The sequence below is a fragment of the Oryctolagus cuniculus genome, chromosome 17 (assembly GCF_964237555.1).
Source record: "Oryctolagus cuniculus chromosome 17, mOryCun1.1, whole genome shotgun sequence".
Lineage (NCBI taxonomy): Eukaryota > Metazoa > Chordata > Mammalia > Lagomorpha > Leporidae > Oryctolagus > Oryctolagus cuniculus.
Window position 1 is genome coordinate 48929329 of NC_091448.1, and position 60948 is coordinate 48990276.

At 53.3% G+C, this 60948-nt stretch overlaps 4 protein-coding genes across 10 annotated transcripts; 2 read left to right on the forward strand and 2 right to left on the reverse strand.

Moving 5' to 3' along the window:
• Positions 1 to 4195: 4195 nt before the first annotated feature.
• SHPK (sedoheptulokinase) lies at positions 4196 to 24871 on the reverse strand. Its single transcript, XM_002718868.5, has 7 exons — positions 24635 to 24871; positions 17976 to 18117; positions 11885 to 12068; positions 11185 to 11337; positions 9496 to 9671; positions 6724 to 6924; positions 4196 to 4787 (listed from the first exon to the last, which is right to left on the reverse strand). The coding sequence occupies exons 1-7, from the start codon at positions 24800 to 24802 to the stop codon at positions 4375 to 4377; spliced, it is 1437 nt and encodes a 478-aa protein (XP_002718914.2). The 5' UTR covers positions 24803 to 24871; the 3' UTR covers positions 4196 to 4374.
• Positions 24872 to 25277: 406 nt separating this feature from the next.
• CTNS (cystinosin, lysosomal cystine transporter) lies at positions 25278 to 53294 on the forward strand. 5 transcript variants are annotated; one of them, XM_051825363.2, is made up of 13 exons: positions 25280 to 25415; positions 26061 to 26177; positions 27618 to 27697; positions 32955 to 33033; positions 34237 to 34321; positions 47804 to 47907; positions 48012 to 48143; positions 48731 to 48830; positions 48919 to 49038; positions 50076 to 50246; positions 51568 to 51685; positions 51942 to 52056; positions 52388 to 53294. In XM_051825363.2, exons 3-13 carry the CDS (start codon positions 27637 to 27639, stop codon positions 52440 to 52442), a joined length of 1140 nt encoding a protein of 379 aa, XP_051681323.2. In that variant the 5' UTR covers positions 25280 to 25415; positions 26061 to 26177; positions 27618 to 27636; the 3' UTR covers positions 52443 to 53294. The 5 variants fall into 5 exon arrangements, with proteins under 5 accessions (XP_002718912.3, XP_051681326.2, XP_051681323.2 ...); XM_051825364.2 differs by having other exon boundaries at positions 25295 to 25384; XM_002718866.5 differs by lacking the exon at positions 26061 to 26177 and having other exon boundaries at positions 25278 to 25415.
• Positions 53295 to 54184: 890 nt separating this feature from the next.
• On the reverse strand, positions 54185 to 58480 carry TAX1BP3 (Tax1 binding protein 3). Its single transcript, XM_002718865.5, has 4 exons — positions 58227 to 58480; positions 55792 to 55911; positions 55383 to 55460; positions 54185 to 55133 (listed from the first exon to the last, which is right to left on the reverse strand). The coding sequence occupies exons 1-4, from the start codon at positions 58263 to 58265 to the stop codon at positions 54996 to 54998; spliced, it is 375 nt and encodes a 124-aa protein (XP_002718911.1). The 5' UTR covers positions 58266 to 58480; the 3' UTR covers positions 54185 to 54995.
• EMC6 (ER membrane protein complex subunit 6) lies at positions 55133 to 59361 on the forward strand. Of its 3 annotated transcripts, XM_070061230.1 has the most exons (4): positions 55133 to 55299; positions 56152 to 56324; positions 58627 to 58740; positions 58827 to 59361. In XM_070061230.1, the coding sequence occupies exon 4, from the start codon at positions 58875 to 58877 to the stop codon at positions 59205 to 59207; it is 333 nt and encodes a 110-aa protein (XP_069917331.1). In that variant the 5' UTR covers positions 55133 to 55299; positions 56152 to 56324; positions 58627 to 58740; positions 58827 to 58874; the 3' UTR covers positions 59208 to 59361. The 3 variants fall into 3 exon arrangements, with proteins under 3 accessions (XP_069917331.1, XP_008269106.1, XP_002718910.2); XM_008270884.4 differs by lacking the exons at positions 55133 to 55299; positions 56152 to 56324 and having other exon boundaries at positions 58459 to 58740; XM_002718864.5 differs by lacking the exons at positions 55133 to 55299; positions 56152 to 56324; positions 58627 to 58740 and adding an exon at positions 58464 to 58626.
• Positions 59362 to 60948: the final 1587 nt, after the last annotated feature.

A 60948-nucleotide genomic window follows, 5' to 3' on the forward strand; every position in this document is an offset into this window, starting at 1 on the left:
ATTTTCCTTCTAACTATGTGGGTGTGAGCATGGCCCCCAAACCATCCCCTTCACCTCCGAGGTGACTTCTGCCTCCAAAGAAGCCAGCACACATCCCTAAGCTTGCCTCCTTAGGTATAACAGGGTCCCTCCAGTCTACAGGGCGCCACATGGGCTCCGAGGCCTACAGGAGAGAGGTTGCCTCTCCTCACCAGGCCCTTCCCCCACAGACCTGGACCCGGACTTCTCCTTCATCTGCCTCCACCCAAACCATCCCCCGTCCATGTTTCATTTCCGAATTGGTAAAAAAGAGACAAAACCATGCTAAGCTCATGAATTTTGTGAAAGTCCAATGAGAGCATGCATGCAAAGGGCTTTCCAAGCCAGCGACTTCTTCACCCAGGGGCCTGGCCCAGTCCTCTCCCTGAGCCCATTCCTGGTTCCTCCCATCTGCAGGGGAAGACCACAATCCCTTCCCAAGCACAGCCCAAGAGGGACCTCTCCCCTCCACAATCAGCTTGCCCAGAGCACCCCCTGCCTGCACAGGCATCGACTTCCTTCCGGTCACCAAGTCCTGACCTGCGCAAGGACGGTGACTTCTCCACTAGTCGTGTCCTGAGCTTTCCACATCTTATGTTGGAACGTAACTTCCTTGATTTCTGTGTCTTGCTTTCAGATGCTTTTTAATGATTTATTTATTTGTTTGAAAGGCAGAGAGATCTTCCATCTGCTGCTTCACTCTCTAAGTGGCCTCAACAGCCAGGGGCTGAGCCAGGCTGAAGCCAGGAGCCAGGAGCTTCTTCCAGGTCTCCCACATGGGTCCAGGAGCCCAAGGATTCAGGCCACCTTCTGCTGCTTTCCCAAGCCATTATCAGGGCGCTGGATTGGAAGTGGAACACCCAGGACACAAAGTGGCACCCATGTGGGAAGCCAGCATCACATCATCATTACCCACTGAGCCACAACGCCAGCCCCACGCTTTCAGATTTCAAGTGGCTTCAGAAGTTTCAGGCCCAATGGCAAAAATACACCCGGAAGGAAACTACCTTCCCTTCTGCACTTGGCCCTTGCATTACGGTTACCAGGTGCCCCCATTCGTCTGAAAGACCAGTCCCCCGGGAAGGCAGGGGTCTATGCAGGGGCCAGCATCTTCTGGAGGTGGAAGGAGCTGACAACCCAGGCTGAGGGGGGTTCTGGTGCAGATGCAGCTGATCCCTGCCTCGCAGACCTGTGTCCTAGGGCAGGCACTGGGAACGAGAAGCAGAAAGGCAGCTGGAGGGCCCACGTGTGGGCAGACAATGGCTCTGGGATCTGAGGGGAGCAGCTGTTGCAGACGCCAGCTGTATGAACTCAAGCTGCTTGCTAGCAGAGCCTCTGAGGCTGCTTCTCCATCCACAAAACCGGCAAGGGCACCTGCCCTGCCTGCTTCCCGGGGCTTTGCCAGGGATTAATCAGGACACTGGGTGTGAATAGGCCCTGAGAGCCGTCCATGCTCTAGGCAGCCAAGAGGGATTACTATTCTCAGAACCACATCTGCTAGCTATAGAGCAGTATCCGGCCATTAGCTTGAGGCTGTCACTAATTGTTTTTTAATGAAAAAAAAAAAAAGATTTGCTTAATGTTTCATGAATCATGCAAACGAGCTTCCCTGTACTGAGACCATCTCTCTGCCAAGGACTTGGCCTGTGCATCTCATCACGGCTGGGAGAAGGGGTCAGGTAGGACCCTCTGTCCTAGGGACGCACCCAACCCTGGAGCAGGCACTAGGGTGAAGATGGTCTCTGTCCTCCAGGTGCCTGTGATGGACTCAGGAGGACGATGCCTGAGCAGGCAGGGCGGGGCACCTGTAACAGGCGTGAGCCACAGGCTCTGGGGCCAACAGTGAGCACGGAATGGGGCCCTAGACCCCAGGTGCAGCTGCACTACAGCAGCAGTGAGGCCATCGAGGCGACTGCAGCCGGCAGATGGCATGTGGGCCGGGACTTGGGACAAGATGTAGGATTCTGCCCTGCCAGAACACTCCAAACGTGGCCCCGATCAGTGGTCGGGGCAGAGAACCCCTACCAGGGACCCTTCCCTCAAGGAGTTTTCAGGCCACTTGAGAAGACAAGAAAAACAGAGAAAGTGAAAGTCACATAAACACTGGATGTCGCTGAGGACTCAAGGCGAGGGGAGTGTGCAGGGAGAAGGGGAGCAAGCCGAGCAGGCTGCAGGTCACTGCTCTCTCTCTGCTGGGTCTGGCTGCCACCTCTCTCCAGCTACTTTGTAGACTTCTCTTTCAGGCTCCTGCCTCTATAGTGCCATCCACTCCGTCACTTATGCTCCTAAATCTCAAACAGAGTGGCCTCCGGGTTTTGAATTCTGGCACTATAAGCTTAGGTTAGTCACTTAATTTCTTTCTGTGTCGGTTTCTCCATCTGTGAAATGGGAATCCCAATGCCACCTTCTAGGATTCTTCTAAAGAGCACTTGAGTTACAAATAAGTGGAGTTTGGATCACACAGCAGACTCGATTGAGGAGCAGGCTGGTCTCAAATGCTTACTGGTGCTTCCAGGGAGTTCAGCAACAGCCGTGAGGGGCTTGTGACTTCAGACTGGAGAAATGAGACCCTGGCAGCCATGCTCTGCCTCACTCCACATCCCACAGAGGCCACGTGCAAGCCCCAACGCTGCGAGGCTCAGCACTCAGGGGTAGAGCAGACACACGGATTGGAAAGGTGACAGAGAGTTCCAGGGTCACAGCAGGCACAGGGCTGGGCTGCACTCTAGGACATCCGTCCAGTTCCTAAGCCAGCTGCCTCCCTGAGGTCAGAAGACGCAGTCCCTCTCACCAGAGGGGGCTGTTATCTTTCAGCCTTTCCTTCTCCCTCGTAAGGCATCCCTCAGGGCTCCAACACGATGGCATCTTGACTCATTCTGGCTGGGAGAAATGTGATCTGATGTTCTGAGAGACCTGCTGATGTTTGTCCTGGTAGAACACGTGGGCAAAGCCTTCCTACAAGATAAAGAATCCCCCAGGTCAACCACCCAATCAAGCTCTATAGCTGTGTGTGACTGAGTCTCCTCCAACAGGACACATGTTTTCTTAAAGGCACATGACTCTGGAGGAATGAGCTTTATTTACTATCTGGAGTTCAATCAGCACAGCCAGGCAAACCAACCTAAGGGCATCGGACAATCACACAACCTGTCTGTCACGTGATGTTTACAAAGAGACAACGTGACTACCTCCTGAGCTGTTACCCAAGGCGGGCCTCAGGGTCGGAAGTGACTGGGCCTGAGACCCTTTGGGCGTATGGGAGCTGGTGCAGCAATGGCAGTCCTCTCCTGGAAGCCATGCGTGGCCATTCCTACCAACCACAGGAGGGTGTGAGACACTCTGGCATCCCTACAAGGATGCCCACTCCAGTGGGATGTTTCTCCTGAGTCGGAAACACACAGCGGGCCAGCAAGGCCCACACCAAGTGAAAGAAGAGCTGGGGCTTTATTCGATGGGGCTAATCCATGACAGGACTCTGCCTGGCTGCACCTCTTCCCAAGACGACTTCTGGGGGTGTGTGAGGGCAAAAACACAGATACACAGACACAGGCCTAGAAAAGGGACCTGTGGGGGCCTTGTCAGACTCTTGGGGACAGCGTTTAGAATAGTGCTGGCCACACATCCCCCTTGCTGGTCCTGCCATCGACTTTTTGCTTCCTATGATTGCCTATGAGCCTGCTGTGTTGAGAGGAACTAGAGCAGACTCAGCGTAGCGGGCTTTTCCCAGTCAATGGCACAATCCAGTGAGGACGGACATTTCCAACAGGGTATGTGCCCCAGTCTCAGCTTCATGTCTCAGAAATCAATCACCCAAAAGCTGAACACGGGGGAGGTCCTCTTTGATTGCTTAGAGCCACGGTCACCACACTATCTGCTGTCTAAGTCCACAGTTATTCTTTCTCTGTCTACAGGCGAATCACAGATGAGCCTCCCAACCAGGAGTCTTAGCTGCTGTTCTCGCTTCCTTTTTCCACAGTGACATTCACAACCAGCTTCCAGTGAGTCTCTTCCGGAAGGCACTGGCTTGGGATCTGGTTGGTGACCCCTAGCTGATTAAGGATGTCCAGAGGGTAAGTTCTTGGTCAAGATGGTGCCCCATGAACACACAAGGGGTCTTCATAAAGTTCATGAACTATAAATTTGGGGGGGGGGGGGAATATGCATGGATTTCAAAAACTTTTGCACCAGAATAAAAGTATCTTTTAATTCCAGTTTTTCTTGAACTTGATAAAGAACCCTCGTGACTTCAAAGTTCCCCCCAGAGAACTGCCCCAAGGGAAAGACAGTCCAGAGTCTGTGTCAGGAATGCCAAGCAGGTGAAACTCGCAGCAGTCCTGTAGGCAAGGAGCTTGCTGCCTAGGGCTCCTTCTGCTTCATGGGTCTCCGGAGCAGGACCAGAGCTGCCCCGACAGCTGCGTCCACGTCCTGCCCAAAGGACACGGGCAACGGGAAAGCCCTCTGCACCTCCTGCTTCAGCACCTCGTTCCTGGACAGCGCACTCCCGCTGCCCATCACCCGCTGCACGCCCCACTCTGTGAGCTGCTGAAAGGGAAGCATGGAGAGCAGGTTCTGAACAATGCCTCGGCACAGGGCCCGGGTCACGTGCCCCAGGGAGAGGTCGGAGGAGGAGATTCTGGTCACAGAGGCCAGCTGGTCTGGTAGGTGCCTCTCTCCCAACACTGTTGGGGTGATGGTTAGGCAGGTGTCTCTCTGCTGTGCAGCTGCCTCGATCATGCGGGAATACACAGTGGATTCTTCGACCTCCAGGCCTGCCGGAAACAGAGAAGATCGGCGTGAGCTCCTGCGGCCGCTCCCTTCAGGCTGAGACTGCACTGAACTCCCACAGGGCAGGCATGGGTCTCCTCCTCACCCTGCGACTGGAGGCTTCCAGGCTGAGAGACTCGCACAGTCTGGCTAGCTAGACTCTGCCCTGTGTCCCAGCCAGACTTCAGGGAGTGATCTCCCAAGTGTTGCTGGGAGCCCTAACCCTAACCCAGCCTTCCTCAGGGTCTCACAGCTGTGGGACCCTTGTTCCCAAGGGGGACAAATGCAAACACTGACGAATCATCAAGGCTGCTCTTAGAGCCATCAGCAGCACTGCAGGAGCCCCATGGTTCCAGGCTGAACACAGTCTAGGCCGCCTTCGTGACGCACACAGGGCACCTGAGCCCAGGGGGACGTGATGGGTTTAGGATCCAGCTGTTTGTTGGTGCAGGCTAGAGTCCCCGTAGGCTTTTCCTGGTCCATGCTATGTTAGCTCCACATTCCAAAGAGTCAAACCAAATCAAAGAAGCCTTTGTTTCCAATACACTTTAACCTGAGAATCAGGGGAGAAAAATTATCAAGCCTGGGGTCTCCCGCTGGTGCGCACACCAGGACTGCCTGAGCAGCTGGCCCCATCCCCCGACATTCTGACTGCACTGCTCTGGGCTGAGTCTGAGGGCTGGGATTTCTTTTTCTAGTTCTATTTATTTATTTGTGTTTATTTGAAAGGTAGAGTGGTAGAGTTAAAGAGAGATCTTCCGTCCACTGGTTCACCCCTCAAATGCCCACAAGAGCCAAAGCTGAGCCAGGTTAAAGCCAGGAGCTCCATCCAGGTCTTTCACATGGGTGACAGGGACCCAAGTACTTGAGCCATCACCTGCTGCCTCCCAGGTGCATTTGCAGGGGCCTGGATCAGAAGATCAGGAGCTGGGATTGGAACCCAGACACTCTGATATGGGAGGTAAGAATCCCAAGTATCGGCCGGCGCCGCGACTCAATAGGCTAATCCTCCACCTTGCAGCGCCGGCACACTGGGTTCTAGTCCTGGTCGGGGCACCGGATTCTGTCCTGGTTGCCCCTCTTCCAGGCCAGCTCTATGCTGTGGCCAGGGAGTGCAGTGGAGGATGGCCCAAGTGCTTGGGCCCTGCACTCCATGGGAGACCAGGAGAAGCACCTGGCTCCTGCCATCGGATCAGCGCGGTGCGCTGGCCACAGCGCGCCGGCTGCGGCAGCCATTGGAGGGTGAACCAACGGCAAAAGGAAGACCTTTCTCTCTGTCTGTCTCTCTCTCACTGTCCACTCTGCTTGTCAAAAAAAAAAAAAAAAAGAAAAAAAAATCCCAAGTTTCATGTTAAATGCTGCACCATGCCTGCCCAGAGCGCTGCAGTTTCTAAACGCCTCCTTGGTGATGTGATTGTGCAGTGAGGCCTGCCCAGACCTGGCATGCTTCTCAAACTTGACTGTGGGGACAAATTACTTAGGGATCACAAAGCAGCTTCCACACATCTGCCTGGGGCAGGCCCTGAGACTCAGAGGTGTTAAATGTTCCCAAAGGAAGCCAGTGCTGCTGGCCGCTGGACCACTCGCTGAGAACATTCTAGGGTAATGAGAACCACATAAGGGCTTTTTATAACAGGCCCCACCCTACCACTTGGTCAAATGGATCAGCATTTCTGAGCATGGGCAGAGGGCAGCAGGGGAGGCTGTTAGGATGCTCCATGGTCAAGGCCGGGGGAAAGATGTCCCCTGCTCACCCAGAAAAGGGTAGGTGATGGCAGCCCAGAGGACGAGAGGAAAAGAGGCTGCAAGCTCAGGCTCCTAAGAAGGGAAGGAGCATGCTAGGACCTGGAGCGGTCTGAGATCCGACTCTAGACACTAAGCTCCAAGACACTGCTAGGGACAGAACAAGCAGAGACTGCCACAGTGCGGGCCACAGCTTACCAAGATCTGCCATCCACTGAACCAGCATGTGCACGAACGTGGCCAGAACATTGCCCCCGTTGAGGGACGCAGCCACCCCCAGGTAGGTGCTGTGGAAGTAGGGGAAGTAGGCAACTGGGGCCGAGGGGTCCGCAGTCTGCGCCGGCTGGAATCCTGGAGGCATGGACGCGGCCAGCTGGACCGAGGTGCTGATGTTGAGAACTGGGGTACAAAGAGAGCAGGGCTGAGGCCTGTCTGGCTAATGCAGAGATCACAGACACAGCAGGGCACTGGGAGAGTATGGTCATTATAAACAGGCGGTCACAAATTAACTGACATGCCTCTTTCAAGAGGTGGAGCCTGATTCCCCTCCCAGCGAGTGTGAGCTGGACTCAGTGGCCCTTTTCCAACACATAAGAGCAGAGTGACCACGGATGTGTGGCCTCAGGGACCAAGGGAGGCCTTGAACCTTCTGTGTTGGTGGCTCTCTTGCTCAGCTTGCTGGCTCTCAGGGAAGGCAGGTGCCATGTCACACGCCCTGTGGAGAGGCCCACGTACAAGGAACTGAGGCCTCTCCCAACAGCTACATGTGTGAGCTCAGGAGCAGGTCCTGCAGGCCCTGTCAGGCCTCTGGAAAGACTGCAGCCCAGCGGGAGTGCCACCCCACGAGAGACCTGGAGCCAGGCCTTGCAACCACCCCCAGATTCCTGACCCACGTAAGATACTCAATGTTTGGGAGCTACTGAGCATTGGCGTAATTTCTTACATAGTGTTTGATGACTTCTTATGGGGAGCAATACCCAGGTTTGACTCTCATCTGTGGCAAGTTCCATGTCCGTCAGACGCCCAAGGCACCCCACTTAACCCCCACCCCATCCCCATCCCAGGGGGAGTCTCTCAGACCCAGCACGGATGAGGTGATTCTCTCCAGCTCTACAGCAGTGCGTGGACCGTCCCAACAGCCCCTTCTCCTCCATTTCTCATGAGACCTATTCAAAAAGCCTGCTTCTCTGTTTAGGGACCAAAGTTGCTGAGGGCAGCACTCAATTTTCCTACCTTCTGGGGGGTCAGAGGCAAGGAGAGCAGAAACAGAAACAAATCTCAGAAACCAGTAACCTTCACTTTCTGCCATATAGACTCCTATCGTGACTATAAACCGGAAGTAACAGGCCCTCCACCTGTCCCCTCAGGTGGAGAGGTCCGCGATGGGGGCCGACCAGCACTGCCCATGGTCCACACGTGACAGCACAGGCCAGCAGCCCCTGTCTGGAAACACCCTGGTGAAGGGAGGGCCTCAGCCTGATCTTCCCTTTGGACTAGCCCCCAAAGCACACTGATGCCCAAGCCTACGGGAGCCCCTGTAGAGGGAACAGCCCAAGATCTGGAAATCACCCGATAGGGAGACAGAAACCGGCTCTTGACAGGCACTGCCCAGCCAGCACAGCCGCCTTCACCATCACCTGCACTTTGTAAGACAACAAGGGCTTTCTTAGGCTGGGGACTTGGCCTGCCCAAGGTCACAGGAGGAAGCAGAGGAACTGAAGTCCCAGATTTCAAAGCCTGCATGAGTGTTTGACAGGAAAGGGCCTAAGACCAGAGATGGTGTACTGGGAAAATGGGAAGTCACAGGGTAAACTTAGCGTGCTTTCCAGGGCATTGACTTAAGTTGAAAATTTGGAAGATAAAGTAGGTTGTGACCTTTTTTCATCTTAAAAGAGTTTATCAGACGTGTGCAAACAAAATTGGCAGAACTTCACCTTTCACTGCCAGTGTACACTAACCACATGGGTGATAAGTCACTAAGAAAAGCCTGCCTCCGAGCATCTGCGTGGGGGCCGGCGCTGTGGTGTAGCGGGCAGGGACACCGGCATCCCTTATGGGCGCCGGTTCACGTCCCCGCTGCTCCACTTCTGATCCAGCTCTCTGGCCAGATTTCCTCCCCAAGGGGCTGCAGCATTTTACAACCCCACAAGCATGCTGTCACATTTTCAAATGGTTGACAGGAGCCAGAGGGGGACATACTTCATGACACGTGGAAATCAGATGACACGGACACCTCGGCGTCCACGAATCCTGCCTTACTCAAACACAGGTGTGCCCATTCGTGTATGGATCGCCTGCACCGCTGCTGAAGTCCAACAGCACAGGTGAACAGTCGCGACAGAATGGTGCTGCCACACGGCTGGAAACACTCCCTGACCCTTTGCCGAGAAGTTTGCTGAGCTGCTCCCCACACCGCTGCCTCCGTTGCACTTTTGCTTCTCTTACCTCAAATACAGGAAAGATTCTGCTCCGATCGGGAATGACAAACACAATCACAAAGCTCTCATCTCCTCTCTTGGTCACGGAGTGACGCAGAGAGCAGCCGGCCGTCGAGAGCCACTTCCTCTGCCTGCCCACAGAGCAGGCTGGGAACCTTTTCTCTGCCGAGGGCCATCGGGACATTTACGATATCATTCACAGGCCATTCAAAATGAATAACTTAAAATCTGCCTGCTATAGATATATGGAATTTTGAGTCCTGCCTGTAGTTGCTTTGGTAGGGCCAGACCAAATGTTTTCACAGGCTGCATGCGGCCCTGGGCTGGACGCTCCCCACCCCTGCCATACAGGGAGCAGGAACGGGCCACAGCAGGGACAGAGCGCCCTGCTGGCCTGGGGGTTCCCACGTGCAGGGACGAAGGAGTTTTTCCTCCTGCAGAATGGTGATCTCCAGAGCCTGCCCCCGCACCCTGGCTCAGAGCTGGGGTTTAGGAGGCACAAGTATAAGCCAAGAATCAAAGAAAAACTTACCTGCGTCTGTCCTTTGGGCCATGCAGGAATAGACAGAGGCCTGCAAATCACCCAAGGCCACTCCCACCTGCGTCCCCTTTGGGATTTCAAACCACACGCGGGAAGTTCTTCCTGCCACGGTGCCAGGCTCGGCAATGTCTGGGAGCAGGTGGACGGGAAAACCCGAGGCCTTCAATCTGGAAAACAAAAGTGGACGCCCACACTGACCTCGTGCTTGGCTTTGTGCTGTGTGCTACTTGCAGGAAACTCAGCAGGGGAAAGCACTAGGGGTCACGTACAGGAGAAGGGAGGCCGGAACCCAAGGCTGTCATGGAAAGCCTCAGACTGTGCCAAAGCCACGAGCTTGGGATTCGCTGACCAGCCTACAAGACAGCAGTCAGAAAGATGAGATAAGAGGAGCCAGAAGTCACCGCGGTCCCACCTCCTGTGTCGGCAAAGAACCCAAACACTGCAAAGGGAGGCAGTGGGGCGGGGGGTAGGGTGGGATGGCAGTGGTTTCTGTACAAAGTCATAGTCGGTTAGCACAGTCCCAACCAAAGTCACGCCTGCCAGTCTCCTCAACACCAAATGCACACATCACTCAGGGTTAGTGACTATGGGGCTGTTTTGTAAAACATGCTGGAAAGTCTTTTACCTGAACTACCAGGTGCTTTTTGCTTTATTTCAGAGCTCACAATTTGGGCCCTGAAGGAAGTGAACATATAGGGCACTGGAACTCTGTACCTGGAAAGGCAAACAATTGTTTAAAAAGATCTTTTTCTTAAGATTTATATATTTATTTATTTATTTGAAAGGCAATGTTACACAGAGAGAGAGATCTTCCATCTTTTGGTTCACCTCCCAGTGAAGCCACAAGCCTGGAACTCCAGCCACATCTCCCACTTGGGTGGCAGGAGCCCAAGCTTTCCCAGGTGCATTAGCAGGGAGCTGGATGGTAAGTGGAGCAGTGAACCAGTGAACCAGTGTTCATATAGGATGTCAGCATACCAGGCAGCAGCTGAGCCCACTATGCCACACACTTGCCCCTTAAAAAGATCTTAAAAGGTGTTTCTCAACATTCTACCTCCAGTTCTTAATCTTACTTTAAAATATATTAAGGGCAGGCATTTGGCACAGTAGTTAAGATGCCTAGTTTAAGTCTTAGCTACTCTGTTTCTGATCTAGCTTCCTGCTAATGCACACCCTGGCAGGCAGCAGGTGATAAAGGCTCAAGAGTTGGGACGCTGCCATCCACACAGAGACTTAGACTGGCTGCCCAGCTCCCGGCTTTGACCTGGCCCAGTCCTGGCTATTGCAGGCATTTGGGGAGTGAGTGAACCAGAGGATAGAAGGTCTCTCTTTGTGTCTCTGCCTTTCAAATAAGCAAAATACATTTTTTAAAATGAAAATAGATTTTAAAAATTGAGAGTTGTTCTTTGAAATCTACAGGCTGGGCCTGGGGTCACAGGGAACGAAGGAGCCCACCCCAGGAAGCCCACCGTAGGTCTCGGCAGCTGTGAAAGAGGAGCAGGGCAGCATGGCACTGGGAGAGGAGCCCCCATCCCAGAGCCTCACTGATGCTGGGCCCACACAGGCCCAGGCTGCAGCATGGAGCCCTGATCCTGGCCTCCGGGACCTTCCACCACTTCCTCTGACGCCTCGCTCTGGAGCTGCCCTTCAGCCTGGAGCCGGCCTGCCGGTTATACTCACATCTCCATGTTCCAGCTCTGGCTGCGGGTGTTGAAATAGCCCCAGCTAGCAGCATTCTGGTCGGACATCAGCGGTCTTGGCAAGCCACACAGCATGGCAACCACGTAGTCTTGGATGGTACCAGCTGCATCGTAGGACTTCAGGAGCTCTGGGCTGGTTTTCATACCAAAAACAATTCACTGTGGTCTGATATGGACTCAGAAGCATGTGCTGCACCCAGCTGTAAGCAGGAGGACTAGGCATAGCACAGTTGAGTGGCAGCCATGACCACTACCACCACCACCCCCTTGCTCCAAGCAGCTGGACCCCCTGGGGTGAGGACCTCCCATTCACTCCAAACAAAGCCAACTAGGGAGGGGACTCACAGGAGGAAGCACCACGCCTGGAATGCAGGACCTGGACTTTCTCAGAAGCCCTGTAGCCCTGACTCCACTGTGTCCTCAGCACCTGACCCTTGGCAAGTCACTTGCTTTCTCTGCTCCCTTTCTTTCCCTCCCTGGGTTAGAATGAAGATCCAATAGGTGAAACGAAGCAGTCCAGGACCACATCTAGGTCGTAAAACTACACCCTGGGCCAGGCCCTGCTCACCAAGGCACAATTCAGCAGGTGGAGGGACGCTGGCCAGCCAGATCGAAGCCCTCTACCTACTCTCCTTACCCCAGAAATCCAGCAGTCCATCCGAGGAGCAATTGTCCCATACCTATTTTTCAAAAGCCAGAAGATGGTTGCACAGCCGAAGCCGGTGGCTACACTGAGATGGGACTCTGGTTGGGGCAGAGAAGCCAGGAAGCTGCTGCTACACCGGCCATCCTGCCAGGTGACCAGGTGACTCACAGCTCGGGGCTCAAACACAGAAGCGGTGTCTCCCTCCGTCCATTCACAGCCTGGATGGAAAGAAGAGGATGACATGATACCCATGGAGAGAAGAGGCCCTGCCAAGCCACGAGCATGTCCTTGAGATCCCCCTGCTGGTGAGCTTATGGCACAGACACTTACTACCAGGCTGATGCTCGTCTCACACTGGGCTCCGGTATCAGAGTCCCTGGGCTAGGACTGGGCCCCACCACATGAAGGTGCCCTAGGCGAGTCACTTCCCATCTCCACCTGTTCTGATCACGTCCCATCATCCACCTCTTCTTCCCTTTTCAGTCCTGTTCTAACTTGATAGTATATTTCCTCCCACCCCATAAGAGAAGACATTAGACTCTACCCTTCCAGCTCTCATCATAACATTCTCTAGGCTTGATTCTGGATTATTAACAACACATTTTCTCTTTTCCTTTGGTCTCAGCTCACCGATTTTTAGACACCAAATTTTACTAAGGAACATGGGGTAGTTTTCATACCTAATATTTCTGCTGGGTTCTTTTCATGGTTTTTTTTTTGTTTTGTTTTTTTGTTTTTTTGACAGGCAGAGTGGACAGTGAGAGAGAGAGACAGAGAGAAAGGTCTTCCTTTGCCGTTGGTTCACCCTCCAATGGCCGCCGCGGCCAGCACGCTGCGGCCGGCACACCGCGCTGATCCGAAGCCAGGAGCCAGGTGCTTCTCCTGGTCTCCCATGTGGGTGCAGGGCCCAAGGACCTGGGCCATCCTCTACTGCACTCCTGGGCCATAGCAGAGAGCTGGCCTGGAAGAGGGGCAACCGAGACAGAATCCGGCGCCCCAACCAGGACTAGAACCCGGAGTGCCGGCGCCGCAAGGAGGAGGATTAGCCTATTGAGCCACGGCGCCGGTCTCTTTTCATGTTTTCTTTGGTTGTGTCCTCACTAATTATCAGCTTTTCACATCACTTAGTATGTCAAGCTAATTTTAAAGATTTATTTATTTGAAAGGCAGAGAGAGAGAGATATATTTCATCTGTGGTTCACTCTCCAAATGGCCACAACAGCCAGGGTTGGGCCAGGATGAAGCCAAGAGCCAGGAACTCATCCTGGTCTCCCATGGGGTGGCAAGGGCTCAAATACTTGAGCCATCATCTGCTGCCTCCCTCTGCAGGCTCATGAGAAGGAAGCTGGATCAGAAACAGAGGAGCGGCCGGCGCCGCGGCTCACTAGGCTAATCCTCCGCCTTGCAGCGCCGGCACACCAGGTTCTAGTCCTGGTCGGGGCGCCAGATTCTGCCTTGGTTGCCCCTCTTCCAGGCCAGCTCTCTGCTGTGGCCAGGGAGGGCAGTGGAGGATGGCCCAAGTGCTTGGGCCCTGCACCCCATGGGAGACCAGGAGAAGTACCTGGCTCCTGCCATCGGATCAGTGCAGTGCGCCGGCCGCGGCGGCCATTGGAGGGTGAACCAACGGCAAAGGAAGACCTTTCTCTCTGTCTCTCTCTCTCTCACTGTCCACTCTGCCTGTCAAAAAAAAAAAAAAAAAAGAAACAGAGGAGCCAGGATCTGAACTGGGGCTCCCGTGTGGGATATGGGGTCCCTGGCAGCAGCTTCACGTGCTGTACCACCATGCCCACCTTCAGGCTAATTTTAAATTCTTTCGGGAGTTTTGCTCCTGAGAGCAACTCCATCCAATACCCAGGATGATGCGCTTCTTTTGAAACAGCTGTGCTCTTCAACCAGCCTGTGTTTGGGGCTGTGTGCTCCTTTCTCCCTGGGAATCACTGGCTATTCTGTCAGGCAGCGTAAAGGGCCAGGCCTTGGCTCCTGTAGCACCAGTGAGTGAGAAAGATGAAGAAGTCCTACAGCGGGTCCACAGGTGAACCCACAGTCAAGCCACCCCTTGGGGCAGGGCTCTCCTCTGGCTCCAAGAACGTCACAACAGCCCTGAAACTACAGGCTGCTAGCCCTAGAGATGGAGGAGGACGCCTACATTGTCCACTGCTTTGATCTTATTCTTAAAGACACCCAAGCACCTAAGGGTGTGAGGAGAGGCGCTGGCGAGTCAGAGAGCCAGCAGCTCCCCCTCTAGTTCACCCTCCACGGGCAAGGCTGGCTACCTCTTGCCCCAGTCCCAAACCATCAACCCACACAATCAGCTCAAAAGAGGCCCTGTCGACCTGGGATTTCTCAGTGTTCTCCCCTCTCCTTGGTGTTCTGAAACCAGTCCTGGGGGAGAGAACCAGCAGGTCCCGCGGTCCAACCATGCGGTGAATGGCCACAGTGGTGCTTCCTCACGCACAGACACATTCGAGTGATCTTCCTAAACAGATCCCAAGGACCAGAACTGCTGAGTCACAGCAGCTATATGATTTTAATAAAGTCCAATTGTTCCCCCAAATGGCTACACTAACTTATATAACCAGCAGTGACCTTTAATGGAGCCAAGTTTCTTGGGGCCAGTGCTGTGGCATAGTGGGCTAAGCCTCCGCCTGTGGCGCTGGCATCCCATGTTGGTGTCAGGTTGAGTCCTGGCTGCTCTGTTTCCAATCCAGCTCCCTGCTTATGGCCTGGGAAAGCAGTGGAAGATGGCCTAAGTACAGGGCTTCCAGGCCCTGCACCCAGAAGCTACTGGTGGTTCCTGGCTCCAGATAGGTGCACTTCCAGCCATTGCAGCCCTTTGGGGAGTGAACCAGTGGATGGAATATCTCTCTCTCTCCCCCTCCCCCTCCCCCTCCCCCGATTTCTCTGGTTTCTCACTGTTTTCATCTGCACTCCCCTGATTACTAATGACATGGTCGCCATTTGTATTTCCTGTCACAGGAATGGCCAGTCAGTGTCCTCTTCCAAGGGGCCATTTGTCCTCAGTTATGGTTCGTGGTATGTACCGACAACCGCCTTCTGTTTACCACACATGTTCATGGGCAAATTCTCTGTCTGCTGCCCACCGGTTAGCTTTGTTTTATGATCGCCATCTCTCCCCTGCTTTTATTGAGCCTGAATATGGAGTTTGAAAATGGACATAACCACAGGCCTCTCAGAAGACACCAGCGACTCCCTGGCCTCTCCTCCATCCCGCTCGCCCACGCCCTCGGTGAAGCACTTAGCTGTCTGCTCTGTTCACGGGGGCCCGTCCGCACTGGCTGGGTTTGGAAGGTAAAAGATTCATCCGCTCATTTCTCTGTCCCCCGGGGGGGCCCAGCACAGGGCCTTATGCATTGTGGGTACCAAAACCAAACTGAACCAAGGCTGCCATTAAAAGCGGCACAGCTTGATCCCAAACATGACTTCACTCGACCCCACTAAACAGCTGCTATCATCATCCCCCAAACAGCAGCTTTCCTCCTTCCCAGAAACAGAGAACAAAACAAGCAGGCCTGTGGGCTGGCTCCATGAAATATTCAGCAGCCCCTTCCACCAACGTGGCCCAGGGTCTGTGTGGTTGGTGCAGAGCCCAGGAGACAGGGAAAGGCAGACTGTGACCAGACCACAACCGCTGGCTCTCTGCTGTCTGCTTTGGGAAGGGTTTTAGTATTAAAAGGACATTTATTCTCATTAATGCAAAATTAAGGAGTTTAAAAAGCTTTTACAACTCCCTCTGAGAAGTCAGCTTTAATGCCATTACCTTCTGCTCCTGCCACTGCTTGGAGCCAAGTAACTCCTAGAGTCCCGACTGCCTCACAGAGGGAGGCGAGGAGGGAGAAGGCCGGTGTGGGCTTCCACAGTTACCAGGCCCGACCTGAGGAGTGCACAAAGGATGCGCCAGTAGACGCTCTATTCACCTCGCCCAGGGGACTCTGAATCGCTGACTGTCCAGGCAGACAGGGACGGACTCAATGCCCAACTCCTCCAAAGAAACCATCCTCAGCTTAAAACACGGATGTTGCTGAAGCCAGGCCGCGGGTATGTGTCAGTTCATAACACTATACTCCCTAGATTCATGTCTACATAATCTTTTTTGTAATTTAAAAAAAAATGGAATGGGCATTTGGCCTAGTGGTTAAGACACTAGTTAGGATCCCTGTGTCCCATGTCAGAGGGCCTAGATTCAAGTCCCAGCTCAGCTCCTGACTCCAGCTTCCTGCTAATGCACATCCTGGGAGGCAGCAGTGATGGGTCAAGTACGTGGGTCTCTGCCATCCACGTTGGAGACCCGAATTGGGTTCCTGGCTCCCAGATTCAGTCCCAGCCAGGAGCCATTGCAGCTATGTGGGGAGTGAACAAGCAAATAAGAGCTCCCTCTTTTACTATCTATCTTTTAAAAGTTATAGATTACGGGGCTAGCACTGTGGCGCAGCAGGTTTGGGCCCGGCATCCTATATGGGTGCCAGTTCAAGTTCTGGCTGCTCCACTTCCAACCCAGCTCCCTGCTAATGTGCCTGGAAAAGCAGTGGAGGGTGGCCCAAGTCCCTGGGCCCCTGCACTCACATGGGAGATCTCGAAGAAGCTCCTGGCTCCTGGCTTTGGATCAGCTCAGCTCCAGCTGTTGCAGCCAGCCATTTGGGGAGTGAACCATCAGATGAAAGACCTCTCTCTCTCTCTCTTTTTCTCTTTCTCTGTGTGTGTGTGTCTGTGTGTGTGTAACACTTTCAAATAAATAAAATTTTTAAAAAGTAGGAAATATTCTATAACAAATTTTATTTAAAAATTATAGATTACAATAATGTACTTTTTTAAGCTAGAAGAGAGGATTCTGAATGCTTTTCATAAACATATGATCGATGTCTGAAGAGACAGAGATGGTTACTCTGATTTTAATACTACACAAGTATACAAGGACCCAGACATCACAGTTTTCATGTATCAGTTAAAAATAAAAATGTCTAATGCCTGCCATAACGGGAGCTCTCAGCTCCCCGCAGCTGTCTCATCCTTCCTGGACATTCTGCTGTTGGGCACTCGCTCCTCCCCTGGCCATGTTGCCTCCTGCAGCTCTGGAATTGCCATGGTCCTGAGCCTATTCTTTTTTTTTTTTTTTTTTTTTTTATTTGACAGGCAGAGTTATAGACAGTGAGAGAGAGAGACAGAGAGAAAGGTCTTCCTTTTTCCATTGGTTAACTCCCCAAATGGCTGCTATGGCTGGCGCACTGCGCCGATCTGAAGCCAGGAGCCAGGTGCTTCCTCCTGGTCTCCCATGCGGGTGCAGGGCCCACACACCTGGGCCATCCTCCACTGCACTCCCGGGCCACAGCAGAGAGCTGGCCTGGAAGAGGGGCAACCGGGACAGAATCCGGTGCCCCAACCGGGACTAGAACCCGGTGTGCCAGCGCCGCAGGCGGAGGATTAGCCTAGTGAGCCACAGCGCCGGCTGAGCCTATTCTTCTAACGCCCCTGAACCTCAACTTGTCTGTGCAGCAGTGACAGCAGCATGACCTTCGAGTTCAATGAGATCAGCTGGCACCTGGCATGGGAAGTGCTCATTGCTGTTCCACTGGCTTAGTTCTCCTCCTGGAGGCCAGACAGGTCACTCACTCACACACACACACACACACACACCCCGCACAGTGGCAGCTCTTTGTAGGAGTCAACTAAAGGATGCCTTGCAACTGAGCCCATAAGTGGGAACACCCTGGAATCACATCTATGATTATATGATTATATGAACAACAAAAGCTGTATCTAAATCCAGCATTTCCTCTGAGCCCTGCCATCTCCGACAGCCTGCAGTCAATCGCTTGGTTGTTGGCACTCACATCCGGAAACACTGATGGAAACGCAGAGACAGCTGGGGAAGAGCCACCTGGCTGAATCCAACAGAAGAGATCAGACATCTCCCTCTTTCTGACTGTTCGTGGATGGGTTCCCTTACTGGCTGCACATCTATACAGCACAGACTGTATGTACACAGGATACAGGAAGCAGCATGTGAGACCTCACTCCCAGTGCAGAATGACCCGCGCCCCCACAGGACCCCTTCACAGCACCTCCCTAGTGAGTGTTGGCAGCATGAGACCAGCCCGAGTGCAGCATACCTTGGCCCGCTTTCCAAAACAGGACTCCATGCATCTGTCCTGACACTCCGACGCCCCCGACTCTCCGGAGCTGCTCCCGGGGAAGGGCGGCCAGGCACTCATTGAGGGCTTGGACAATTCTCCTCACATCCTGCTCCCGCCCCTGGAAACAGAACAGGACACGTGGGACAGGGACAGACGAAAACAGGTCAGGCAGGAGGGCAGGTCTCAAAGGGATTTCCTGGGTAGTGGCTGCCCAACTAATTCCACCAGGGTCTTCCACGCCCTGCTGAGCGGCCTTGGGGAAGAGACAGGGGACTTGGAGGAGGAATGAGGCGGGGGCAGAGGCCTTCATAGACAGGGCACTGCTGTAGATGGGGGTTCAGCAAACAGCCTTGGTGCTATCCTGGGTCAGTCTGAGCTGGGAGAGCTGTTCCACACCCTATGTGAGGAAAGGTCTCTCCTAGAGTGATAGGCCCAGAACACACAGCAGCCTGGCAGGCACAAGGACAAAGGGACATTTTCTGTTTCTTCTCCTTGTTCCAAGTTTACTAGAATGAGCCTGACAGTGTGGACCAGATTGAACAGGACGGAAGAAGCAGATTTAGTAACATGCAAAATGTAATCACCCACTATCTCAACATGACTTAGAAACCTAAATATGGGGCTGGCATTGTGGTGCAGTGAGTTAAGCCTTGGCTTGCAATGCCAGCACCCCCTATCGGAGTGCTGGTTCCAGTCGCAGCTGCTCTTTTGCTGATCCAGCTCCCTGAGAATGCCCCTGGGAAAGCAGCAGAAGATGGCCCAAGTGCTTGGGCCCCTGCCACCCACATGGCAGAGCTGGATGGAGTTCCCAGGATCCCAGCTCCAGCCTGGACAGCTCTGGCTTCTGCAGCCATTTGAGGAGCTAATCAGCAGATGGAAGATCTATGACTTTTTTTTTTTTTTTGACAGGCAGAGTGGTCAGTGAGAGAGAGAGAGACAGAGAGAAAGGTCTTCCTTTTGCTATTGGGTTCACCCTCCAGTGGCCGCCACGGCTGGTGTGCTGTGGCCAGCGCACCGCGCTGATCCACTGGCAGGAGCCAGGTGCTTCTCCTGGTCTCCCATGGGGTACAGGGCCCAAGCACTTGGGCCATCCTCCACTGCACTCCCGGGCCACAGCAGAGAGCTGGCCTGGAAGAGGAGCAACCGGGACAGAATCCGGTGCCCCGACCGGGACTAGAACCCGGTGTGCCAGCGCCGCTAGGTGGAGGATTAGCCTAGTGAGCTGCAGCACCGGCTTCTATGACTCTTTATCTCTTTCTCTGACCCTCTGCTTTTCAATAAATAAATCTTTTTAAAAATTAGAAGAAATGTACGTGTTCCTTTTTCTGTGGGGGATGGCAGAATGAAGAATGCTAACAATTTTGAGAGCTGCTAAATAGCAGGGGAGTGACTGGTCCTAGAGGCAGCTTCGCTTGTAAAATGATTCTTTGGAATTTGAATGAGCCCAAGGGACAAATAAGATCTTGTGCAACCACCACAGGTGGGACAAGCTCCCAGCTGTGCAGGTGTGGCTGCATCCCTGGTGTTTCTTTTCTGAGACGAACCATAAAATTTCATGCAGGGATGGAAGGCAGCTGTGTCTCTTTTTTTTTTTTTTGACAGGCAGAGTGGACAGTGAGAGAGAGAGAGAGAGAGAGAGAGAGAGAAAGGTCTTCCTTTGCCGTTGGTTCACCCTCCAATGGCTGCCGCGGCTAGTGTGTCTCCTTTTGTAGTGCACTCTTAAGGCTGAGAAGGGAATCCCAGAAGACCCCTCCCCTGCTGTTGGGGTAGACAGGAGCAAGGTTGGAAGGACCTTGATGCTGGGCCTGCTTCCAAAGCCTTTCCATTTTCTTTAGACAACATCGCTCAGCATGCCCCCAAATGCCATATTCGTGGGGTAGCCATTCTCCAAGTCCCAGCGCAGGATAGATGTGGTCAGGAAAGTCTGAAAGGACTAAAGCAGTTCAGGACGGGCTCTGCTGGTCTCTGCCCAGCTTTAGTCTGCCCATCTGACAAGCATTTTTTTGAGTGCCTTGAGAGCAGGCCCTCAGACTTTGAAACCAAAACCCAGCCAGGGAAAGCAGGCGAGGAAGAAGCCCAGGAAATATCTGGGGGCCCTGAGTGAACAAGGCTGGGCGGTGTCAAGGGAGTGGTAGTCTTGGGGAGGCCCTGGGGCTTTCTGAAAAGGAGTATATTGGGTCGCCAGCAGCCCATATGGGCACTGGTTCCAGTCCTGGCTGCTCCACTTACGATCTAGCTCTTGTTAATGGGAAAACAGCAGAATATGGTCCAAGTCCTTGGGCCCCAGCCCCCACGTGGGAGACTTGGAAGAAGCTCCTGACTCCTGGCCTCAGCCTGGCCAAGCCCTTGCCATTTGGGGGGGTGAATCAGCAGATGAAAGATACCTCTCTCTCTCTCCCTCCCTCCTTCTCTTCGTCTGTAACTCTGCCTTTCAAATAAAGAAAATAAAAATAAACAAAAAAAGGAAATGAGAGTATCATCTTCACAGCGGTTTTTAGAGGATTAATCGGCAATGGCATCGGCACCCAGCGAGGGATGTGTGTGCAGCAAAATCCTTCAGGGGCGGAGAACAGACTGCACAAAGGCTGCATCGTCTCTTCCTAGCTAGCCTTCTCGCCTGACTTCCTCCCTTCCTGAACACTTCTCTGGGTCTAACAACCTTGAAAGACAGGCATGAAGGAGAAACACTGCTTAACCAAGCATCATACTAATAAGTCCTCCTGAGATAAGAAGAAGAACAAAACGCAGGATTTGGACAAACTCAAAGGTCCTTAGAATCAGGGTGAAAATGCTTTCCAGTGTCTTAGGCCACAGGGGTGGGGAACCTTTTTCTGCTAACGGTCATTCGGATGTTTATAACATCATTCGCAGGCCATACTAAATGATGAACTTAAAAATCAGCCTGCTCTGGCCAGCGCCGCGGCTCAATAGGCTAATCCTCTGCCTGCGGCACCAGCACACTGGGTTCTAGTCCCGGTCGGGGCGCCGGATTCTGTCCCGGTTGCCCCTCTTCCAGGCCAGCTCTCTGCTGTGGCCAGGGAGTGCAGTGGAGGATGGCCCAAGTGCTTGGGCCCTGCACCCCATGGGAGACCAGGAGAAGCACCTGGCTCCTGGCTTCGGATCAGCGCGGTGCACCGGCCGCAGCGCGCCGCCCACGGTGGCCATTGGAGGGTGAACCAACGGCAAAAGGAAGACCTTTCTCTCTGTCTCTCTCTCTCACTGTCCACTCTGCCTGTCAAAAAAAAAAAAAATCAGCCTGCTCTACATTTATGGACTCTCTTGTCCTACCTGCGTGGTTGCTTTGGCAGGACCAGACCAGATGATTTTGCCAGGCCTTACAGGGCCTGTGGGCTGCACTTTCCCCACCCCTGTCTGGCCTAAAAATATGCCAGCTTCAATCAGGCGCCACAGGTCAGCATCCCTAAATTGAGATCCAAAATCCTCAAAAATGTGAAACTTTTGGCACCCCAACATGATGCCACAAGTGGATAATTACACGCCATGAAACTTTGTTTCGTGCACACAGTTGCTAAAAACATTCTATGAAATTAGCTTCGGGCTATGTGTAAAAGATACATATGAATCATTAATGCATTCTGTGTTCAGACGTGGGTTCCAACCCCTGGATACCTCGTTACATATATGAAAATATTCCAGAATCCAAGACACTTCTAGGCCCAAGCATTTGGATGAGGGATATTCAACCTGTATATCCAAATGGGTAGGAGTTACAGACACAACTTGAACAGCAAGCAAGGATCTGACACAAACCTGGGCTTTGTGACTACATCTTCCTTTAAATTAGTAAGCCCCTGTTAGAGACTATAAATAGGAACCAGGATTCCATCTCAAACTGAACTTACTATTCAAAGGCCCTCAGTCATGGTGGTGGTGAAAATGTCAGCTTTATTAATGGAATAAGCTAAATTTAAAAGTCTAAGTAAAAACTAGAGTTCTGAGTTTCTTAAGTTGAATACTTGTTTTGATCTCATGCAAAGCAAACTGCTTTTGGCACACAAAAACACCTGAAGACACAGAATAAAATCGTAAGTGACAACCAGAAGGGTCCATGGAAGTTCAGACGAGAAGAAGAGAAATGTGGCTCTGGTTCTTAATAAATATTGGCTTTCTGGGGAACTACAAAAGCTCAGGGTCTTGCAAAAGATTGAGTCCTCGGCCCCTCAGTTCCCACCAGGGAGTGCAGCCTTCCGCTCCGGGGAACCAACCCCTCACTGGCCCCTGGCAGCCTGCTGGCCTTGATCAGGGGCAGTGCTTGGCTCCTCACAAGCAGGAAAGCAACATGGAGAGAGCTTTTCAGAATGGAGTCTGGAGGCAATCAAGAGGCAGGACGTGGGCATGACCTCAGCTGCTGCTGGGAGCATGAACCTTGGTCGCCTCCACCCTGTGAGCATGTGCTCCCAGAACGACCAGGGCCACCTACGGTCACCCTGTGGCCAGAGGCTCACGATGCAAATCAACAGGTTATGGGACTTGTCCTGTGGCGTTCCCATTCTTTATCCTCTATGGGTCACACAGCTCCCAGTCCTCCCCACTACTCAGTCTCCCATATAAACACCCACCTGACGGGCTTTCTTCAGGACACTGATCTGAACCCACATCTCCTGAACTGCACCCCTAAGACCCCAAGTAAAGTCCTTTTTCATTTTTGCAGCTCCTGATTTTGGATTGATCGACACAGCATGAATAAAGAAACAGAAGGAAGGAAGACGAGGAGCAGCAGCATGGGGGAAGGAGTGGAGATGGAGCACAGAGCATTCCCAAGAGAAGGCTGCCCCAGCCCTCACAAGGATCCCCGAAACTTGGAGAGACAGTGGACAACGGAAGGAGCAAAGAGGAGGAAGTACCTGGCTGTGTACGATCCCCAGAGGGGAAGAAAGAAAACAAGGGAAAAAGGAGGCAGGGAAAGACACACTTGCTTAGGCCTGCACAGTACAACATGGCAGTCATTAGCCACATGTAGCTGGTCTGAACTGAGATGTTTTAATTAAAAGAACACAGGATTCAGATTTTTAATTAAAAAAAGTATGATATCTCATTAATAAATTTATATTATTACATGTCAAAACGATAATGTCTGGACATGGGGTTAACCAAAATATGCAACTGAAATTAATTTCGCCTGTTTACCTTTACGTCCTCTAACATAACTCCTAGGACATTGAACATCACCCCACGCCTCACACTTCCAGTTTGCATCTCTACTGGATGGTGTTGGCTTCAACAGCCCCCACACGGCCTTTGGGCGGGGCATCGTCCCAAGACAGAGGAGCCACTGTTTAAAATGGGCCTGGAGTGGGTGAATTGTGTGGTTGGAGACGGCGGAGCAGGGAAGCAGGCCAGAGGGGAGTCGGGACAAGGGGGCAGTGTTCAGCAGCGTTGGGGGTGGGTGTGCTCGGGGAGCTGCTCTAGGAGAGGCACAAGGAACCCCATTGCTTGGTTCAGGCGGTCACTCAGTCTCCGTCCAGACCAAATCCTAGAACTTCAGACATGAAAAGGGTGCTCCACCCTACTTCCCTGTGTTCCTTTTTACAGCTGAGAAAACTGAAGCCCAGAGGGGTTAGAAAATCTCTGAGGGTCACAGAGCTTCCTTCAAATACCTGAGATTTTTAAATTTGCAAATACCTAAAATCCCGATCTTCCACGTAGGCACGAAGCCTGACCTTGGCATACTTCTGATGAGTGAAAAGCATGGACATGAGAAAGAATACGGCCATCGCGTGCTGCTGTAACCTGCACCTCTTGGGAGTGGAGCGTGGCCTAAGAAATCAAGGACAGTGCTGGAAGCGGCCTTCGAGCTCCTGGAACAAGCTGAGGCTCCAAACAGTCAGGAGGCTGCCTAGGGAGCTCCCTGGTACTAGTTTCTACTGCCCGTGAAGTGAACCTAGAGACACCCTTTCCAGGAATGAACGAGATCCAGCTCTGAGGACTGATAACACTTCTGAATCGGCCACCAGAGCCTGCTGTCCCCAGATTCTCCATTTCTATCTCGGTGCTCCCACAAGCCACCAAATGCACCAGATGACTCCCTATCTGATCCTTTAAGGAAAATGTTAACCGACTTATGTCTCAAGGTCGCCCCTCTGGGTGTGTCTCATTCGGCCTTTGGGGCTGGCGGGCTGTGGCCGGCCAAGTTTCTCAGTCCACTTCTGCAGAGCGAGAGCAGGGCCCATCAGGCCTGGTTGTGCACCTGACTTCCGGAGGAAAACCCAGACTTTGTCCTGGGGAGCGAATTGAATCCTGGACTTGAGGGCACAGGGCGAGTGTGAGGAGCAGAGTGACAGGGAGGCCCGGGGTCTTTCCCCAGGCACAGGACAGCAATTCCTCGCAGGTCGGGATACAGAAGACAGAGAGCACAGGGACCCTGAGCGGAGCCATGGGCAAGAACCCCAGAGGAGCCCAGAGAGGGAGACCAGTGTCAGCAGGAGGGGAAATCCTGGAACCAGGCCTAAAGGATCAGCCAGAGCCGCTGCAGGCAGAGGGCACACGGGCCGGGGTCGGCGGCACTTCTTCGCGGGAGGGGGCTACCAAGAAGGCCTCCTCGGCGGAGGAGGAGAAAGAGGAGGAGGGGTGCAGAAGGCTCCTGGAGGCGGCGCGGCTCCAGGACGCTGCCTCACCTGCGGCCCGGCCGCCGCGCTCTCGACCTCCACCTCCGCCCGCGCAGCTCGGGCACAGCTCGCCAGGACCACGAACCCGGATGGGTCGTCGGGCGCGGCCTCCAGCAAGGCGGCCTTCACAGACGTGGTGCCCAGGTCGATGCCGAGAGTGACGGACCCCGCAGCCATCGCCACTGCTTTCGGCAATGCAGGGCTCCGGGCGTGAGGCGGAGACTCCCCATTCCATCCACCCGGGAAGGCGGAGCCGGGGCGGGGCCTCGCCTGTCAGCCATTGAGCCACGTGCAACAGGGGGACTCCTCGCTTTCCCATTGGTCGAGGAAGAGGGACTCTCACGCACCCCTCTTGGCGGGCCCCGACGATAGGCGGAGAGGCGGCGGAAGGCGGGACCTAAGAGCTCGGCCCGGTGGAGTAGAGGTTCCGAGCCCGCGGAACGCAGACCTAGGCTTTACTCTCTCACCACAGCAGCGCGAGACTCGCCAAGAGGGGCTGGAGACTCCCAGAGCCTTTGTGTCCCTACAAATGGCATGGTCTTCCCTCACGTCCGAGCCCCCAACCCTGCTAACCTATCTCCCGGCTAGGTCTCGTGAAAACTACAACTCCCAGAGAGCACCGCGCCGCGGCTTGTGGCCCACGAATCAGGTGGCTCGGGTCAGGTGACCGCTGTCCCGCCCTCACACAAAGTCTGCCCAGCCCGGGAGCCCGGCACACTCCGGAGCGACACCTGGCGCGAGGTTCACGCGTCCCGTGAGGTCCGTCCCCCGAGCCCCGGGGCGCTCTCAGGTGAGAGCCGGCGCGGTCCCGACAGCCTTCCCCGCGGCACCGCGGACATAACCCCTCGGGCTTCGGTCCTGTGCCACCAGCCCCGGCTGTCGACGCCGAACGCCTCCCAGCTTGGAGGGCCCGGGTGGTGGTGGGCGAGGCAGGGACCCCAGGCGGCTGGGGCAGGGTGGGTGGTCTACCCCAGCGCGCGGGAGCCCCTGCCCCGGCACCAGCTGGTGTGAGGCGAGGAGTTTCCCGATTGCTCTGGAGAGGCGAGCCGCCGTGGACTTGGTGCTGCGCGCCGGGCTCCCGGGACTCAGCAGGAGACCCACCCTGCCCTCCAGGGCGTTCGGACCGTGGGAAGGGAGGACACCTGGCCCTTGCCGTGCTCAATAACATTGAAGAAAATAACAACCAATGCTTTGTGCTTGCTGGATGCCCCGGGCGGCAGCTGTTATCGCTTCCCGGTTGTTTCTCAACCTTTTCATCCCTGTCAACCGCTGTCCCTCTCTGAAATTCTAATACCGCTGATAAAACTCTGTTCCCGTGTGTGCTGTGGCCCTTTGGAAGGCCACAAACCACTGTGGTAGCCACGATTTCTTCCCCCTCCCCTCAAGAGCCAGTTTTAGCCCCAGCCGAGAAGGCTTTCTAACTCCTCTCTTTTAGGTGTTAGCAGGAACTGGTGTCGTGGCGCATGTGGAAGACCTCGGCTTGCAAGGCCGGCATCCCATAGCAGAGTGCTGCTGCCAGTTCTGGCTACTGGGCTGCTGATCCAGCTTCCCGGTAATGTGCTTGGGAAGGCAGTGGAAGATGGCCGAAAGTGCTCCAGCCCCTGCTGCCCTCATGGGAGGCCAGGATAGAATTCCTAGCTTCTGGCTTCAGCCTGGCCCAGATCAGGCAGTTGCAGCAGTTTGGGGAGTGAACCAGCCTATGGAAGATTTCTCTCCCTGTCTCCCCGTCTCTGTCACTCCGGCTATCAAATCAATCAATCAATCTGAAATGCTATGAGGTCGATGCTACCGTCCCTATTTTCTCATTAGGAGATTGAAGTGTGAGGTTAAGTCACACAACTAAAGTCGCACAACTAATACATGTGGGAGCCCAGGTGGAAGCCTGCGCACGCGTCTCTAGGCACACGTGCCTTGTCCCATCTGTGTTACCCCTCTGGAGGTGGGAGACCCGGGGCATTGCACTTGGGGAACAGAGGCCAGGACTCACTGAGATTCCTGGCGGAGAGGAGCTGCTGCCACACCTGACTCCAGGCTGCTCCTGGGCGGGGGCTGGAGGAGTGGGAGAGACCGCTTAAAGCAAGTGACAGCTGGACATCTGGAGGAGGCCTGGGAGGTCGTTAGAACTTACAGGAGGAAGGGCATGTGAGACAAAGCCATTGTTGTGAAATGTCGTTGCTATCTTGTTGCTTTCACAAGCTGCCAGTTGTGTATAATTATCAATGTGTTTTTTAATGTTTGTTTTTTATTTGAAAAGCGGACAGATCTTCCATCTGCTAATTTATTCCCCAAATTTATATCCCCAAATTTGGCCAGGACTGGGTCAGGCCAAAGCCAGGAGCTCAATCCGTGTCTCCCACGTGGATGGCAGGAACCTAAGTACATGAGCCATCGTCTGCTGCCTCCCAGAGTCTGCATTAGCAGGGCACTGGATTGCAAGCGGAGCCAGAACTCAGCTCAAGCGCTTGGATATGGGATGCAGGGGTGCCGAGAGGCACTTGAACGCTGCACCAAATGCCTGTCCCTTTAACGTTTTAGTTGACTTGGCTCTCAGTGTCTGTCTGGCCTCCTGGGGGTCTCAGCCTTTGGGGCTGGGGGACTTGCTGGGCACATGTTTGAGTTTCTCAGTTCTGATTCCACATCTGCGGAGTGAGAAAAGGAACTGGTTTGGGGAGGGCGGAGACCCCCAAGCCAATAAAACAACATTCTTTCTGTTAATTAAGTTTGCAGAAAGCAATTGAAGAAGGGAAAATGCAGGCCTGTGTTCACTTCCTCAGAGTGGGACTTTACACAACCCACTTGTTTCCCCTTCTGTCACACAAAGATAAGTCCTCTCGGGGTCCCGGTCTCTGAGGCTGTGCTGCAAAGCCCCTGAGGTCAGAGTGTGAAGGCAGGTCCTTTATGAGCTGTCCCTTGCCTGCTTCCAGGTGGCTTGTCCCTCTGGAGCTGATTCAACCTGAACAGGAATGTCTCATGCCGTTTGTTTTCCTTCTAGTTCTGGGAAGCTGTGGACCATGAGAAGGAATTGGCTGATTATTTTTATCCTTTTCTCCCTGAAGCTTGTGGAGAAATGTGGTAAGTTCAGAACTGAGTCGTCATGGCCCACATGAGTAGCCTGTCCTGTTGGTTGTCGAGGAATTGGTGCCATCCAGATCACGTGTGTCTGCCTGCTCTCACCAGGCCGAGTGGCCATTACTGTAGTGAGATAGACCCTGGTCTGGGGTCCGGGAGTTTCTCAAAAAGCCAGATGGTTCCACCAGTAATTGGCCTGCTGCCCTGGGGTCCCTGTTTCCTTTTCTGTGTCACTAAAGTCAATGTTTATTTTTTTTAATTTATTTAAGATTTATTTATTTATTTGAGAGGTGGAGCTACAGAGAGAGAGAGAGATGCTGGTTCACTCTCCAGATGGCCGCCACAGCCAGAGCTGGGCTGATCCAGAGCCAGGAGCTCCTTCCAGGCCTCCCACATGAGCGCAGGGGCCGAAGCACTTGGGCCATCTTCTACTGCTTTCCCAGGCCACAGCAGAGAACTGGGTCAGAAGAGGAGCAGCCGGGACACGAGCCGGCACCCATATGGGATGTCAGCGCTGCAGGCAGAGGCTTGTCTACTACACCACGGCGCTGGCCCCAGTAGTTGGTTCTTCAAGTCAGACTTTGCGATTGACTGTCAAAGACGAATTGTGAGTCTGCAGCATTATGGGATAAATATCTGTGAAAAATGGTTCCTGTGGTTCCTGCCCTGCCCTGTGGCCTTACAGAAAAAGTTGTAAGCCCTGAGAATACAGACAGGTGACCACCCTTCCCCCCACCCATTGTTCCTGATTCTGCCAGGCACAGGAGTCTGTGTTGCATCTCCTTAGGGACTGAGGAGCAGGGACAGGCTGGTGACAGGGTTTGCACCTCCCGAGAGGAGGGCTGACTGCTTTTGAGGCTTGTGTCATTCTAGCAATTATTCCAGTGCCCTAGACATTTCTGAAATTCCTTCCCCAGAGAGCTTTATTTAGCACTGTAGGGTGCGGGGCCCATTTTGATCATTAGCTTGGTTGCTGTCAAAACCCAAATGAAATCCCTTAATGAAGAGTTCAGGTGGGAAAAGAGCAGCACTCCTGCTGAAGTTACCCAAGAGCCCTGAGTAAAGACTGTACACTTAGGGTCACTGGGCCCTGGAATCTGAGGCGAGGTCATCTGGTCAGCCCTTGCCGGTCTGCTAACCAGTCCGGTCCTGTCACTTGGCAGTCTCACCTTGGGAATAAGCAGTTTCCACAAAAGCGAAGGGCTTAGGGCTGTGGGGCCCAGAGTTTCTGGTGATGCCAGGGTCTCATTCTAGCCCTGCAGGGTCACATTCCCTGGGACCATGGCTGCAATGTGTGTGCACATTGCTAATGGGTTCCCCTAGGAAAGAGCACAAAATTCAGCTAAAACCACTCCAGTTACTCAGAGGGGAAGCTAAGGCCCAGAGAGGGTAGGAGGCTTCCCCAGAGTCACAAAGCTAGACAGTAACCAAGCTAGAACCTGGCTAGGGTTCCTGCCCAGTCACGTGGCTTCCTTTCCTGAGTGTCATAGTGGAAGCTGCAGTAAAACCGAGTAACTGGCATCAGATTTCTTTTTTTTTTTTTTTATTTTTTAAAGATTTATTTATTTATTTATTCGTAAGGCCGAGTTACAGAGAGGCAGAGGCAGAGAGCTTCCATCCACTGATTCACTCCCCATATGGCCCCAGTGGCCAGAGCTGGGATGATCGGAAGCAGGAGCCTCTTCCAGGTCTCTCACGTGGATGCAGGGGCCCAAGGACTTGCACCATATTCTGCTGATTTCCCAGGCTATCGTGGAGAGCTGGATTGGAAGTGGAGCAGAGACTGACTCTGTGGCGTAGTGGGTAAAGCCACCACCTGCAGTGCCAGCATCCCATATGGGCGCCAGTTCGAGTCCTGGCTGTTCCACTTCCGATTCAGCTCTCTGCTATAGCCTGGGAAGCAGTAGAAGATGGCCCAAGTCTTTGGGCCCCTGCACCTGCGTGGGAGACCCAAAAGAAGCTCCTGGCTCCCCTGGCTACTTGCTTTGGATCGGCACAGCTCTGGCACTTGTGGCCACTTGAGTGAACCAGCAGATGGAAGACCTCTTTCTCTCTCTCTAACTCTGAATTTCAAATAAATAAATAAATCTTTAAGAAAAAAAAGTGGAGTAGCCGGGATTTGAACTGGCACCCATATAAGATGCCAGTGCTCCAGGCAGTGGCTTTACCCACTGTGTCACAGGCCCCTATTTATTTATTTTGAGAGGCAGAATTACAGACAGGCAGAGGGAGAGACAGAGAGGTCTTCCATCCGCTGATTCATTCCCCAAATGGCTGCATGGCCGGAGCTGGGCTGATCCAAAGCCAGGAGCCAGGAGCTTCTTCTGGGTCTTTCAGGTACATACAGGGGCCCAAGCACTTAGACCATCTTCTACCACGTTCTCAGGCCATTAGCAGGGAGCTGGATCAGAAGTGGAGCAGCCGGGACTTGAACTGGTGCCCATATGGGATGCCGGCACCATAGGCAGAGGTTTAACCTCCTAAACCACTGCACTGGCCCCATGGCACTGGATTTCTAACCTCATTCTGAGTCTTTCTACTCTTTGCTTTGGGAGGTGATCATCAAAGACCATAGGTGAGATGATTGGCCTTCAGGGGGTTTTGTCTCTGATGTCTGTGGGTGGACTCTTGACATAGTGGATCTGTAGTCAAGAACCTGGACTCTGGACAACACAGGTCTGGATTTGAATCTTGTCTCCACCGTTTTTGAGCTGTATGGACAAGATACCTGATAATCCCCTCCTGGAATTCTGGGTTTCCTTATATGCTGACCTCTCACTGTTGTAATGATTAAAAATGAGAGTGGAGAGTATAGCAGAGTGGCTGGCACGGGGTAGGGTACAGACTGGGAGAGGTGCCAATAAGTGTAAGGTAAAAACTAAAACCTGGGATGGCCCCATCGTGACTCATTATTGGTCATTCTTATAAGGTATAGAGGCTGCTACCCCAGGATGGAATTTAAAATGTGTTCTTCCGAGATATGCTTCTTACTTCCTAACCACCTCCCATCTAGGTTCAAATTTCCTGCAGTTATTATGAGATATTACAAGTTATTGCAAGATAATAATCAGAACCAACAAATACAGTTATCCCTTGGCGTCCTGGGCTTCAGGATTCCTGTGAATACCAAAATCCACACAGGCTCAGGCCCCTTCTACAAAAGGTCTAGTACAAGGGAACTCCAAGAAATCCATGGGGCTCTGCTGCGATAATAAAGGTCAGTCTTTTTGCTGTGTTAAAAAAAAAAAAGTTCATAGGGGTGAGTGTTTGGTGCAGGGGTTAAGATGCTGCTTAGGGGGCCAGTGTTGAGGCGCAGCAGGTTAAGCCACTGCCGGCAACAGCAGCATCCCATATGAGTGCGAGTTCAAGTCCCAGCTGCTCCACTTCTGATCCAGCTCCCTGCCAATGTGCCTGGGAAAGCAGCAGAAGATGGTCCAAGTACTTGGGCCCCAGCACTCACATGGGAGACCCAGAAGATGCTCCTTTCTTTGGCCTGGCCCAGTCCAAGCGCTTGTGGCCATTTAGGGAGCGAAACAGTGGATAGAAGGTCTCTCTGTCTCTGCCTCTCTGTTTGTAATTCTGCCTTTCAAATAAATCTCCAAGGGAAAAAAAAAAAGATGCTGCTTGGGACGCCCACATCAGAGTGCTTGAGTTTAAGTCCTGGCTCCACTTCTGATTCCTGCCTCCCACTAGTGTGCCCCCTGGAAAGCAGCAAGTACTGGCCGTGGGGACCCAGAGGTAAGGTGGCTGCTAGGCATCCCTTTCAGTACCCCTGCATGGTGATTTGTTCTTGCACTTGCATATCTGGCATGATCCTCAGCTCTAGGTAAAATTTAACAGGGACAATACGTCTTGCTGCCCAGTTACATAAGCCGAACAAAGCCTCAGCTGATATCAGAGCAGTGAGTGCGACAAAGAAGGGGCCTGGTTGTCAAAGGTGGCTCCAGGACCTGAGAAGCTTGGTTTCTGCAAGGGCCAGGGTGGGGACCTCCTGCCCAGGGTGGGGACCCCACAAGGCAGAGCAGTCCCTCCCTGTCTGCAATGCCACGTGCAGGACTCGTGTGGAGAAGGCAGCTCAGGTGTGGTCAGGAGAGGTTCCGGGTACCCGAGCCAGATCCAACAGCACAAGTTCAAGGCAGGCCGAGCCCTGTGGAGGAGATGAGGTTACTCTTGCAGGAAGTATGCAGGAAGACACCTACCAGGTAGGGGTACTGAGAAGAGGAATCAGGCAGGACAGGTTGAATTAGCTCATTTGGAAGTCCCAACTCGAGCATCTAAAATTTCCAATCTTGGCTCTTCATCTCTTGCCTCTGAGGGGTCTGGATGGAGGGAGAGCTGGGCCCTGCCCACCCCTCGCCCTGCAGAGACCTTCATCAGAGTTAAGCACTTGCTTCCCCTTGTGAGTGCCCTCCGCTGTCCCATTCAAGATTCAGCATCCTGACCTGTAGGCCATGCATAGTCCTGCAGCCTGTGAGGCAGGGCTATCTCAGGGCTATTTCAGCTCCGTGAACAGAGGAGATCTTGTGCTGTCCATCTGAGGAACTGGTTTAAGTCCACCTCTTGCAGAGCACGGCTTGGATTCCTTTGTGATCACTTTTGGGCTCCATGGTTCCCAGACTATCTCTAGAGACCCCCAGAGCTGCCGACCAAGGAGTGGGAGGAAGGGCCAGTGTTTCTTGCTCTGGCCTGTGTCTTCCTGTCTCTGAATTTGGCAGCACATGGGGGAAACAGCATAACAAGGACATTGGGTTTCCAGGCCCACAACGTGGCCTCCAGACCTTCTGTGTCTTGGCCTAGAAAATAGAGGTCAGAGGGGCCTCTGCTGTGGCACAGCAGGTAAATGCCCTGGCCCGAAGCCCCAGCATCCCATGTGGGCGCCAGTTCGAGACCCGGCTGCTGCACTTCTGATCCAGCTCCCTGCTATGGCCTGGGAAAGCAGTAGAAGATGGCCCAAGTCCTTGTTCCCCTGCACCTGCGTGGGAGACCTGGAAGAAGCTCCTGGCTTTGGATTGCCACAGCTCCAGCCATTGTGGCCAGATGGGGAGTGAACCATTGGATGGAAGGCCTCTCTCTCTGCCTCTCCTCTCTCTGTGTAACTCTGACTTTCACATAAATAATTAAATCTTTAAAAAAGGAAAAAAGAAAAGACAGTAGAGGTCAGAACTCCTGGTTCAGATCTCAGGCCCATCATCTCAGATTCTTCTCGTGGGCCTGAGCTTTCTGACCTAGTGACTGACATCACTGATTGGGGTCTTTCCAGAGTCAACCGTCAGCCTCACCGTTCCTCCTGTTGTGAAGCTGGAAAATGGCAGCTCGACCAACGTCAGCGTCACCCTTGGGTGAGTTCTCAGGTCCAGCTTGTCCTCAGCCCACTGGACTCTCCCCACAGCTTGATCCCTGGCTTGGTCTGTTCATATTTCAGATGTGATGTTCTTACTTCCACACTCTTAAGACAGGCCAGGGGAAGAGCAGTGGTGCCAGCAGGGGGCTGCAGAGCCAGGTCCCTCATCTGACCCACACTGAATCCTTTGGATAGGAGGATGAGGAAGGGCAGAGCCTCCTCCCCAAGAGAGGAGAGCCCCTGAGTGACCAGAAGTGGATGCCACCCTTCACAGTGCTCCTTTCAGACGCCAGATATTTTAGGGGAGTCCTGAAGGACAAGGAACACAGAGCTGAGTGCTGCTCTGCCACTTCCAAAAGCGGATGTGGCCACATTACATGGCTCCCTCTTGTGCGATGCTCAGTCTTAGCCTGGTCTGGTCCTGGCTGGCATCTGCTCATTCTAAGTATGAGGGTTCCAGGCCAGACTGCAGGGCCCACCTCTTCCTTCTATGCCCTTGGCTGCTCTGTCCTGCCCCAGCCTCCCAGCTGTGAGGGTGCCCTGAGATGAAGATCCAGAGCCTGTCCTTTTCTATTTACGCCTCTCCCCTCTCCTGCCCTCCCCTGGGAGGCTGATCTCAAACCAAAGCTCTGGCTCCTAGGCCTCCTCGCAGGCCTACCAGGCCATTCCAAGTTCCCGCCATCTCTGCACACCAGCAACACCTTATAAGTCTCCCAAGTCATCCTGCCACTTTATAAACGAACTCCCGGACTCTAAGCCCAGATGTGATGCTCCTGTGGGCTGCTATCAGTCAGCATGTCCAACTTACCTGGCCACACACCTCCAGCTTGCCTTGCACACTCTGCTCCCCCTGGCGCCTTGCTGGGAAGGCCCTGGCTCAGACTTGAGCTCCGCTCTGGGAAACCTTTCCCGTTGGAGCAGGGGACCGTGACCCAGTCTACCTCTAGGTGCCTCAATGTGTCATTCCAGCCAGTTTGCTGCCTCCTCAGGTCTCACCCACCTTGAAGGGATTTCTGGTCTCCTAATTCAGACAAAATGCCTCAGAGACGGGGGTTCCCATCCCTGCCTGCTCGGGGATGCGCACATAGTATTTCCTAGCTCTAGCTGCTTGAGAAATGTGGGCCCCGTGTAGAATCCAGAGGGCTGGTTGAGATCTCAGCATCCAACTTCACGGCAGTGATCAGACTCTTGTCTTCCACAGGCATCCGTTAAATACTAGCTTGGTGATCACTTTGGAAGTCACCTTCCGTTCCAAAAACGTCACCATCCTGGAGCTGCCTGATGAAGTAAGTAACAGCTCCTCACCTGTGCGTGGGGAAAATGCTAGGTGAAGAAGCGCGTTTCAGGAGGGAGCGTGGGGGAGTGGTCACCGAGCCAGGCCCGCTCCTCAGCCTGGCAGTCTGTGACGTTGGCCATGTTCCTCTGGGAGGTGAGCATTATGTGCCATGAAGATGCGATAGCGAGAAACCTGAGGTGGATGCGGTTCTGAGAGGACCAGAGAAGACCTGCTAAACAACTTCCTCAGCCTTCTTAGGACCAGGAGTAGGATATTGGTATCCTTCAAGATTTAAAACTCACTTTGTTTGTTAATAGTAATTCAGCTTCAGCCAGCGCCGCGGCTCACTAGGCTAATCCTCCGCCTGCGGCACCAGCACACCGGGTTCTAGTCCCTGTCGGGGCACCGGATTCTGTCCCGGTTGCCCCTCTTCCAGGCCAGCTCTCTGCTGTGGCCCGGGAGTGCAGTGGAGGATGGCCCAAGTGCTTGGGTCCTGCACCCCATGGGAGACCAGGAGGAAGCACCTGGCTCTTGGCTTCGGATCAGCGCAGTGCGCCGGCCGCAGCATGCTGGCCGCGGCGGCCGTTGTGGGGTGAACCAACAGAATAAAAAAGAAGACCTTTCTCTCTGTATCTCTCACTGTCCACTCTGCCTGTCAAAAAAAAAAAAAAAAAAAAAAAAAATAGTAATTCAGCTTCTAGAAACCTGCCCCAAAGAAACATGTGCACATAAGTATGGAGATGCCCACTGCACTAGTGTTATAGCAGTACTCTGGAGCCAGCCTATATTCATGAACTTTAATGGGTGAATACTTTGTGAATCATTTCTACTACGGCATACTACACAACTATTAAAAAGAATGAAGTACATCTTTAAAAAAAAAAAGTGGGGTAGACATTTACCCTAGTAGTTAAGCTGCCCACAACCCCTATTGGAGTACCTGGGTTTGACTCCCAGCCCCTGTCTCCTGCTAATGCAGACCCTGGGAGGCAGCAGTGATGGCTTCAGTAATCAGTTCCCACTGCCAGCTCCCAGCTGCAGCCTGACCCAGCCCTTTCCTGTTACAGGTATTTGGGAAATGAACCAGCAGATGGGAGGTGTCTCTCAAGTTATTTAAAAAAAGAAAGAAGTGGTTCTGAGAATGTGGAAGTTCCTAAGATGATTTTCTAAGACCTTGCAACTCAGAAAAGCCATCAGGGATCAGCATCATTGGCCTTGCTTAAAAACCTAGAAACACAAAATCTCAGGTTGCTTCCTAGACCTACTGATTTAGTCTACAGGTTAGCAAGACCCCTGGAAGATTTGGGTCCACAGTAAAGATTGTGAAGTTGTGGTTTCTTTGTTTTTGGAAAGATTTATTTATTTATTTATTTATTTATTTATTTGAAAGTTATATATAGAGGAGAGACAGAGAGGTTTTCTTTTTTTTTTTTTTTTCAAGTCACCTTTAAAAAAAAAAAAAGATTTATTTATTTATTTGAAAAAGCTACACAGAGAGGAGAGGCAGAGAGAGAGGCCTTCCATCCAATGGTTCACTCCCCAATTGGCCGCAACAGCCTGAGCTGCGCTGATCCGGAGCCAGGAGTTTCTTCCAGGTCTCCCACACAGGTGCAGGGGCCCAAGCACTTGGGCCATCTTCTACTGCTTTCCCAGGCCATAGCAGAGAGCTGGATCAGAAGTGGAGCAGCTGGGTCTCAAACCAGCACCCATATAGGTTGCTGGCGCTTCAGGCCAGGGCATTAACCCGCTGTGACACAGCACCAGCCCAAAGAGGTTTTCCATCTGCTAGTTCACTCCCCAGATGGCTGCAAAGGCCAGGCTGAAGCCAGGAGCTTCTTCCGGGTCTCCCACATGGGTGCAGGGGCCCAAGGACTTGAGCCGTCTTCCACTGCCTTCCCATTAGCAGGGAGCTGGATTGGAAGTGAAGTAGCCGAGGTTCAAGCCAGTACCTGTGCCACAATGCTGGCCCCTGTGAAGCAGTGTTCTTAGACACCACTGGTGTCATTTGTAGAAGCCAGTACCAGAGGCTGTCTGGTGTGATAGTGAAAATTATTTGTAGCTTTATGTATTTTTTTAATTTTTTAATTTGTTTGAGAGGTGCAGAGGCAGACAATGAGAACTGTCATCAGCGGGTTCAGTCCCCAAGCTGGGGCCACAGCTGTTGTGAATGCTCTCCTGGTCTCCCACATGGGTGGCAGGAATCACTTACTTGAGCCATCATCACTGTCTCTAAGGCTCTACATTGACAGGAAGCTGGAGTCAGAAGCCAGAAGCAGGAATTGAACCCAAGTACTCCACTCTGGGCTGCAGTATCTTAACCACTAGGCTAAATGCCCATTCCTGCTTTATGCAGTCATCTCTCTGTGTGTTCCGTATTTCCACCTTAGCAAGGATTTGAGCCAGTTGCCATTCAACTGTTAAAAGATATCCATAGGGAAAGCAACTCAGAGGGTTAAAAAATAAGAAAAAAACAAGTGGAATGCAATGCAGGGTGAATAAGTTCCAGAGATCTATTGTACAGCTTGGTGGCTATAATTAATAATACATATCGTGTACATTTGTGTACCACATAATCACATTTCAGTCAACAAGGACCACATATAGAGTGTTGTTCCCATAAGATTCTATCTCCTGAGGCCAGCACTGTGGCTCACTTGGTTAATCCTCCATCTGCGGTGCTGGCATCCCATATGGGCACCGGGTTCTAGTCCTGGTTGCTCCTCTTCCAGTCCAGCTCTCTGGTGTGGCCCAGGAGGGCAGTGGAGGATGGCCCAAGTGCTTGGGCCCCTGCACCCACATGGGAGACCAGGAGGAAGCGCCTGGCTCCTGGCTTAGGATCTGCTCAGCACACCGGCTGTAGCGGCCATATGGGGGGTGAACCAACGGAAGGAAGACCTTTCTCTCTGTCTCTCTCTCTCTCTCACTGTCTATAACTCTACCTGTCAAATTAAAAAAAAAAAAAAAATACTCTATCTCCCAGTGACGCCGTGACTGTCTTAGCTTGTGTCAGTACATACTGTACTGTTTGCAGTAGTGAGATTGTTTAATAACATGTTTCTTAGATTGTATCCTGTCGCTAAGCAACATGTGACTGTACTTGAGGATCACTAAGAGAGTTGATCTTCAATTTTCCGACCGTGAAACACTGATCAATATGTGGGATGGTGGGTATATTGATTAGCTTACTGTAATCACTTCAGTGTATTTGTATATCAGTAAATACATACCACTTTTATTTACCAGTGATACCCTAATAAAACTGAGGCAGAGGAGGAAGAGAGGCTGCAGGGCTGAGGCCGTGGTGGGAGGCCCTGGCTGGCTGTAGAGATGGACTGCGAGTTATCTCTGCGCCCCTAGAAGGCGAGGAGCGGTGAGACCTGATCAGGCTCAGAGTTAGGAACCTCTGATCTGAAAAACTTGTGGAAGGAGGCAGCAGTGTGGAGCTAAGGAGCCCCCAAGTGAGAGGTGAATCTCGCCCCTGGTGAGCACCACACTGCACTGGACAGCATCATTCTTCACGACCTTGCTTCTGCCCCAGGGTCAGAGGCCAGCATGCAGGAAAGCCATTGGTTCTAACAGCAGGTTCTGGCAATCTGCTTCCAGCCTGTGGTACCAACCCAACTTTTTAATTCTATATACTTATTTTCATTTCATTTGAAAGAGAGATTTTCAATTTGCTGGTTCACTCTCCCAAGTGCCTCCAATAGCCAGAGCTAGGCCAGGCTGTAGCCAGGAGCCTGGAACTCCACCCAGGTCTTCCATGTGGGTACAAGGGACTCAAATACTCAAGCCGTCACCTGCTGCCTCCCAGGGTGCACATCAGCAGGAAGGGGGAATCAGGAGCACAGCCAGGACTAGAACCCAGGCACTCCAATATAGGATGTAGGTGTCCCAAGTGGCATCTTAGCGACTATGCCAAATGCCTAGCTCCCTATAATCCAGTTTTTTAAATAGATTTAACAGTGAAAGTCAAACCATTTTTTTGGATGAGCTTTATGAATACCAGCCTGCCTCACTGGCCCCTCCCCGGCCAGCTCCATCCCCTGCTGCCTACTGCCTGTGGTGGTGGAAACTACTGGTTAGAACTTGAGGGTAGGCCGGCGCCGTGGCTCACTAGGCTAATCCTCTGCCTTGCGGCGCTGGCACACCAGGTTCTAGTCCCAGTCGGGGCACTGGATTCTGTCCTGGTTGCCCCTCTTCTGGGCCAGCTCTCTGCTGTGGCCAGGGAGTGCAGTGGAGGATGGCCCAAGTGCTTGGGCCCTGCACCCCATGAGAGACCAGGATAGGTACCTGGCGCCTGCCATCGGATCAGCGTGGTGCACCAGCCGCAGCGCGCCGGCGGCGGCAGCCGTTGGAGGGTGAACCAACGGCAAAGGAAGAGACCTTTCTCTCTGTCTCTCTCTCTCACTGTCCACTCTGCCTGTCAAAAAAAAAAAAAAAAAAAAAAAAAACAACTTGAGGGTAGGGAGCCGGCGCCGTGGCTCACTTGGTTAATCCTCCACCTGCGGCACTGGCATCCCATATGGGCACCAGGTTCTAGCCCTGGTTACCCCTCCTCCAGTGCAGCTTTTCTGCTGTGGCCCAGGAGGGCAGAGGAGGATGGCCCAAGTGCTTGGTCCCTGCGCCCAAATGGGAGACCAGGAAGAAGCACCTGGCTCCTAGCTTCGGATTGGCGCAGCGCTGGTGGTAGCAGCCATTTGGGGAGTGAACCAACGAAGGAAGATCTTTCTCTCTGTCTCTCTCACTGTAACTCTACCTGTCAAAAAAAAAAAAAAAAAAAAAAGACTTTTGTCCATTTTGTAACTGGGTTTTTTGTTGTTGAGTTTCGTGATCTTTTTATACATTCTAGTTATTAATCCTTTATCAGATGCATAGTTTGCAAATAATTTCTCCCATTCTGTTGCTTGACTCTTCACTTTGCTGAGTGTTTCTTTTGCAGTACAAAAGCATTTCAATTTGATGTAATCCCATTTGTCAATTTTGGCTTTGATTGCCTGTGCCTCTGGGCTGTTTTCCAAAAACTCTTTGCCCATTCCAATGTCTTGTAGGGTTTGCCCAATTTTCCCCAATAATTTGATGGTGTTGGATCATAGATTTAGGTATTTAATCCATGTTGAGTGGATTTTTGTGTAAGGTATAAGGTACGGATCTTGCTTCATACTTCTGCACATGGAGATCCAGTTTTCCCAGCACCAATTGTTGAAGAGACTCATTGCTCCAGGGATTGATTTTAGCTCCTTTGTCAAAGATAAGTTGGTTGTAGATGTATGGATTGCTTTCTGGCATTTCTATTCCGTTCCATTGGTCTATCCATCTGTTTTTATACTAGTACCAGGCTGTTTTGATTATAACTGTCCTGTAGTATGTCTTGGAATCTGGTATTGTGTTGTCTCCAGCTTTGTTTTTGTTGTATAAGATTGCTTTAGCTATTCAGGATCTCCTGTGTTTCCATATGAATTTCAACATCATTTTTTCTATATCTGAGAAGAATGTTTTTGTTATTTTGATTGGTATTGCATTGAATCTATAAATTGCTTTTGGACATTTTGATGATATTGATTCTTCCAAACCATGAACATGGAACGTTTTCCCATTTTTTTATTCTCTTCTGTTTCTTTCTTTAATGTTTTTAATTTCTCATTGTAGAGATCTTTGACATCCTTGATTAAATTTATTCCAATTTATTCCAGGGTACTTTTTTTTTTTTTTTTTTTTTGTAGCTATTGTGAATGGGATTGATTTTAGAAGCTCTTTCTCAGCCATGGCATTGTCTATGTATACAAAGACTGTTGACTTTTGTGTGTTGATTTTATATCCTGCTACTTTACCAAACTCTTCTATGAGTTCCAATAGTCTCTTAGTCGAGTCCTTTGGATCCACTATATATAGAGTCATGCCATCTGCAAATAGGGATAGTTTGACTTCATCCTTTCCAACTTGTATCCCTTTGATTTCTTTTTCGTGCCTAAAGGCTCTAGCTAAAACCTCCAGGACTACATTGAATAGCAGTGGTGAGAGCGGGCATCCTTGTCTGGTTCCAGATCTCAGTGGGAATGCTTCCAGCTTTTCCCAATTCAGTAGGATGCTGGCCGTGGGTTTGTCATAAATTGCCTTGATTGTGTTGAGGAATGTTCCCTCTACACCCAATTTGCTTAGAGTTTTCGTCATGAAAGGGTATTGTATTTTATTAAATGCTTTGTCTGCATCTATTAATCTAATCATTTGGTGTTTGGTCAGCAGTTTGTTAATGTGTTGTATCGCATTGATTGATTTACAAATGTTGAACAATCCCTGCATACCAGGGATAAATCCCACTTGGTCTGGATGGATGATCTTTCTGAAGTGTTGTTTGAATTCTATTGGCTAGAACTTTGTTGAGGACTTTTGTGTCTGTGTTCATCAGGGAAATTGGTCTGTAATTCTCTTTCTCTGTTGCATCTTTTTTATGTTTAGGAATTAAGATGATGCTGGCTTCATAGAAAATTTGGGAGGATTCCCTCCCTTTCAATTGTTTTGAATAGCTTGAGGAGTTAGTTTGGAGTTAGTTCTTCTGGTAGAATTTAATGGTAAAGCCATCTGGTCCTAGGCTTTTCTTTGTTAGGAGGGTATTTATGATTGATTCAATTTCTGTCTTGGTTATTGGTCTTTTTAGGTTTTCTATGTCTTCATGGCTCAATTTAGGTAGATTCTATGTGTCCAAGAATCTATCCATCTCTTTTAGGTTTCTGGTTTGTTGGTATACAGATCTTTGTAGTAATTTCTGATGATTCTTTTTATTTCTGTAGTGCCTGTTGTTACATTCCCTTTTTCATCTCTAATTTTATTGATATGTGTCTTCTCCATTTTTTTTTTTTTTTTTTGGTTAGTTGGGCCAATGGTATGTCAATTTTTTTTTCCAAAAAACCAGCTCTTTGCTTTGCTGATCTTTTGTATTTTTTTTGTTTTAATTTTGTTTAGTCTCTAATTTTAATTATTTCTTTCCTCCTGTTAGTTTTGGGTTTGGTTTCTTGCTGTTTTTCTAGGTCCTTGAGATGCATTGATAGCTCATTTATTTGGTGCCTTTCCAGTTTCTTGATTTAGGCACCAATTGCTATAAAGTTTCCTCTTACCACTGCTTTTGCTGTATCCTGTAAGTTTTGATATGTTGTATCATCATCTTCATTTGTTTCCAGAAATTTTTTTAGTTCTTTAGTTCTTTGCTGCCTACAAGAGACACATCTCACCAACAAAGATACATGCATACTGAAAGAGAAAGGATGGAAAGATATTCTATGCTAACAAAAACCAAAAAGAGCTATCCTAATATCAGACAAAGTAGACTTTAACACATAAACTTTTTTTTTTTTTTTTTTTGACAGGCAGAGTGGACAGTGAGAGAGAGAGACAGAGAGAAAGGTCTTCCTTTGCCGTTGGTTCATCCTCCAATGGCCGCCGCAGCCGGCGCATCGCGCTGATCTGAAGCCAGGAACCAGGTGCTTCTCCTGGTCTCCCATGCAGGTGCAGGACCCAAGCACTTTTGCCATCCTCCACTGCATTACCGGGCCATAGCAGAGAGCTGGCCTGGAAGAGGGGCAACCGGGACAGAATCTGGCACCCCGACCGGGACTAGAATCCGGTGTGCTGGTGCCGCAGGCAGAGGATTAGCCTGTTGAGCCGCGGCACCAGCCTAGTTTTCTTTTTTTTAAAATGTATTTTGTTTATTTGAAAATCAGAGTTACACAGAGAGGAGAGGCAGAGAGAGAGAGAGGTCTTCCATCGATGGTTCACTCCCCAGTTGGCCACAACAGCCGGAGCTGTGCCAATCCAAAGCCAGGAGCTTCTTCCAGGTCTCCCCCTCTGGTGCAGGGGCCCAAGGACTTGAGCCATCTTCTACTGCTTTCCCAGGCCATAGGAAGGAGCTGGATCGGAAGTGGAACAGCCAGGTCTCAAACCTGCGCCCATATGGGATGCCGGTGCTTCAGGCCAGGGCATTAACCCGCTGCGCTACAGCACCGTCCCCTTATTTCTCTTTTGATTTCTTCTGTGACCCACTGTTCATTCAGGAGCATTTTGTTCAGTCTTCATGTGTTTTCATATGTTCTGGGGATTCCTGAGTTGTTGATTTCTAGCTTCGTACCATTGTAGTCAGAGAAGATACATGATATGATTTAGATTTTTTTTGAATTTTCTGAGACTTGTTGTATGGCCTAGCATGTGGTCAATCCTAGAGAAAGTTCCGTGACTGCTGAGAAGAATGTGTAATCTGCGAATGTAGCATGGAAAGTTCTGTAAATATTTGTTAGGTCCATTTGGTCTATAGTGTCTATTAACTATTTCCTTGCTGATTTTCTTTCTGGTTGATCTGTCTATTGCTGTCCATTTGGTATCTGTCCATACCAAAGATGGTTATTGAAGTCCCCTATTACTATTGTATGGGATTCTATGTCTCCCTTAGATTCATTAACATTTATTTTAAATAGCCAGGTGCCCTGTAATTAGTTGCATATATGTTTATAATAGTCACTTCTTCCTGTTGAATTGATCCCTTAATCATTACATAGCACCCTTCTTTGTCTCTTTTAACAGTTTATGTATTTGCCGGCGCCGTGGCTGAATAGGCTAATCCTCTGCCTTGCGGCGCCGGCACACCGGGTTCTAGTCCCGGTTGGGGCACCGGATTCTGTCCCGGTTGCCCCTCTTCCAGGCCAGCTCTCTGCTGTGGCCCAGGAGTGCAGTGGAGGATGGCCCAGGTGCTTGGGCCCTGCACCCCATGGGAGACCAAGAGAAGTACCTGGCTCCTGGCTTTGGATCAGCGCAATGCGCTGGCCGCGGCAGCCATTGGAGGGTGAACCAACGGCAAAGGAAGACCTTTCTCTCTGTCTCTCTCTCTCACTGTCCACTCTGCCTGTCAAAAAAAAAAAAAAAGTTTATGTGTTAAAGTCTACTTTGTCTGATATTAGGATAGCTCTTTTTGGTTTTTGTTAGCATAGAATATCTTTCCATCCTTTCTCTTTCAGTATGCATGTATCTTTGTTGGTGAGATGTGTCTCTTGTAGGCAGCAAATAGATGGGTTTTATTTTTTAATCCGTTCTGGTCTGTGTCTTTTATTTTTATTTTGGTTTATTGTACATGCTTTATTAAAATGGTACTTGTATTTACAGTATCTGCAGAGAGTCCCTTCCAACACGCTCTCCCACACATTCAGACGTGGCCACACAGACATCCACGCCACAGCCCCAGCCCGTGCACCCATACCAGTGAGCTGTGAGGATCAGACTCCTAAAACTAGGCAGCTGTTGGAGAATAAGACTTGATTAGTTTTTTCAGTTTTTTTGAAAAGAGAAAAATATGGGAACTGCATTTGGCCATTACAATGCTAATTATGTTTGTGTATATTAATATATATGACAGTTAACACTGAATATTCCTTTTACATTCTTTACACACAGAATGATATCAAGGTTTTGCAATCAACAGAATATTCTAACTTCAGTCTCAATGCTGCTTATAATGACTTCTGTATTCATATAAGGGCTTACCCTAAAAATAATTCAGGTCTATGTAAGTGAAATAAGGCACAGTTAATATTGATCTGACTTAGGAGAAGGGATGGGATAAACAGGTTTCAAATGATCTCACTGTTGGAGAATTAACTAACTTAAACCCACTCGAAATCTCATCTCCTAATTTACAAAGATTTCTTAGAAGCTTATCTTTTTCTTTCCTCCCCTGACAAAGCCCAAACGGAAATGTTTGTTAATTCTCATCTCAATTTCTCAGTAACCTAAAGTACTCAAATTGATGTGCAGGCTTCACCTTCCCTGCCACGGTCTCCTCCCTCCTCAGTGCTAAAATAAACACCATGTGAAACAGGAGTCCCTTGTGTTTTGAGGAGATTTGTACACCTGAGTAGTAAATACATATCTGGTTGTCTTTGATATATTTGAAAACTTAAAAAAAAAAAAAAAAAAAAGAGGAGAGAAGAAAAAAGGGGAAAAAAGGGGGAGAAAAAAAACTTGTGACTTTCTTGGTTTTTAAAAAAAATCCATTTCCTTTCAGGATGAGGAAGCCCCATTAGACATTACAAACAACCGCAACCAATGGCTTTGGCAGCATAAATAATGTCTAGTATTCTAATCCGCATAGTGAGACTCAAATATATCTCGTACACAGCCTATTGAATGTTTTTTGCAGGAGGTGAATCAAACCCAAAGACACTGGACATACTAGAAGAGGCAGGAAGAGCTGCCGTTCTGAAGGCCCCTGACTGTGCCTGTTTATTGTGATCCTTGGTATCTGCTTCATCTGCATATGTTGATGGTTCTTCTAGTTTTAGGAGTCTGCCCACATAATCATATTTTGCTTTAAACTGCATTTTCCATTCTCGAACACTCTCCAGTTGTACTGCATTCAAATCTGAGAGATCATCATATTCCTCTCTAAGTGCATCTTTATCTAGACAAAATGTTGCCAGTCTTCTGGAGGCATCCCTACCGCAAATATTCCATATGGTCCGCCAGGCCGTGCAGCCTGCTGCCTTTGGTCACGTTGAAGGCTTTCCTATTGACCGTGAGCAGGATGCACGGGGTATGGCACATGCTACTCCATGCTGAAGTCCCACTTCTTCATCGGTCTATTTCTTTTAACTAAAGGGTTGAGACCATTTACATTCAAGGTGACTATTGATGAGTAATGACTTTGCTCTGCCGTGTTTCGATAAATATCCCTATTTTTTACTTTGGATTTCCTTTGTGCTTTTACTGGAAGATTTTCTTCCTGTGCCTTCTTTAGTAGTGATAACCATGCTTCTGTGTGCAGCACATCCTTAAACATCTTTTGTAGGGCTGGATAGGCAGTGACAAATTCTTTCCGTTTCTGTTTGTTACGAATGATCTTTATTTCACCTTCATTCATAAATGAGAGTTTTGCAGGGTACAATATTCTGGGTTGACAGTTTTTTTCTCTTAAGACTTAGAATATATCTTGCCATTCTCTCCTAGCCTATAGGGTTTCTGATGAGAAGTCTGCTGTGAGTCTAATTGGAGATCCTCTGAAGGTAATCTGGCATTTCTCTCATGCACGTTTTAGAATCTTTATGTTTTACTGTAGAGATTTTGACTGCAATGTGTTGTGCTGAAGATCTTTTCTGGTTATGTCTACTAAGAGTTCTATGTGCTTTCTATACTTGGATGTCCCTGTCTCTCTCCAAATTGGGGAATTTTTCTGTAATTATTTCACTTAACAGGCCTTCTAATCCATTCTCTCTTTCTACATCTTCAGGAACTCCTAAGACCCCTTTATTCACTTGATATTCTATAGATTTCCAACACTATTTTTTAGCTTTCTAGTTTCTTCTTTTTTTTTGGGGGGGGGGGGTGATCTGACTGTAAAATTTCCAGCAATTTGTCTTCTTCTTTTTTTTTTTTTTTTGACAGGCAGAGTGGACAGTGAGAGAGAGAGACAGAGAGAAAGGTCTTCCTTTGCTGTTGGTTCACCCTCCAATGGCCGCCACAGCTGGCACGCTGCGGCCGGCATGCTGCGGCCAGCGCACCACGCTGATCCGAAGGCAGGAGCCAGGTGCTTCTCCTGGTCTCCCATGGGGTGCAGGGCCCAAGTACTTGGGCCATCCTCCACTGCACTCCCTGGCCACAGCAGGGAGCTGGCCTGGAAGAGGGGCAACCAGGACAGAATCCAGCGCCCCAACCGGGACTAGAACCCGGTGTGCCGGCGCCACAAGGCGGAGGATTAGCCTAGTGAGCCGCAGCGCCGGCCGCAATTTGTCTTCTAACTTAGATATTCTTTCTTCTGCTTCACTGAGTCTGTTGTTAAGATTTTCCACTGCATTTTTTTTATTCTATTGAATTCTTCATTTCCAAAATTTCATTTTGATTTCTCTTTAAGATCTCAATTTCATGGGAAAAATTTTCTGTCATGTACAGATTTCATTAGTTCATGGATTTGCTTCTGATTACTTCTAAGTAACCCTACGATCAATTTTTTGAGTTCCGTTTCTGGCATTTCTTCAATCTCTTCATCTGCATTCTAGTATTGAAGTGTTGTCTTCTTTCGGGGGCATCATGTTGTCTTATTCTTGTTTCTTGAATTTCTGTGTTTATTTTTAGGCATTTATAGAGGTATTAGTTTTGTTTTATTTTCTTTTCCCCCGTGATAGCTTTTACCTTTGGACCATCCCTCTCTGGCTTAGTGGAGTGTCCACTTTTTCAGTGAATACTCAGAGGCGTGTGGTGGGTGTGGCCAGGGAGCTCTCTTCAGCACGCCAGTGTGAAGGGAGTATCCAAAGTGAAAGCCAGGTTGGGTTTGGTAAATCTCTCTCTCTTTTTTTTTTTAATCAGAGGGGAGTTTTGTTCTGCTCTGTTGGCATAGTCTCACGCTCACCTCCTTTCCTCCAAGGAGACCAATGCCTAGGCACTAGCCCCAGTGGGTACAATATTTGTCCCCGCTGCCGCAGAACCACACAAAGGATCTGTCTCAGTGTACGTACGGATCCCACAGCAATGACCCTCACCAGGGAATCAGGGAGCCTTGAGCATGTGGAGCTGCCCACAGTGACTGCCCAAAGACCCAGCCATACCCTGCACCCTCCCACGCAGCCACAGTATTTTCACATTCCCAGCACACAAGCCTCCCACAGTCACAAGCACGCAGCTCCCTGTCAGTGCTCCCAGCCAGACTCAGGTGTCTCCCCTTGCTGGATGCTGGGCGTGCCAACATGAGTTGGTGCAGCTCTTATGTGCATCCAAAGTGGCACCTGCCCTCTGTCGACTTCTTACAGGATGCCAGTGCAGGGTGGTTGGGGAGAGAGAAACGTGCCCCCCTTTGTTCCCCTCTAGTTTGGCAGATACACTGTCCCCCACAGGGCTACAAGCCGGGCCCACACCATGCTCTTCCTGCTGCTTTATTGCAAATGGCTTGGACTGCTGCAGTATGGTCTCACCTCACTCTCCAGAGTGGGTGCTGGGACTCACAGCTGCTGGGTCCTGAGTTGTACATGTCCACACCCTCCACGTAGTGTCCTGTGACAGTTTCCTCTGCTGTTTTCTCCCTCTCTGCTTTTTTTAAACTATCTTCCCCTAGAATAGAGCAATAAACTCTCTCCCTATTCTGCCATCTTGCATCTCTCTCCGATACTTCTCCCAGCTGTGAACGTGTTGGCATTTGTAGCAGCCCTGTAAGGTAGGCATGTTTGTTGTCCCCTTTTACAGATGAGCAGCCTGTGGCCAGAGTTTAGATAACTCACCCGACGTCGTGTGGCTAGTGAGAGGAAGAGACTAGGCAGGGCAGGGACTCAGGGCAGAAAGTCTGACACAGAGGTGTGGGGTTTCAAGTTAGCTGGCTAGCCTGGGGTTTCTCCCTGGGCTCAGGAAGCTCTTGGGAGGCAGGGTCCATATGTGATCTGTCCCTCACATCCTAGTGCACACCCTGGAGCCAGACACGCAATGGGACCCAGCGTAACTGCAAGTGACCTCGGATTGAATTTAGTTTTCCTAACAGGTCGTGGTGCCTCCCAGAGAGACAAATTCCACTTTTCAAGTGACGTCTCAAAATGTTGGACAAGTCACCGTTTATCTGCACCAAAATAATTCCAACCAGACCGGGTAGGCGAGTCTGCTTCCATGGGGAGGGGCGGCCATGCTGGGCAGCTGGGGGTTGTCTTTGGAAGGCCAGCCTCAGCTCATGCCAGCCCCTCACTCCTTCCTAGCCCCAGGATCCTCTTCTCAGTGATCCGCAGCAACACCATCAGCATCGTAAACCAGGTGATCGGCTGGATCTACTTTGTGGCCTGGTCTGTCTCCTTCTACCCGCAGGTGATCAAGAACTGGAGGCGGAAAAGGTAACCTACCCAGCTTTACGTGGAGGCTGCGTGGGGTGACGAGAGCAGGGCGTCCCAGTGGGGCTGTAGGCTGCCCCCTCTGCTCTTCTCTCAGCCTGCCCCTGTCGTGATGGGCGAGCTGTCTCTGAGAGCCTGGATTGGACTTCTGGGCCCATCCTTGCCCATTGCAGCCTCTCCGTGTGAAGCCTCCTCATTTACGTGGGGAGTGGGCGGAGAGGGAGGAAGTCCACCCAGTCTGCTCTGCTCTGGGTCTGGCCTGGCCTGGAAGACCGAGGTGTGAGGCCATGGGTCCTGCAGCCATGGACAGCAGGCAGTCCTGCCAGGATGTTAAGGACTGGGGTGGGGCACAAGCTGCCCTGCAGGCACGCTGGATACAAGGGGACACACACACACTGGACTCACAGAGAGCCAGGGAAGAGTTGCTTCCCTGCTGCAGGGGGTACCCGCTCCCCCTGGGACCAGGAGGCAGGGAGGGCACCCTTCCCGAGAGGGCAGGGGTTGCAGAGCAGGAGGGACCTGCCTCTCTCCCCATGCCGCGGGGTCCTCAGCCTAACCCCGCCCGGCTCTGTCCCCTCCACCCCCCGCAGTGTTGTTGGTCTGAGCTTCGACTTCGTGGCCCTGAACCTGACAGGCTTTGTGGCCTACAGCGTGTTCAATGTCGGCCTCCTGTGGGTGCCCTACATCAAGGTATGTCCCTGCCCACCCTCCACAGCCCTGCCTGAGCTGCCTCTCCCCGGGCTGCCCCTCACTGCCCAGCTTCTCCCCGCCCCTCCAGGAGCAGTTTCTCCACAAATACCCTAATGGCGTGAACCCCGTGGACAATAATGACGTCTTCTTCAGCCTGCACGCAGTTGTCCTCACTCTGATCGTCCTCGTGCAGTGCTGCATGTATGAGGTGAGATGTCAGGCTGAGCGGCGGGGCCCAGGCAGCACCCACCCGACCCGCTTCCTGCCGTGCTCCAGCCCGGGGCACAGAGGACACCCGTGAGCCCAAGTTTGGAGTGAGGGACCCCGTCAGAGCTGGAAGGGGTCGAAACAGTGGAGGCCCCAAGCCCAAGGACTGGGAGGCAGCCAGGGAAAGGCGCTTGCTTTCAGTCCAAGGGTGAGTGGAGTCCCCACGGGGCAGGGGAAGGGCAGGACACTCTCCCCAGCGGCACAGATTGTGGAGGCTGAGGGACATCCGAGAGGAGCTGTGAGCACATGGGTGTGCCGGGGTACAGGTGCCAGTAGGGGAGCAGGCCCCCATCAGGAGGGTCCCACGCGCCAGGCTGAGGAGCCTGGACCAAACCTTGTTGCCAGGGACCCCTCCGGTTGGCAGCAGTGCTCTCAACACCCTGCGGTTGTGCCGCCTCCCTCCTAGCATCCCTGTCACGCACCTGCAAGGCCACGCTGCTCTTCGACCCCCAGATGCCCAGTTTCCCTGCCCTTCCCTGTGAAGCCTGGCCATAGGAGGCCTCCTTTGCGGGAAAAGGCAGGGGTGGAGGGTCAGACTACAGGGACCAGGCGCCCTTGGGGCACAGAACAGTCAACAGCTGGGCAGGGACCAGGTCCAGGCCTCCAGGGTATTGATGTCTACTTCCCAGTTCGCTTTGCTCCTGAGTGAGCTCTGAGAGGTGCCTCGTTCTGCACAGTGGGTACCAAAAGCAGACAGGAGCAGGAGAGTCTAAGAGGGGCTACACGGGAGACCCTGATAGTAAAAAGGATTTGTTGGTGCTGGGGCTGTGACCCTGCCCACTACCGACCTGGCCGCTGGCCCCAGCCCAGCGCTGACTTGTTCCGTGGCCCAGATGAGGCTGTTGATCTCTGCATAGGCTCTGCCAAGGTCAGCCGCAGCCTGCAGCTCTCCCCCATGGCCCATCATCCACCCAGTTTCTAAGCCGTCCCCTCCTGAGTCATCACTCTAATCTGCAATTCTACCCTCACCCTTCCCAGAGAGGCGGCCAGCGCGTGTCCAAGCCAGCCATTGGCTTCCTGCTGCTCTCCTGGCTCTTCGCATTCATCACCATGATTGTGGCCGCGGTTGGGGCCACCACGTGGCTGCAGTTTCTCTTCTGCTTCTCCTACATCAAGCTCGCGGTCACGCTGGTCAAGTATTTCCCACAGGTACTCGCAGGGCCCTCCTGCATTTTCACATGGTGGTGCGGGGAGAGCTGAAGCCACAGGAGGCAGGGAACCCCAGTGGGGCACCCCGACAAGCACCTCCTGTACAGAGGGTTCCTCCTGGGAGGGCCCTCAGCCTCCTCCTGAGTGCTCAGTCCCACTCAGGTCCAGGGACTTAAGAGTCAAATACATCTTCCCCCAAGAGAAGCAGCAGCCAACCGCAGACTCCCACCTGTGAACCACAAGCCTCTTTTAACTTGCCCCATTCCCAGTGGGAAAGCTCCGTTCTCAGCTACCCCAGCGCTGGGAACCTTGTGCTCCGTGGGCTCAGGAAGGAAGGAGTGTTGGCCAGGCACAGGGCTAGACCCTGAGGGCCAGCAGAACGTAATCCTATGAACAGGAGGGGAGCCAGGCAGGCAGTCCAGGCTGGGGGCAGGGACGGACAGGGTTAGCCTGCACAGAGGCACAGGCAGAAGTGCGGGAGGCAGCAGGGAGCAGGGCTGGCCCAGCAGCATTGACAGTGTTGGAGCTGGGGAGGGCCAGGTCTCAGGGGTCTTGGGAGGGCTCCTGGGCAGGGGAAGGCATTGGGTGAACTAAGTCCTCAGCCCCAGGGAAGAAGGAACCCAGCTGGAGAGGTCTGGAATCATCCGGGCCTGCAGAGGCAGCAGCAGGTACGGAAGAGGCTGGGAGCAGACAAGGCCAGGAGCCTGACTGGGAGAAGACCAGCAAAGGGGCCCAGACTTCCCTCCTAGGCTGGAGGGAGGGAGAGGGCACCCGTCAGGGAGACCCAGAAGGCAGCATGGTTTGGAGAGGCAGCAGGAAGAAGGGGATGTTAAAGCTGGTCCAGCTACTAGCCCAGCCAGGCCGAAGTGGGCATCAGCTCCACTCTGCAGATGGGGAAACTAAGTCTAGGAGAACTCAGCAGCTTGTCCAGGATGGAACGGGACGCCACAGTGGGAAGTGTGCGGTGCGGGCTGAGTGCGGGGAGAGTGCAGCTGCACGTGTGTGGAGTCAGGAGACAGGAGACCAGCAGACAGCTTGGTCCACAAGGGAGCAGGACAGAAGGTGGCATCCGCCCCTGCCTCCACCAGTTGTGAGGGGCAGGGGGGCCTGGAGGAGGGCGTTTGCCTGCTGTGCACGCCAGGACCACCCAGACTGTCCCCTCGGCCGAGGCTCGTCACAGCCCAAAGGTCACTGTGTTTGTTGGAGCCAAGGCCAAGCACACGTGTGGGAGGAATTAGAGCCACTCTTGTTTGGAGCAGCAGTCACAAGGCACAGGCGGCAGCCACCCAGCCCCCTCACCGCCTCTGTCTGTCTGGCCCAGGCCTACATGAACTTTTACTACAAAAGCACCGAGGGCTGGAGCATTGGCAATGTGCTCCTGGACTTCACCGGGGGCAGCTTCAGCCTCCTCCAGATGTTCCTCCAGTCCTACAACAATGGTGAGTCACCCAGTGGGCTGCAGGCACGGGGGGGCCTGGCTTCCGGGGACCCCCTTCCCACCAGCCCTGCAGCCTGGTTCCAAGCCGATCCCAGCCCTGCCACCCCCCTCCAGGAGAGACTCCCACAGGGGCCTTTGTAGCTGAGGATTTGGTTTCCTGGGCAGGGGAGGACCCTCTCCCCGCCCCGGCCCTGCACTCCGGCTGCTTCCGGAGCTGCCAGTCTAGAACCAGGTTCTGTCCCCTCTGGCTGTTACAGACCAATGGACCTTGATCTTCGGAGACCCAACCAAGTTTGGACTTGGCGTCTTCTCCATCTTCTTCGATGTCGTCTTCTTCATCCAGCACTTCTGCTTGTACAGAAAGAAACCGGGGTACGACCAGCTGAACTAGCGCCCAGGGACCTGGTGGGGAAGGCCTGGCCCAGTGAAGGCCAGAGGAGTGGGCTGGTGCGCAGAGCTGGCCAGTATGCTGGCTGGAGGAGCACTTTCCCTGAGGGCCCAAGACCTTAAACTTGAACCAGCCCTCCTGCATCCAGGCCCTCCCTCGGGGACAGACAGACGCCAGACTCTGGTCAGAGATCAACAGCCAGCCCTCAGGCGGTCCTTGCCAGCCTCCCCGGAGGTCTCCAGCCTTCCGCAGGCCTCCCTGGCCATGCTGCTGGCCCTCCTGCATCTTGATGCCACCATCTCTGTTTTCTTTAAGGCTTCAGGCAGCACCCACAGGTCTGGCAGCCATCTCAGGCACGACTGGGCGCTGAGCTTGCAGTGGAGGCCTTGCCCCAAACAGCCATTGTTTCTGGGAGCAGCGTGAAGGGCTGGCCTTACAGCCGGCACAGCCAAGGGTGCCTTGCTGCCACCGCTGTTCTCAGAGACCCAGTGGTCAGATGCTGTGGCCGACGGACTGAGGTGCTGGTGCTGGTGGCGGAGGGGCCAGGACTTCGGGGTTAGGCCTTGGGCTGCTCGGGCTGAAGGTCACTTTTCCTGACACTGTTTCTGCCTAACTCGGCTCCCTCCACTGCAGCAGCAGTGGCTCGGGCCAGGGCCTGATAGAGTATTTCCCAGCCCCGAGCTGCCCATGGGTTGGCTCAGAACTGGACTCAGGCCAGCATCCTCTGGCCGTCTACCCCACAGTGAGCCTATCACACTAACTCCTTCCAGCCCTGGGCGAGGGAGGTTTCACAAGTGGCTGACTTGGTTCCGCCCTCTCTCCTACCTCTACTTTCCCCGAGCCCGGGGGCCCCATGGGCGCATGCCTTACTGCCCCTGTCTCCGCCAGTCTGTGCCTTAGGACCTGTCAGACCTACCTGAGTAGCACTCCTGGAGTGAGGGGAAGGCCCCCTGCCCTCATATCCCCCAGACCCTACCTGAGACCCCTTTTGTGCTGTTCAGGAGCCTTCAGTTAGAACTTGAGCCCAAGTCACTCAGTCTCCACGGGCCTACCCCTGGCACAGCCCCTCCCTTCCCAGCCAAGCTGATCTTTGTGGTGGGTGGAATGGAGGGGGGAGGGTCCCAGGAGGTGCCTTGAGCTTGTCAATCCACTCTTTTTACTACAAAATCCCTGTGAGGGGCCCATGCCCTCGATTAAACCTGACCTGTTTGTTTTCTGCGCACTCTAAGCACTCATGAGTTTCCAAGGCAGGTGTGGGACCTGCAGGGCCAAGTCCTTGGGGCTTAGGGAGACGCCCTGTTTGCCTCGTGTAAGGCAACGCATAGGGCTGTGAAGTTTGCTGACCCAACATGGCCGAGTGCTGACCCTGCACATCATTCATCATGGAGCCCTCTTGGGCAGTGCAAGACGCCTGCACACCCAGGGCCAGGTAGGTCTCACAGGTACCACGGCCTGCTGCTTGTGCTATGGGTGTAAGCAGGGGCGGGTGAGGTATGGAGGGCGTGCTGCCCCTGGGAGCCCAGCAGTGGAGGCCTTGCTCTGCAGATCCTTGTCCAGCTGTAACACATGCCGAAGATGACAGCCAGCCTGCCATGTCTGTATACGCTTTAAAAGATCTCAGAATCTTGACTCTCCTTTAAGAATCACACCTGGCAGTGCGAGACGGATCCAGGAATGGCCACAACTTCCCAGGGCTGGTAGGCAGGGGGCTGGGTACTCTGCTTGGACCCAACTGGCCAGACCTCAGCCCCTGGTGACATCTGGGGTTGTGTCCTGGCTGGGGCATGTTTCCCAAGACCCCCTGGGTGTACGAGGTGCAGCCCAGGTGGGAGCTGAAACTGAATTACACAGGCGGGTTTCAGGCATTCAGGGGCCAGTCCCGGCCCCCACCCCAGTTCCAGTGCAGGTGCATCCAGATGTGGTCCTTGCCTGCTACAGCGGTTCCCACTGAAGCTCCAAGGTCCCACCAGCTCGGCTTCCCTGGCAAGAGGACCTGGGAATGGTCGGGCCTTGTCTTCTTGCCTCAGAGCAGCCAGGGACAAGCCAGCCACCCTGTGCTCGCCCTGAGCCACCCGCACACACCACGCCCCCAGCCCTGGCAAAGAGCTCTCATGGATTCCAGCGTTGTTTATTGGGCAGATGTCAGAGGTGGAACAGTGGCCTCCAGCCCCGTTTCCATGGTAACCAGAGTGAGGCCTGTCCACTTGCTAGGAGCTGCCCTGGATGTGAATTAGTAAGCTAAATTACAGAGCAGAGTGGGCATCTCCAAACAGTACAATAAAAAGGCTTTGTATCAAAGTTGGACTAAAAAAATACAAAAGTTAAACCCACAGGCGTGGAGGACAGTGGCAATCCTGAGATGTCCGCCTCAGAGCTCTGCTAAATCCTGCAGGCAGGCAGGCCCCAGGGAGGCCACCCCTGGGAAGTGGGGTGAACAAGGGGCCTGCCTGCCTCCCCTGGGGCAGGCCTTCCCAGTGCCTCTGGCAGCATGGGTCCAGCCCCTAGTGGACAACACGGAGAAAGTGTGGGGCGCAGGCACTGCGGAGGTGACACGGGAGGCAGGGCAGGGTGGGAAAGGCGTCCCCCCACCAGCCTTCCCCAGCTTTGGCGGCTCTCAGGAAGTCTTTCCGGCTTCCCTGGGGCACTGCTGTGCAGGCAGCAGGGTCTGGGGGCTGAGCCTAGGGTCACTGCAGCCTGGAAGCCACTTGGCCCCAGACCCTTCTTCCCAGCCCTCAGTTTCCGAGGGAGCCAGCTGGTCCCAGAGGCCTCGGGCTGGGGGCGGGAGTGTGACAGGGAGGCGGGATCAGGCCTCTGGGATCAGCTGCGGCTCAGCATTCAGCCACAGGCGGGACGTGGGACAGATAGCGCGTGGGTAGTGGTGTCGCTATACAAACAGGCACGAGCCAGGGAGCCTGGCGGGCTGCTAGGAGAGCATGGACTGCTGCACGGCCTTCTGCAGCGACTGCCGCGTCACCAGCAAGCGCACCACCTCCTCCGACCGCTTGGTGAGCCGCTTCCGGGCCTGGTCGTGTGTGACCATGGTCATGTCCCAGCCGTTCACCTGGCCCACGGAGAGAACAGCCCAGCTCAGCCCACTGCCCTCTGACATCTAGAGGCCAGGGGGCTTTAAGAGGCCTGGGTCACCCCTCCACCTAGCGTCCCTGAAGTACACAGAGGAGAGCCGGCTTCCTCCGGGGCAGTACCAGCATGGGCTCCAAAGGGCTTTGGTGAGTGTCTCCCAGCCCCCACCCACAAGTGTTTCAACCCCTCTAGCCCCAGCCATGTTTTCCTCCTCTGGGACACCTGTTACCTGCATGATCTTGTCTCCAATCTGCAGGCCAGCAATTTCAGCAGGGCCTCCTTCAGACACCCGTGTGACATAAATGCCCTGGGAAGAGAAGCCTGGGTCAGGCCCTGTGGCCCCTGGACTGGCTCTCATACACAGAGGAGGCCCAGTATAGCACACCCATAGCTGTCCCTCTGTCCCTGTCCCCAGCCTCCCCTGGCACACAGCTGGTGAAGGCTATGCCAAGCAACCAGGGATGCCCCAGCCCTGGCTGAGGGCCACCTCCCGCTCCTCCTGGGCAGCTGGGCAGACCGACCTCCACCCCTACTCTTTCCCAGCCGATCATTTCCTGGACCCTCTGAGATGGGGTCTGCTCTTCCCACACAGGCCCAGGAAGCAGTGCCCACCCTCTCAGGCCTCCGGTCCCCCTCACCTTGTCTGTCTTGTCCTCCGAGAAGGGGTTCTGGGAGGGATCCTGGTCAATGCCCCCTCCAATGCTGAAGCCCAGGATTAAGTTCTCCCCTTGACGCAGCTTGTGAATTTCAACTCTTTGCTGGCAAACAAAAAAGGAAGCTGGCTTAGGTGGGCATGTAGAGAAGGCCTCTGGTAGTGCCAGGCCAGCTCCGAGCCGTGCCAAGGGGTGGGGCCCGGAGTCCCCTACAGGAATGCAGCTGGTCCCCAGCCCTGGAGGCTGACCCCCTCACCCAGTCCTGCCCTCCACTTTCCCCCTTCCCAGTCTCAGGTGCCAGTCTTAGTCACAAGTGCTCACAGCCCCTCCTGGCCTATGAGCCAGGGCTCCACCTAGGACACGGGGTGGGAAGGGCCAGGCCCTGAAAAGGTGACACTGCCGTTGGGAGCCAGCCTGTCACAAGCAAGGCAGGAGGTGCTGGGACAAAGTGGAGCAGATCAGCCGGGGACAGAAGAGGACTGCAGATGCTGGACGTTTGTGACACTGGCACCTGCAAGGTGAGATGGGGCTGGTGCCAGACAGAGAAGTCTGGGATGCAGGACCACCAGACTGGTCCCAGATGAGGTCAGGGGTCTCCTGGAGCCCCGGGCCCTGCTCATGCACAGTGCAGGTGGCAGAGAAGTGTTCTGGGGCTCTCCCAACATGCTCTGGGGCTGGGGTGCTCAGAGCCTTCAGCAGGCACCCTCAAGTCACTGCTGGGAGCCACACCAGATCAAAGCTGGGAGCTGGGGGGGAGGGAAGGTGACTTGCTCGGCCCTGAGGAGGCTTCACCAAGGAGGGATCATTTTGAACCAGGACTTGAGAGGATGATCAGGAGTTTGGCTGCCTGGCCTTGACCCTGGAACCCAGGGGAGCTGACCAGGCTTGGGGAGTAGGACAGGGCATGGTCAAGTTTGAGGCTAGAACAACTACTTGGGCAGTCAGAGCAGGTGCCTCAGAGGCTGGGGTGGAAGCCTGGGGACAGGAATGCTGAACACGGCAACATTCCAATGGGGGGACCCAGGAGAAGGAGCAGGTGGGGCTGGAGTGCTAGGAGCCATCCGGGAAGGTGTCCAGGAGGCAGATGGTCAGGGAGAGGCCAGGCCCACCCAGGCGGCTCCTGGTGCTGCAGACCTGGGCGCGGCATAGTCTTACAGCCTGAAGGAAGACCTTGGGCCCACCTGTGGCATGGGGTGGGGAGGAGGAAGCATGAACCCTGAGGCCCACTGGGTCCAGTACCCAAAAGAGGGCTCCTGCAGGTCCATCCCACCTCCTCCAGCACATGCCCTCAAGGGAGAAAAGCGCACAGCCCTTGAGGTGGGAGGGCTCTGGCACTGCCTCGCTGGGTGCTCTCTGGCCCCTCCCTTGCACCACCTTTATTCCACTTGAGAAGCAAAGCTGACCCCTAGCCTCTGGGCAGCTGTTGGGCTCTGCAGAGCTAAGCTGGTGCCCGCAGGGTGAGGCTCAGGACGGCTGTCAGTAGCTAAGCAGGGCCTTCTCCAAGTTCACCCTCGTGCCACCTTTATCAGCAGCCTCTTTGCCTGGCTGCAGGAGCCCATGGGAGATAGCACAGCCAGTCCCTGCGGCTCCAGGGCTGGGACTTTGGCTTGACCTCTCACAGGCGGAAACCTCTGGGGAGCTGGGCAGGAGACCTGGGTCCTTCCTGGCGGCTTCCTTTATGGCTGGGCGTAACCGGACTTCTTTCTGGGACTCTGCGGGAGGGGGAGGGGGTGGCCTCCAGGGCCTACTCAGCTGGGACACAGACGTGTGGGTGTCAGCTCCCTTTCTCCCTTCGCCTGTTCTGACAGCACCTGGCACACGGTGCGCCGAAAGTGCCAGGCGGGAGACCTGCCCCTGGCCCCAAGGGCTGGGGATCCAGCAGCTGAGAAAAGGATCTGGCTGGTAGGGTGCGCATTCACTCCAATGGGGCAGGGGCCTCCCTCCGGCCAGCCCCACCCCCAAATCTCGCTCCTCGGGGCGGTGGCGCCGGCTGGAGCGGAGGAAGCACTTCCTCATTCCAGAGGCTGCGACTCACGGACGTCGGGCCGGCGCCCGCCCCCCGCGGCTGCCCAGCTGGGGGCACCGAAGCCCTGCGAAGGGGCGCTTTCCCAGACGCCCGCATCCGGAGCCTTGCTCCCCCGTGCTCCCCGCGCCGGCAGGCCAAAGCAGCCTGCCTCTTGGGCGACGGTGCGCGGAGTCTGGCCTCCGTCTGGAGCCTCGGGAGGCTCCTAGCCCCCAGAATGAGCTTCGTGGCCGGAGGAGGCTGCGGCCGCGCTCCTGCAGAGACCCGAGCCCTGACAGCGGGTTTGCACGGGCCCCCGCCCCGGTTCGCTGCTTTGCAACCTGACTGGGTGTCAGTTTACCGCTCTGAAAAATGGGGGCAAGTCGAGACGAAAAAGAGCCCGCGCGAGTACACTCACCACCACCGCAGTGACCGGCTGGCCCGGGATGTAGGACATCTCGATCCCAATCTGGTAACCGGGGACCGCTCAGCGAAGCCCGCAGCTGGGATTGCCGCGGCCGCTCCCTCCCTGGTTAACAAAGGCACCCTGGCTGGGCACGCCCCCTTATGAATAGTTAACAGATCTCCAGCCAATCACCGGCCGGAGCGCTGTTCGGCTTTCGGAAGTCCCGGAGCGTGCGTAGAAAAGCGGGGAGAGGGTGGAGCGTGCCCGGCGCGCAGGCGCGAGAGGCGTAGTTGAGCCAGCGCGCATGCGTAACGGGCCCTCCCAGCATCCTCCAGCACAAGATGGCGTCCCGGGGGTCTGTCCTGCTTCCTGTGTGAGGGAACGCTGGGACTATCCGCCCGCCGTGTTCCAGGTAACGGGGCTCTCCTGGCTAGGGGACACAGGCGTGTCCCCGTTCTCCCGGCCGGCAAGAGCCGTCAGCGTCCTCGGCGTCTTTGGGGAGACGGAGATCCAGGACTAGCGCCAGGTCTCGGAAGCCCCAGGGGGAGGGGGAGGCCATGGACCCTACTCGCCGCGCTCCGGGCGCCACTTGTAACTCGGTTTTCCCCACAGCCGCGCCTCGTTCCGCGAGAGAGCCCAGGCCGAGCCCCGGCGGGTGCGATGGCCGCGGTGGTGGGCAAGAGGGAAGGGCCGCCGTTCATCAGCGAGGCAGCCGTGCGGGGCAACGCGGCCGTGCTGGACTACTGCCGGACCTCGGTGTCGGCGCTGTCGGGGGCCACGGCCGGCATCCTCGGCCTCACCGGCCTCTACGGCTTCATCTTCTACCTGCTCGCCTCCGTCCTGCTCTCCCTGCTCCTGATCCTCAAGGCGGGCAGGCGGTGGAACAAGTACTTCAAGTCGCGGCGGCCGCTCTTCACGGGCGGCCTCATCGGAGGCCTCTTCACCTACGTCCTCTTCTGGACCTTCCTCTACGGCATGGTGCACGTCTACTGAGCGAGGGCGGGACCCGGTCGGCGGCGCTCCGCGTAGACTCGCCGAGGTTTTCAAAGTGTTGAGTTCGCTGCTTGTTCTGTAACGTTATACATAACTTATCTCTGAGGACGACGAGCCCGTAATGTTTTCAGATTAAATGAAGTGTGAGACGCTTTGTTGGACCCTCTCTCCTCCTCTAGCGCACGGGCTGGGTGCGGAAGCCGAACAGGTGGGGGCTGGGGACTGGGCGCTAACCTGGCCAGCTTGGGGTAGCGTCTAGGAGCTATAGACGGCATGGTAGTGCTGGGTGGGCTTTGATCTCACTCGATTCTGTTTATTTTTTTAATTTGTTACAGGGAGGGAAGAGGGGGGAGAGGGAGGGAAGTGAGGGGAGGGGGAGGGAGAGAGAGAAAGATCTTCCATCCACTATTTATCACTCCCTTTTATGGACGCAGCAGCTGGAGCTGACCTGGAGCCTCTTCTGGGTCTCCGGGTGCATGCTGCTTTCCCAGGGACCTGGGTTGGAAGTCGGGCAGCCGGGACTGGAACCGGCGCCCACAGGGGATGCTGGCGCTGCAGGCCGGGGCTTTAACCCACAGCGCCGGCCTCTAGCCCCCTTGCTCCTGGCAGTCTACTGCCTCACTAAGGGGCTGCTGTGGCTGGGGCTCAGTGAGGACCAGAAATGCTGCTCGCTGGGAAGGCCCAGGGCCAGGTGTCAGGCCTTGGTCTCGTAACTTGCTCTCGTTGGCCGAGTGTGCCTGGAGGGAGAACTGTGTCACTTCAGATCCCTTTCACCTGGCGACACTGTGCTGCCTTTCCCATAAGAAAAAGCAAATCCAAGCTAAACTGGGTGTTTTAACATGGGGATACCTCTGCCTGTGTTAATCCATCACCTTTCTTTTCAGGAGGGTTATCTTAAGTGCGAGTGCCTAATCGAGAAGTAAATACTGCTCCAGAGTCGCAGTAATGAACAGGTTGCTGCAAGAATTGATAGTCTGCCTGGGGAGAGCAATACTCTCTGTGGTGAGTGGTATCAGGAGAGAGTGGTAGGGCCCTGGCCCAGCCCAGGGGGACGTGGAGGCCCAGGACCGCGGCAGCAGACACCGCTGCGTCTGCAGCCTGGAGGGGAGGGGCTGTCTCATCATTAGATGGGACAGGAATTCAAGAGCCTGGACCCAAGCGCCCGTTTCATTTACTGAGCCTAGGTGGCCCCGGCCGACCATGGAAGGGGATCTGGGACCCGGCCTGAATTCCGTCCGGGCCCCAGGCCAAAGGCTCGGCACAAAGCCAAGGAGCTGCTCCTCCGTCCACCCCTGAAGCGCCCGGTTCAGGTCTGCCCGCCTGCCCCTCTCTCCAGGCGTTGGAGGGGGAGGGAGAGCCAGTCCTGAGGCAGAGGCGGCAGGAAGCCTGGCCTTGAGCAGACCCTGCCCTGTTGGGCACTGAGTGCCTTCCGGTTCGCAGCATTTTGAGGGGATTTAACAGGCCGCCCGGGCACAGGCTAAAAGCTGGGTTCCGGAGTCACCAGCTTCTACTCGTTGATTGAAAAGTGTCAGTTTGACCCGTGCCTTCCCAGTCTTCACGCATAACATAGGCCCATTTCAAGGGTTTCCACGCTTGAGTTTGAATTTCTCTGCCAGATAATGAGGAACATGCTACAGTGCTTACTCACTGTTGGGTCTGCCTCTTTCAGTCTCTTCTTCTAAAATCAGGCCAGGTTTAAAATGGACATCTTTTATTTATTGTTTTAGAATTACATGAAAGT

Bases quoted from the DNA above. Each gene is read 5' to 3' on its own strand.
- SHPK (XM_002718868.5), bottom strand. From the start codon at position 24,802: ATGGCTGCGGGGTCCGTCACTCTCGGCATCGACCTGGGCACCACGTCT. The intron at 18,118-24,634 runs GTGAGGCAGCGT...TTCTGTTTCCAG, and splicing joins GCGCGGCGGCCGGGCCGCAG to GGGCGGGAGCAGGATGTGAG. The intron at 6,925-9,495 runs GTAAGTTTTTCT...TTTGTACCCCAG, and splicing joins GGCCCAAAGGACAGACGCAG to TTCTCAACATCAGCACCTCG.
- EMC6 (XM_002718864.5), top strand. From the start codon at position 58,519: ATGCGTAACGGGCCCTCCCAGCATCCTCCAGCACAAGATGGCGTCCCG. The intron at 58,627-58,826 runs GTAACGGGGCTC...TTTTCCCCACAG, and splicing joins ATCCGCCCGCCGTGTTCCAG to CCGCGCCTCGTTCCGCGAGA.
- CTNS (XM_002718866.5), top strand. From the start codon at position 27,637: ATGAGAAGGAATTGGCTGATTATTTTTATCCTTTTCTCCCTGAAGCTT. The intron at 51,686-51,941 runs GTGAGTCACCCA...TGGCTGTTACAG, and splicing joins CCTCCAGTCCTACAACAATG to ACCAATGGACCTTGATCTTC. The intron at 52,057-52,387 runs GTACGACCAGCT...GTTTTCTTTAAG, and splicing joins TTGTACAGAAAGAAACCGGG to GCTTCAGGCAGCACCCACAG.
- TAX1BP3 (XM_002718865.5), bottom strand. From the start codon at position 58,265: ATGTCCTACATCCCGGGCCAGCCGGTCACTGCGGTGGTG. The intron at 55,912-58,226 runs GTGAGTGTACTC...TTTGTTTGCCAG, and splicing joins AGCCGGTCACTGCGGTGGTG to CAAAGAGTTGAAATTCACAA. The intron at 55,461-55,791 runs GTGAGGGGGACC...TTCTCTTCCCAG, and splicing joins CGGAGGACAAGACAGACAAG to GGCATTTATGTCACACGGGT.